Source organism: Arachis duranensis, chromosome 8, assembly GCF_000817695.3.
Source record: "Arachis duranensis cultivar V14167 chromosome 8, aradu.V14167.gnm2.J7QH, whole genome shotgun sequence".
Classification (NCBI taxonomy): Eukaryota; Viridiplantae; Streptophyta; class Magnoliopsida; order Fabales; family Fabaceae; genus Arachis; species Arachis duranensis.
Window position 1 is genome coordinate 38,670,424 of NC_029779.3, and position 63,018 is coordinate 38,733,441.

Consider the following 63,018-nt stretch of genomic DNA (forward strand, 5'->3'; position numbering starts at 1 on the left):
AATATCAAAAAATTATAACGTACTAAAAAAAATATTAAAAACACTAAAAAAATACTATATAAAAAATATACTAAAAAAATAAAAAAAATAAACATGCTTAAAAAGATATTATTATAATTTAAAATTATATTCCTTTTAATAATTATCTATCAAAAAATAATTTTAACTAACATTATTTAAATAATATTCATTCTATCAAAGTTAATTTTTTATTAAATATAAATTATATTAACACATACTTACTTCTATTCAAACTTAATTCTATAAAATTATATTTATTTAAATTCCAATTTAATAAACGCCAATTCAAACAAATATATACCCAAATGAACTCACCAAATTTTTCGGTATGGATTAATGTTTGTCAAACCACGTTGAAAGTCCAAAGCGTAAAAGTTTTTGGCCGTTGTCCAATCATTATGTTAATAGGTCCAATTTGCAATAAAATAAACTTATACAAAACAAGTCCACAATAATTTTCCGACCCAAAAAAAAAGGTCCACAATAATTTAAATAAAATAAACTTGTACAAATCTTAGAATTCTAATGGAAAACTAATTTAAATTGGTCATGTAATCAATTTATTATTGAAATTTTTTTAGAATAAAATAAAAAAATTATTTTCACAAAAAATTATTCTGATCTAAAAAAATTTGTTGAGGACAGCGACGAACTTATGAATTTTATAAAATTCAGTGGGATACATGAATTTGCCTCCATCCAAAAAAAAGTTAAATTTTGGGATATAATTTTAAATAATTTTTTTGTAAAAATAATTTTTTTATTTTATTCAAAAATTTAAATATAAAAAATTTAAATTTTATCTTTTATATATAATAATTTATTGTCCAACTATAACAAATCATTCTCTATAACATTACTTTAACTACGCTCAAAATTCATTTGTCCCATGTATCTTTTTAGAATTTAACCAAAACCCAACAGACTATAAATTAATAATTAATTAATCATTATATTTGGCAGGACATAGTTACCAAAAAATGATAAAAAAAAAATGGTTTCAACTTTAATCGTTTCTTTATAAATTACTATATTTATAAACTTTATCTTTTTGTTTTCGATCAACTTTAGCAGTTTAATATGTTAATATAATTTAAATTAATTTTTAATTAATTTTTTATTTTTTTACCAAAAATAAAAAAACTTAAATCCGCAATCTTAAACAAGTAACTTAGCTTACGTTAATATCATTAGAATTAAATTAAAATATTAAAATTTTCAAAAAATAAAATTAATTAACTTATGCTTACTATTTTTCCAGACTGTTTTGGATAAGGGGTAATCACGTGATGTCACGTGGTAGCAATAAACAAAAGTTCAAATTACAGAGTTGCCCCCACTCACATTCCAGAGTTGCACGTGTCGCGTTCATACCACTGCCATTGCCGTTTATCCTCTGAGGAGTCTTCACTTCCAAGCTCTTCTGTTCGTACACAGCACAATTGACTTTTCGTCTACCCTTTGGGTGGTGGTTACAACAAAGAAGAGCTTCTCAGAACCTCCTCCTTCAACAAAAATAAAGATCTCAAACAACGATGGGAAGAGTGTTTGTGGTGGAGCTTGAGGGAAGATCTTATAGATGCAAGTTCTGCAAAACTCACTTGGCCCTTGCTGATGATCTCATCTCTCGGGTACCCTACTCTACCCTACCTTACCCTACCATATCATTCTTTAATAATTATTATTTCAATTTCTCTCTCTCAATGTTTTTAGCTAATAGAATTGATATTGTTCTGTAAAATTTTCTGTTTGAGCTACTTTTTCTGTACCTGCCTTGATTTTGAGCATTGGATTTTTCCTAATTTGATATATTTTCTCATATGTTGTAATATGGAAAATTCATTATTTTATTTTCAAAATGGGGTATTTGAGGATTAAGAACTATTATGTGTTTCAAGCAATTTGATTTTTATTTTTCTAGGGTGTATTTTGTATATATCCTTACTGAGGTGTAACCCTAAGTTCCCAATTATTGGATGCGTCATGCACATCAGTGAGTCTTTGATTTCCTTGACTTCAATGCTTTGTTACTGTTCAGTTGAATTCATGAACAAGTCAGGATCAAATTCTCCATTGGAAAAGTCATAATGCATAGGTTCATGTTGATTTTTCTAGTGGTGCTTAATCAATGCTCATGATGAGTTTTGCAATTAATTATCTTTCTTTCACTTTTCATGATGTGTCAAACTATATATATAACAGAGGAAAATGCACAAAAGGTTGATGTGACAAAGCTTCGCTCTGAACTTAATATATGTCGTTTTCACTCTTTGCTGTATGAATTTTCGGGGTTACTTTTAATATTTTCTTGTTTATATAATTCACATACTCAAAGTTAACCAGCTGCTATTCTGGATTGGTAAATTTCTTCTGGTCTTAATCTTCCGTTACCGTTCATTCTTTCAGGCATTTCATTGCCGGAGGGGAAAAGCATATCTCTTCAACAATGCGTGAGTATACTTTAGTTATTTTTCTATACCCTAGTGATTACCCTAATGGTTTACAAGTTATGATAGTCGTGTATATTTGTATGGTAATATAACATGCTGGTTCTTATTATATCTATATATATTGCTCGCTGAAAATTGCATTTAGCATAATTTGATACTCCCCAAGAATCCAGGTAATAGGGCAATCATGTTCTGTAAAAGTCAAATTTATACTAGAATTGCATTATGAGTTTATAGCTTTTCTTCTTGTCTTTTTCTCCCTTTCTATTTTTCTTTGGAAACACTAACTGCATTTGCATCTTGAGGGAGTTGAAAATCAAAGCTTTTGAACTTATTACTTTAATTTAAAATGCTGACATATATGGATTGGAAACTGCTGTAAATTTCAGAGGAGACAATAATTAGTAACATACATTTACATAGCAGAAAATGCTTATAGCTGTCCAAGACTTCTCAGATGGATTAGAAAGTAGAAACATGTGCAGTGCAAGTGTCAGAAACAATGGATCCATGGGGAAAAATTTTCGTGTTTTGAAAGGCTCAATCCTTTTGTGTTGTTCGGAAAATGTATGTATTTATTTTCATGCATTCCACAAGCTTTTGTTGCATAAACATCTTTATTCTTGCTATTAAGGAGCAGGATGACTAAGGAATTACCATGCTTTAAGTTAATCTTTATCTTAAATATTTTCCTATTTCGTTGATTTTCTTTAATCCTAATACAGTTTTGATCTCCATCTTATTTAGCAAGCACAATCAAAATAGTGGTTCGGCATTTCCGTCCTTTTAACACTGGTCCTAATAAATGTCAACCTTTCCTGATGAAAATATATGCATACTAGTTTTTTTCTTTTTGGAAATTAATCTTAGATTTTTCTTGACAGCCATTAATCTTAGATTTTTCTTGACAGCCTAAAGATTTGGATTCATGAGTTTACAATGACGAAAATCCAGAACTGGCATAATCTTTTGTTATTGGAATGAGTTTGAAGTATACATTGGATTCTCCAAAGTGACCTATGAACTGATTTGAACTTTCAAATCTACAAAAGAAATATAGCAAACATGGTGCAGTGCGATACTAATCTGCATCCAATACCGGCCCTAAATATTTGATCTCCTTAAATATTATTACAATTTTTTTTTAATTCATGTCTTTACTAAATAAGCCAGTGATGTACATAGTGAAGTGAAGCCAGTAACTTATATATGTCTGCTGTTCAAAACAGGTATGCTTTTGCATTAATGTGATCACTGACACTAACATTCCTTTTGTTTTAAATGTGATTTCAAACTTTCTTGCTTCCCTAGATTATATGATGTATTTAGCATGTTCAGTGAACAAATACACACTTTTAGTTGTATGACAAAATTACTAAAAATGTTGTTGCACTTGGTTTTAGTTGAAGATTTTCCTCCCATGAACTTTTTCCTATATTAACTTCTCCCCCATGAACTTTGTTGTTTCTCTTTGGTGTTTGGAATCGATATGCATTTATTCAAACTCTCACTACAAGGAGCATGCCTAAATGAAGCAAATGATTTTTTGTGCATCAAAACTCATAACATTGAGTGTACCAAAAAACGCATAACATGAGATACATTTGATATTGACTTGCATTTTAAAACTCATAATGTCGATCAGTTTGTGCACCTTGTCATCTAACCCTCTTATTCAATAGATGGTAATGTTTTGAGATCACATTTGTGAACACACTCATCTTTTGCAGATACTGTAATTAAATATAGGAAAGTGTTTGGTTCTATCGGTAGTGGACTAAAACATCACTATATCTTAATATTCCAACTCTCATATAATATACTTAACTTTTTATGTCTGTGATCCAGTGTGAACTTCACAATGGGTGTACTAGAGGAAAGGATGATGCTTTCAGGACTGCATACCGTGGCTGATATTTTTTGCTGTTGCTGTGGTCAAATAATTGGTTGGAAATATGTAATCCTCCTCTCTAATCTTGACTCAATTTCATGTATCTAGACATAGTATTGCATACCTAGCTAATTCTTGCTGAACATATTTGCTGGATGAGTGATCTAGAAGTATTTAGAGTAAACTACCAATCTTGTCCAACAGTTCTTAAGAATTTGAAATTGAAAAATTCATTCCTCACTAGACAAGTTTGTTTCGCACAATTAAAAAAGATAACATATTAAAGTGCGGTCACCCTTTTTCCATTGTGAGGAATGACCCGGTCCTTTGTGGTTTTGGTAAGGACATGATTGATTGTTTACTCATGGATTTATTTAGTCGTACATATGAATCCCCATGAATGATTTGCCAATATTTCATGCTAATTAGCATAAATTCATATTTATTAACTGCTAAATTAACTAGATGTCAAGATAATTAAGGTGTATGCTTTTAAATCCGAAACTCTGACTCTATCCAAACACAGCTCTTGACCTTTGAAAATTTAATGTCTCAGGAATCGGCGCATGAGAAGAGCCAAAAGTATAAAGAGGGAAAGTTTGTTCTTGAAAGGTATCGATGATTATGTCGTCACCTATCTTGGTTAAGGCAATTGCACTTTCTCCTTCGTAGTGTTTATGCTGACTCTGCATATTCTGTGTCAACAAAACAGAGGGAGGATTGTTGATGAGATTGATTTCTCCACTGAATTCTACATCGACACCCGTGCCAGCATGAGCGATGGTGAAGATTAGCATCCTAAATCTTCTGTACCTGTTGGACCCGGGGAAAGAACAGTGCACTGTTTTCTGTACATGAAAATAAAAATGGTGAACCATGAAAATGTTTATAATCAAGAAAGTTCGTTATGCTCTTTTTTCCTCCTTCTCCTCCTAGAAGTAGCAATGTGGCGTATGATGAAAGGGTTCTGAATAGTGTGTATAATGTGTGAAAGGAAAAATATGAAAAAGTTGTTTCAGATTTTTCTCTAGAAGACATGAAGGAGACACATGTCCATCATGATTCAAATATACTCTGACAGATTACCATAATGCACGAAGCATTATCGGTTTTTTAGAGATGTTTTTGTTTGGTAAATGAGTAAATCAAAAGAATTATGATCTTGTGTTTTTAGTTTTGAAAAGGTAAGGGTATTTTTAAAAGTATTTATGAAGATTTTATTTTGAAGTTAGATTTTTTTTTTAAATCTGATATAACATTATATATTAATAGATATTTATATTTATTTTTATATTTTATTAAAGTCATGTCTTTTAAATATTTAAAGTAATTTTACCAAACAATTTTGTAGTTTATGACTTTGTTTATTTAAAGTTAATTTTATTTTGATTTGTTATATATAGTTATGATTTTTGAAAAGTAGCTTCTAGAAAAGCTAATTTTAATAAATTATTTATGAAAAATAAAAATTTTACTATATCAGATCTCACATTTTCAGGTCAACAAACTTAGATGGCTAACCCAACATTTTCTAGACTAACCGAACTTGCATCCAATATTTTCTAATTTCTATACTAACCGAGCTTGCATTGCTTATACTAAGTTCCATTTTTGGTTTAGAAATTATGGTTTAAAAGGCTCAAAACAGATCATCAAATGTGCTATTTACCTAGCAAACTTCTGTTTACTTGCTTTTGGGTTAATGCCTTAATGGTAAGATACTAAGATCGCTTGTGATTTAGTCATGTGGTTACTGAGTACATTGAACACTACAATTGATTGATTTTGCATTTACTAGTTGTTAACTACTTCCAAGTTCCAACAACAATGTGATGTTTTCTTTTTAACATCAGCAACGAGTAACATCTGCTTCGCTTCCACTAAGGCATTTGAGTTTGATGCTTAGGAGGCAAATTATTGAGTACCTAATTCCAACAAATGTTATTTTGTAATTGAAAGTAAAATATATCTCACATGACTTATGTAGGTTATATAACGGTGAAAATTTGCATGCAGTTGTCTTAATATAAAATCATTTTATTTTCATTTATCAACTTCATATAAAAATAGTTATATATGAGTTTTTACCTTATATGATATATTCTTTGTAAAGAGAAATGCTATAAAACTAGTACACTTAAATTTACCTTAGATATGAAATTTTTGGTATTTTTTTATATAAGAAATTTTGTAGGGTTGTACCAGTTTAATCAGATTTTTTTATTGCAAATTTGGTTTGAACTAATGAAAATTTAGTCATCACGTTCGATAAGGCTTTTTTTATTTAATTAAAATAAATTAATTATTTACTCAAACAAATCGACATACAAAATTATACTGTTTTAAACATTTAGTTATGTTTTCACTGGTAAAAAAAAAAAGCGAAAACATAAACTACGAAGATTGCGTAGGTGTTGATAGCGAGAATAGTGCAAATTTCTTTTTCCAATTTTGCTGTTGCTACCAGCGAAAACAAGTAAGAAAATATTTTCCAATTGCACTGATAGCGAAAACCAAGTATAAATTTTTTTCCCAATTGCGTTTTCGTTGCCAGCAAAAACGGTGGAGTTGAGCCTATAAACAGCGCACCCCTTGCTAGTGTTTTCAGATACTTTTATTTGTGAAGTTTTACTTTGAGTGAGAGAGACATTTTGAGTGGTGAAGTGAAGAGAAGAGAAGAGAAGTGGAAGAAAATGCCGCACAGTAGTGACATTAATTGAGACTGAATGAAGACGGACACATTTGTGAGCCATCTAAACGAGCAAGTCAATATTGCATAATTTTTTAATTTTTCTAGTTATAAAAATTAAATTTTTGCTATTTATTTTTGTTTAAATTAGTAGAAATATAAACTAGTTAGTAGTAATGTTTAGTTGTTAAGATAATAGAGATTAAAATTTGAAATTTATTTATTTAGATTAGCGGATAGAAAAATAAATTAATAGTTAATCTATATTTATTTAGACTATGTTTAGTTGGAAAGAAGGAAATAAAGAAGAAGGAAATAGAAAGGAAATGAAAGAAATTGAGTGAATTTTTATTTTTCTTAGATGTGTTTGGATGAAAGAAAAATAAAAAGGAAAGAAATATTATAAAAATACAATTTTATCCTTATATTATAAAATATATTAAAAAAAGTAAAGGGATAATATTGAAAGTAGAGAAAGAGAATTAATTTTCTCTTCATTTTTTTCTATTGTTGGAGGGAAAAAAAAATTAGTGAGTCCCACCAATATTTTTCCATCCATTTTTCTTCCTCTCCTATTTTTCTTTTCAACCAAACAAGAAAAATTAACTATTTTCCTTTCAATTTCTTTTCTCTTTTTCTTTTCCTCCCATTTTCACCTCAAACAAATACACTCTTAGGTTTTTTCATTTATTTGCTTAGAATTAGACTTATTAATTTTATTAGGAATGTGTATATAGTATATTATTATTAAATTTTGTAGATTATTGTTTTCATTAAATTATGAGATTTATTTGTTTAGGAATACATAATTTATTTAATTTTCAACAGAGAGCCGTAGAGTCCTATTTTTTAGGAGGAATAAAGATTTAGTTGAAGGACCACCAAACATACTCCTTTTTTTTGGATGGGATAGATTTTTTTAGATGTTGTACATATTAGAGACTTCACTTTTGATAACTTATTATTTATTTTTATGGAGAGGTGACGTCCTGAGATGCATACTTTTCACATGCTATGGAGAGTGTACAATTACCATTCAAAATGTTGCATATCATCTCCGTTTACACATAAATAGAGAGCCAATTGGACGTTGGAGAGTGCATATAAAATTTTTAGAGATGGTATGACAATGATCCATGGGAGTTGGTTGCGAATGCACTTAGAACCATGCCTCCATTGTGACAAGTTTAGAAGAGTGAAGCATATTAAATGTTGTACAGCATTAGAATGACATGGCTGAAAACTCAGCCTAAGAATATACCAATAGATGCACCGCTTGACGTTCTTAAACAGTATGCACGGTGTTATATCCTTAAGTTGAATGGTAATCTGTTGATGATTGACAAGTGTAGTGTGTGGTGCATATCAAATGGATCCCGTTACTCCTTGATTTGGAGAGGTGTCAGTCATATTCATGGGGATTGGCGATGCTTGTATAGATTTACCATTCTTTGGGTATGACTATCAATTATGAGGTGGGTGACTTAGCAGGTTATATCCCTCTTCTTCTATCCTGATATAACAGATTTTTAAACTAGTGTCTCCCAAACCAAGACACGTTGTCATTTTCGCTAACTATGAGATATGAAAATGATTTTAAGTTCTTTGGTATTTATCATATTTTTTATTTAAATCATGTTTTGTATCATTTTTGTTTCCTTAGATTGATGGGATAGAGATTGCAACAATGGAGGAAGCAGTTGGACTTTGTCTCTTTTGACAAGGTATATAATTTATTAATTATTTTTAATTCGCTATTTATTGCTCTTTTATACTTTATTGTCTTTTCAATTATACACTTATCATTACAGTTTCAATGGACAACTTACGATTTCCTGCAATTGCAAGTTCTTTCACCGCTATGGATTAGGAGTGACAGTGAGAGGTTGAGTTGAATGACTGTGGTGCCTATTGTCTACTTCCAGTACATAAAATTTTACCATACTGACTAAGTGTTGCATCAGTTTGAAGGACAGCAGCACATTCTAGAGCCACTAGTAAATATCGACGGTCTATTGCATGTGAATGTCAGACGTGATGACAAGTGGTGGCCAACCAAGCATGTTGACTGGTATGGTGCTTGGAGAGCACAATTTGAGAGTGAGTCTTAGGCGATTGGTATCCCGACAACGGATATGCGACTGTCAATTAAGTAGGTTCTTGTCTCGATAGGATGTAGTGTTGGTACATGTTCTTGTAACCATATATACGTGGATCGGATAATTGCCGTAACAGTTAGGTTATATGTCCCTCTCAAAACAACACTGACGAATTTAAATATGTTAGTTGTCATGTGCCCATACCATTTGCTCGAATCACAGTGTTGCAGCCACACTTCATTTTTGAAGGGCTTTATCCAAGTAACCATTTCTTGCCTTTTGTTTCTAAGAGCTCTCAAGTAGTATTAATAACCTTCATCGGTTGGAGAATATGTAACATTGACCAAGTCTTGCTTCTCTTCTTTAACTTGAACTTAGACATGAAGTTCGTAGCCATATGACAAATATAGTAGACATGGTATGTAGAAGGAGGTGTCCACCCATTTTCCCTGCCTTAATTGCTGTGCAAATTGCTCCATCCCTATTGGATATTAAGGATGTCTTGTTGTGGGGTAACATGATGACGCAAATTCTTTAAAAAGAAAGACCAAGATTCTGTTGTCTCTGACTTAATCAGTGCAAATTCAGTTAGAAGGATGTTTGAGTTCTCATATTGTGCAATGGTCATTAATAGAACCCCTCCATATTTTTCATTAAGATGAGTCTTTTCATCAATAGATATAAGAGGCTTACAATATTTGAATGCTTCTATGCAAGGAAAAAATGTCTATAATACTTTATCGAACTGCATAGAGTCAAAGTTTCGAAGATCAACTCGATAATATGGACAAGTTGGAGATCATGCACCATACTGGCCAAAAAGCGATTTATCACATTCAACAACTCAGAAGTTGGTGGTATGACTCTTCTCAATCTCCATAAATCTGAGCAATTGCTTTTTGTTTTGCCATTCAAACCTTTTTTTTTATGCCTTGAACTTGTAACTTTCCTCCAGAGCTTCCTGAAGTACCCTTATCAGGTTGCAATCTAGTTGTGCATGATCTTGGGACATAAGTTGTTGCTAAACATGTATGATGTGTCTCGCACTTGCGATTCTCCTATTATCTAAGGTTCTGATGATAAGCAACTCGAATGCTCTATCTACAACTAGCTGCATAATGCTTGCAACTACAGTGGTACTTCATTTGATCAAACTCAATATTCGATACTCAACGCTTCTCCGAATGTTGTAATTTTTTTATGGCTAGGTGTACATATTTTCTGTTATAGAATCTGTGCTCGAGTCGCAACTCCACACTCCTATCTATGTTGTAGTTATCAGGGGTCTCGAGACCAAAAGACAATGAATCAAACTTAATAGCATCAAGGTCCAATGTAGAATAATAGCTTGGAACTTGCGAACGAGGGGAGGAGGAGGTGATGACAGCAAGTTGAACTGTGATTGCGTAAATCCAAAATCTTGTGTTTTTGGAATGAACTCCATCTCATCATTACTGTAGTTCTCCGAACCAATTTTTATCCAATAATCCTTGAACGTCTCTGAGTCTTCTAAAAACTCAGCACTAGGGGGTACAAATGATGCTTCCCTCGGCTGTGGCTCGGTCTCGACATAGAACTCGCCATGCATAAACATGAAGACGAAGAACTTTAAATTATGTCCCTGATCTTAATGTAAAGCTTCATCACTTGTTGTACCATAATCTTCTCATGCAATTCGAACATAGCACGAATATGTTCATCATCTTTAAGTCATAACACACTCTTTGACTTTCAATTTTCATCGACAAATAAAAATCGAAATTCTATTTTCCTTATGTGTTTCCTCCCCAGTAAATTCATGTTCACCAGAGTCAAACTTTCTAACTCAATCAATGAATGTAACTCCCATGTTTGCATTGTAACTCGATCATTGCATTCAAAAGATGTATTATCATTGTTGTGTCTAATTGTTGCATTTGGATAAACAACAATATTAACGCATTGAGTTGCCATTTTGTGTTAACTTTAAGAGAAAAAGGTAAAGAATGAGAGATAGAGATGAACAGAATGATAAATAGAGGTATGTGGTTGTGAAAAATTTGCTATGCTACTTTGGTATTTATAAAGAAGTTTTTGAACGTTAATGCTTCCATTTTCACAGGCACCAGGTTCAAAAATATTTTTCATTTTCTCTATTATGGTCTCTTAAAATTGGAGAAAATTTCTCTATGATTTTGCTAGTTATAAAGGCAAAGCTGTCAGGAAATGCGAAAATGCTATCTCGCAATTTCTGTAGTGTATGCTTTCATTTTTTTTGGTCAGCAAAAATATAACTAAATATTTAAAATGGTAAAATTCTGTATTTCAATTTATTTGAGTAAATAATTAATTTATTTTATTTAAATAAAAAGAAGCCCATTCAATAATAATGTCTCAATAGTAAATGCTAAATAGAGAAAATAAATGACAAAATTTGAACATCAGTAATTCAATGAAAAATAAAAAACTCAAATCACTCGAGGTGTCTAATACTCTTATACGGCATTAGATTCGATGATTTTATAATATTTGGACTATTAAATGGTCCCATAATAAAATATATTTTTTAAATGTTTTAATAACAGCTAAATAATCTTTATTTAATTTTAATTACAAATTAATTATTTATATATTATTTAATTATAATTTTTTTATTTTATAAATTATTATTTTATCATTTATCTATGATATTTATTAAAATAAAAAATAAAAATAATAACGAATTAGATCTTCCATTAATCGTAATAAATATTTTAGCAATTCTAATCAATTAGAATTTTATCCTTGATCCTTTACATCCCGATAGATTAGTGATATTATGTTTGTTAGATATTCAATCATCAGTAGGCCTGTAACAGGTATTCGCTTGTTTTTGGAAGACATAAAGAGTGACTACCTGAGAATCCATCTGCAACATCTTGCTAGTCTTTCCAGCATTATTCAAATCTTGGATAATCATGACCTTGAGTATGCAGATGATTCACTTAACAAAGCCTACTTTAAACTAGTTAGCTCCAAAATGTTTTCACATGTGTGCACTGCCCTAGTAGAATGCCTTGATTCTCATACTGGAGGCTATGCATGCGTAATGACAAAGACCTGATTTGAGGTTAGGCTTATTAAAAGAAAGATAGTTCTTTTTTTGAGGCTTGAATATTCAATTTTATAGTCGTCAATAATTCGCAGATGGGAATGAGATGGTAAGGGGTTGCATAAGATTGAGACCTTTATATTACTTTGAAGACTTTAATTTATTGGGTAACATGAATAATCCATTGAATAAGAAAAAATTCACATGTCTTTTAAAATTCAATCGATTGTGTATAGATTCCAATTGATTGAATTTTGAGAAAATCAGAAATTTAATTGATTGTTTTGTATATTCAATCGATTGATTATCTAACAAACACGATTTCACAAACCTATACGGATGTAACGAATCAAGGATAAAATTCTAATTAATTATGATTGCCAAAATATTTATTAGGATTAATGGAAGATCTAATTCGTTATTATTTTTTATTATCAATAAATATGATAGATAAATAATAAAATAATAATTTATAAAAAAATAGATTTTATAAATAAATAATATATAAAAGAATAATTTATAATTAAAATTAAATAAAGACTATTTAACCGTTATTAAAAAAATTTAAAAAACATATTTTGTTATAGGACCATTTAATGTTCGAAACGTTTTGGGACCATGAAATCCGGTGCCCTCTTATACAGTTATTCATTTATTTTGCTTCATATTTTGCTTTTGTAAAAGCTTAAAATAAAAAAAAGAAAGAAAAAAATGAAGGATTAATAGCCAAATTAGTTCTTAAAAAATAAGACATTATTTAAATTCGTTTCTGAAAGATTTTTTTAATCAAATTGGTCTTTTAAAAATTACGAATTAATCATATTTGTCTTTAGTTACGCTACTCATAATTTTCGTCAACAGATTAATGATGTAAAATGTTAACTGATAACATACATGATACATAACGTTGACTAAGTATGTTTACGAAAATCTATCAATTTAGTCACTAAATCATATTAGAAATAGAAATTTTGTAATTCAAAAAAATAACTAAATTAATAAATTTTCATAAACATATTTAATCAATATCTAGTTAGACATATCAAATATTATATAAATTATCAATTAACTTTTTACAATATCAATATTTAAAAAAAATTATAAGACAAATATAATTAATTTATAATTTTTAAAAAATTAATTTAATTAAAATAATTTTTAGAATAAATTTAAAAAATATTTTATTTTTCAAGAATTCATTTGACTATTAACTCGAAAAATGAATTACTTGTTCACACCTCCCAGTTCCCAGTCTGTGGCGGAGAGTTAGTTGATCTCGAACAAAGGAGTGGCTTTAATGGTATAAATAGGTTTGAGCAGCGAAAAGGATTTCAGAGGAAAAAGGGTAATAGTGCCAATTGGTTTCACACATCCGCAAAAAGCATCAAACTTTCTTTTACCCTTTTGCTTTCTCCATTCAATTATTTGTTCCATCAATTCCTCTTTTGCCTATTAACAGCTTCTCCTTTTTTCTCTCTCGTTTTTTCCCCTCTTGTTTTTTAAATCGTGATTTTGCAGGTCGCTTGAAATGGGGAAGAAATCCTCCGCTTCACTCAAGAAGAAACGTTCCAAGCACTCCTCCAAGTCTAAGGTTGGTACTCTCATTTAAATTCAATTATTATTTTGTATCTTAGGGTATTTGATTTTATGCTTCGAATTACAAAATTTTAGGAAAAAGAAACTGAATTTCTGATATTGCCCTGTGTTTTGCGAACTCAAAAATCTAGTGGTTGTTTTATCATATACATCAGCCTGATAGGAAAATCCTTTTCTTTCTGGGATTAGGTTTTCGTTTTGGTTTTTCAATGTAGCATTTTTATGTTGTTGTTGTTGTTGTATGAGCACGAGGACAAATTTGATTGGTTGTTGGGTTTTCCAATCAAAATTGAGTGTGGGTATCCCTGTTTTTGTTCTCAGTAATGCAAATTCATCATGAATATCTACCTAATTTGATGTTTTAGACCAAGCCAAGAAGTAAAAGTAAGAGTCGGAAATATAAATCCAAGAAGGTTCGCCGCCGTGATGTTTCTTCTTCTAGCTCTGACTATGATGATTCAAAAAGTTTGCACACATCAGTGTCCTCTAGCTCTGAAGATAATTACAGAAGAAAAAGGGATCGGTCTCGCTCAAGAAAAGATGTGAAAAGTCGGAAGAGGGCTAGGAGACGTTCATACAGCAGTGACAGCAGTGAGGACTCTCACTATGCTAGGAAGAGGAAAAAGTTGAAGAGAAAAAGTGAGCCTGAGGTGAAGGAGAAGCTTTACAAGAAAAAGATTAGGAAAGAGGTAAGTGTTAGTTCAAGAAGCAGTGGGTCACGGAGCACCTGCTCTTCATTTCAGGGTGGGACTTCTGCCGGTGATGATGATCAATATGAGAGTCACAGGGGAAGATCACTTAGAAAAGAGAATGAGAAACGGAGATTGGAGAAAGAGAGAATTGGGAGTGAAAAGAGTAGTAGATATAGGCCCAGAAGTAGTTCATCATGCAGTCGATCTAGTGAAAGTAGTTATGAAAGGACCAAAGAGAACTTTTTTGAAGAGAATTATGTAGGTGAGAGCAATTCGAGGAGGCTCCGATCAGTTATTACTGTTGTAAAAGAGGCAGAAGAACCTAGGGAATTTTCTAGAAATGATAATAAGGAGGAGATTTTAGATGATTATGATTACCCTTGTAGAAGTAACGGCAGTAATGAAGGGGGCGCAAAAAGAGAGGTGGATCATCACACAGTTCCCACAACGGATGAGAAATTGAGTGTTGAGGGTGAGATAGGAGACAAGAATGTTGATAGTGCCGGGACAAGTGAATATCTGAAGAAGACGAGTGAGGCTTTTGAGGGTAATCTGAATGGTGATGACTTGGAGTCAATTCTAAGACAGAAGGCGTTGGAAAACTTAAAGAAGTTCCGAGGTGGGATCCAGTCTTCTGCAAAAATTTCCTATCAGAAAAATAAAATTATTAGCCAGGTAAAGCAATCTTGTAACCATGGTGGAATTCAAGGTAAGTCTAATGTTAATAACGAGGCTTTAGGGACAAATTTCGATAATAAAATCTTTGTAGAAGAAACTAGTTCTCCTATTGAGAGGAGAGGTTTAAACGCTCATCGAAGAAACAGTGATTTGTTAAACATGGACAAAGATATATCTGGTTCTGCCAAGAATCACTTGACCTGTGCGCAAGAAAAGGTTAGTGATGCATATAAACCCACTGAAACAATCATAGAATCTATTGATTACAGGACAAAAAACCCAGAGTCGACCACACCAGAGTCTACCCATGAATCACTTCAAAGATGCTTATCTCTGAAGCAAAAACCTGTGTCTAGACTTTCTATGGAAAAGTCATTGGTCGCAGAGGGAAGTAATGGTGGGGATACTTCCGAGGCTTCTCACATTGCAAGTCATAGTAACATTGATAATGTTGATAACAATGAAGGATTATCTTCTGCTGTTTCTAAGCCTTCTAATAATGGACAAGATGAAATCGAGGAGCACTCGCAGTTAGCATTCAAGCAAACATCTGCCTCACTTGCACCTCCTAATGTGAAGCTTCCAGTGGCTGAAGGTGGTGCAGAAAATGCAGCCAGGACCACTCAAGCTGCAATTCAGAATGTTAATAACAGTAGCAAAGATGTCGATGAGGTGAGCAACTCCACTAAGAATAAATCTGGCGATGAAAACTCATCAGTAGTGAATAACTCCGGAAAATTGCAAGATGAATCCAACCATGATTCGCAGTTTGAGCGGAAAACAATGAGTTTGATGAAAGGTGGCGAAATGGTACAGGTGAGTGTACAATCATTTCTTCATTTCTGAGATTCTGAATTTTTCAAAGTATGTCACTTTGGAAAATTGGATATCTTAACAATTAACAATTCAATGTATCTCTAGATACAATTCATATTATGATACATCGAGTTATGCATGTAACAATTCTGTCCTTTTTTATATTTCTAATCTAATCGTTTGTGATTGTCCAGGTTAGCTACCAAGTTTATATCCCCAAGAAAACTCCTGCATTGGCTAGAAGGCAACTCAAGCGATGATGACACATCCATTCTTGTGGTGACAAGTGGCTTCGAGTCGATTTGTTCATCTACTTCGGTATATAAAAAGAGTAACACTTGCGGAAAAGCCAAGAAACTCATGGATAGACCATGTATGAACTCTAGAACTTGGTCAAACTGTATTAGCTGTATTTCGTTCTAGTTGATGTCTTAGGTGACCATAATGTAGTTTGCTACTGTTTTATTAATGGAATGCATCCATTGCACCATGAATACCTTTGGAGTTGCTGTCTTTTTAGTAGATTCTAAAATGTTTTCTAGATATTAAGGAACTGTTAATCTGCTTTGCAGATTGCAGTTTCTTCAGAGTTCCACCCTAATTTCTTGCTTTACAGCTACAACTTCTACTAGTCCATACTGCTGGAGTAACTTGAATTCCACTGAGCATAGAACTGAATTTGAAATATTAAATTCAACTCCTCTGTCCAAACAAAAAAAAATCTGAATTTGAATGAATGAATGAGTTCAATCAAAATATCTCTAGACCATGGGCATTTTTTGATAGAAAAGAAGAAAGGGCAATGCCAAAAATGGTTAAGTTGAGCCTTAATACCTAATGTCAGTTATATATATTTATACATATTAATTTATATGTTTTTTTACTTAAATAATCAATCACTATAATAATTAAATCTGACATAATAGAATATAACTAAAATTCTTTTAGTAGGATAGTAAAAAATTGTGAGCATTAAATACGAATTTTTTTATAGGATAATTGATGGAATAATAGTCAAATTAATTCTTGAAAGATAAGACTTTTTTAAATTCGTTTTTAAAATATTTTTTCAATTAAATTAGTCATTCAAAGATTACAAATTACTTATATTTTCAATAACATTAATGACGTAGAACATTAACTGATAACATATATGAGACCTGTCATGTTTAATTGGATGCTAACCATATATGCTTATAAAAATCTATCAATTTTGTCATTAAATTATGTTGAAAATATAGATTATATAATTGGAAAAAAGGAATAAATTAATAGATTTTGATGAATATATCTAGTTAATGTCCAATTAAATATGTCAAGTATTATCTATGTTATCAATTAATATTTTTTATCATCAATTGATGACAAAAATTATTAATGGAGTTAATAAAAGACAAATATAATTAATTTATAATCTTTAAAAGATTAACTGATTGAAAATTTTTTAAAGATAATTTTAAAAGTGTTCTATTTTTTAGGGATTAATTTGAATATTAAACGATAATTGATTGTAAAATTTAGATTTAGAAGGTTTTTTATCCTTTCCAAAAATTTTCACAACTCTCCAACGGTCAAGTCGTTTGTCGTGACTTTTAAATTAATAAAAAAATATTAAAATAATTCACACTTTAAAAAATAGAATATTTTATATTTTTAATTTAAAAAAATTATTTGTCCAAAATATATAAAAATAAATTAAATTTTTAAAAAATTTAAATATTTCACACTTTAAAAAATAGAATATTTTATATTTTTAATTTAAAAAAATTATTTGTATCTAAAACAAAAAGTTTGAATTTATGTCGTTTATTCTATTTTTTATTTAGAAAAAAGGACAAATAGATTCTTGATCTTTTGATCTGCAAACATTTAAATCTTCGAGAATTTGAAAATACATTTAAGTCCTGACTTTTTCAAAATCGACATATTGATCTCTTATGTTCACTTGGGTCTGTCAGAGTCAACGGAAAAATCAAACGTGACTCCCAGTCCTGACCTGATTAATACGGATACACACGTAAGATAGTTTTTAAAATTGAACGAATTAGACTCGAGAATCGATATATAAAGAGGTGAAGGACTTAAATGTATTTTTAAATTCTCAAAAACTTAAATGTCCGTAGATCAAAAAGTCAGAGCTCGATTTGTCCTTTTCCCTTTTATTTAGAGTAAACACCCAATCCGGTCCTTGTTCATTTTCACGAAGGACAAAACGATTCCTGTCCAAAAAAAGCACACTTCGATTCTCAACTTTTTTATTTTAGGACAATACGATCGTTCTGTTAAAAAATTTGTTAAATAATAATAAAAATTAGTTTTGTGAGGGGTTTTATTTGTATTTTGTGGGGGGTTTTAAACCTCCACAAACTATTAATAAATTTGTTTTTGAAAAGTTCCTTCACCAATGGTGGTTAAGTGAAGTAAAACTATCGATGAAAATGATGTCGCAAAAAAAAATAATTGTAGTACAAGTACCTTTTAAAAAAATAACATCAAATAAGAAATGGAAAAAAAAATTTAATGTTAAAATATTGATATTGGTGATAATGACGATAGTGAAAATAATAATGATGATAAAATAATGAAAATAATAGAAACAGGAGAAATAATAATGAAGATCAAGAAGGTAGTGGTAATAATGGTAATAATCGAATATATTATTAAAAATATTTTTTTAAAGGTTTAAAATCTTTACAAAATACAAATAAAATTTTTACAAAATTAATTTTTATTATTATTTAAATAATTTTTTTAACAAAAAAATCATATTATCTAAAATAAAAATATTGATGATCGAAGTATTTTTGTTTTTTAACAAAAATCGCTTCATCCTTCAAAAAAAATGGACAAGGACGGACTCTTTTATTTATGTGGAGGAACTAGGAAGTCGAAGGCAAAGACTTCAAGGTGCATTAAAGAAACAGAGAGCGCTTAGCTGAAAAACAGAAAAACGACAACAACCAACCGCGAGTGACGTCGTTTCGGGGAAGGGCGATGGTGTTCGCATCCAATCCCTTAGCCCTAAGCGTTCCCGAACCCGCCTTCGAATCCTGGCTTCGGGACTCTCTTCGTCTCCCTCTTCTCCCGCCTCGCCATTCTCTTCTCTCTCCTCACACTCAACCCCCTCGCCAAGCTCGCCGCCGAAGACTTCGCCGGCGACACTCCGTCGTGGTCTCGCGCCTTCGTTGGCTTCTCCGGGTCCTACTCCTTCCCTTCTTCGTCCGCCCAGGCGCGATTGAGGGTTCACGAGAACGTTAAGCGCTATGCTCGTAACTATGCTTATTTGTTCATCCTCTTCTTCGCTTGCGCCTTGTGAGTGGGATTCTTTTGATCTTTGCTGTTTTGTGGTTAAGATTGAGTTGGGTGGGTGTGGTTTTTTGGGGGAAAATTCTGTTTCTTTATGCTTATCTATGCAGATTGTGCATATGAATGTGTGATGATGCTCTGAGTTGCACAATTTTAGTAGTTTTTTGTTATTGTTATTATTTTTTAGGTGCTTGTGGTTAATGTGTTTAAAGTGGCCAAATTTGGATTTTTAGTTCAGGTGTATACTTCTAATTTTGTAAATTTTGTGCAGCATGTTATTGATATTTTTAATGAAGTTAGAATTGGGGTATTTCTTGTATTAAGGTGGATGCTTCATGGTTGGTTGCTATCTTCTGTTTCTCATAGTGTGGTTTTAGCAGTTTGGTGCTTTTTCTTTCCTGTGGTGTCTTAATCTGCCTCTTGTTGAGTTGTTGTATTGCTTTTTGCTGCTGTTGTTTGATTTGAATGTGTGTTTCTTTTATGGTTTGCAGGTATCAGATGCCAATTGCTCTTGTTGGGCTGATATCATGTTTGGCAATTTGGGATTTCTTCAAGTATTTCAATGACAAATGGCAATTGGATCAATATCCTATAACTCGGCAGTGTTTGCTTCGCCTAGCCCAATGCGGTGAGCTGTAATTTCTACTGGCTTAACTAGATAATGGGTGAAAAACAAATATTTTTCTTATGAATTCTATGAGTTTTATTGGGAATGTAACTGTAACATTCAAAGATAGGTATGTGCTGCTTGGCTTGGCTTGAATTAGAGGTTAATATGTAAACAGAAGTTAGTATCCAGCAAAACCACAGCCAAGGGAATGGGTTTGGCAGAATCAGCGGGGTATACAGAGAACAAACACAACATGAAAATCTCAAACTATTCCCTGTGTAGCATATGAAATAACTTTTGTGGCATTCTCTTGCATAGAAATAACTTTCTACTGATCTCATATGACATCCCTTAGTTTCTGCATACATTATCTTTTGGTCCCCGATGAAAATTTGGGGGAACAAATTAGTCTATTGGGACTTGGAAACCTTGGAGTAGTCCCTTACCATTAAAAGGGAGAGATATTAGTTTCTTTTGTTTGTTGAGAGAGTTACATGGAATTTATTTTTTTTTTAAAAAAGATCTTTAGATGCTAACTAAATGGGCATTTAATCTTTCATATATTCATATGTATGTGTATGCTGAGGTAACTGGTGTCTGTAGTACATTGTTTGTGAATATGTTAGAACAATTTATCTAACTCAGGTTTGGATCTTATGTTCTGCAGTAACAGCAGTTATTCTAATTTATTCCAATGTCCAAGTGGCCCTCTTTTGTGCCTTAAGTGTCAGCTATGCAAGTGAGTGTTTCTGAGTTCATAGTCCTTTTGCTACCTCATTTCTTTTATCTTGTCTCCTATATCTACAAGATTACTGAAAGAAGGTTCAAAAACTCTGTAGGCATGATTCTGCATGCTGCATTTAGGAAGTTGACCCCCGCAAAGCAATTGCCGCCCGTCGGCAGGGGTAGGTGATTGATCAATCAGAGAAAACAGCGAAGCACCCGCCTTCATCAAGCACATTTTACTCCGATGATTCAATTGCAAGGGGCTTTGGCTCTGATTATAGAAGGATTATGCAAGTGCAGAATTAGGGGGACAGTTAGTGTCTTAGGTTTTGGATAGTAGGCCTTTTCCTCCCAAGTCCCAAGGATATGGGGCTCAGGGGCTCAGGGTCTCCTTATAATCAGCAGGTTGGCGCCTTTCATGAGTCAGGAATCCAATTTTCCTACTTTCTTATTATTTAATTTTGTATATTTTTAGTTTTTAAGTGCTAGACAAATAAACTTAAAAGAAATTTGAAAATTTGGAAATTTTGATGTATACAAGAACTTTGGCATACTGATAAGATGAGATCATTTATATATTTTATTTGTATTCATTTTACTCTCTTGTTATGCACATTTTTCTACCTTTAAATGAGGTGTGAGATTTATATATTTACATAAGACGAGTCTTAAAATATTAGATGTTCACGTATGGTGTTGTGGTTGTGTGGTACGGGATATTCCGCTTTCTTCAACTGTTTAGATATAATTTAAAATGGTGGAATGGTGAGGATTGGGGGCATGTGGCCTTCGGTGGAGGAGAGTATGTAGTATTCATGGTGGAGCTTCAACGGAATTGAAAAGTTATATTTTGTTTGTTTTTGGTATATATGTCTATCAAAACATAGACATGGGAGTATACAGAAGTATATGTATAGTGTTTGTTTCGTCTTTTGTATTTTTTTTAAAATGGTGAGATACAAATTTTTAACTTAAGACACTATTTTTTTTTATAATTTTAGCCTTCTACCTGCCGTTGGTTTGGAGCTTCGACGGTACTGTCCTCAACCGGCAATTCGTCTTCTTCAAAGAGTGTTTCTTCTGTCTCACCCTCCCTCATGTGCCTTTGTTCTTGATCTTTAAGATTTTCACACATGTGCCTATGTCCTTGTTCTTCAGAATTTTTGTAGATGGAGAACAACCACCGATGTCCTTTCTACATTTTTGTAGTCTCCTTTCCTTATCTTATTGTCTTTTTTGCATCTCATTGCTTGTCGTCTTAACTTGTAGTCTCTAAGTTTGAATTTTTTTTATTTTTATCTTTTATTGAAAAGATTGAATCTGTGTATTTTTTTATTTGAGTTAAAATTAAAGTTTTTGTTAATCTTATATCTCTTAATTTAATTTAAATTGTATAAAAATAGAAATGAATGCTTCTAAATCACTCCAAAGACCACATTTCTATGAATTTAATTTTTATTATTATACATATTGAATTTTAGTTTGAATAAGAGTTTTGTAATTTTTGGGTTTGGTTTAAAAGTGGTGGTAGTTTTAGATAATTCTGATAGAAAAATGAGAAAAGTAGAAGCAATGATGGTGATGCTAAAATAATAAGAGTAAAATTAAAATTTTAGTATAATAATAAATGGTGTATTCTGTCTTATTAAATACAATATAAAATTAGTGTCTTTTTAGGTCTATATGAATGCGTTTGTTTCTGTGAACATGACACAGAGACATGGATAGTACACATGTAAACGTGTTTGGACAGAGAGATATAGACACTGGACACAGTGTCGCTGGGACACTTTTTTTTATTTTTGTGTCCACTTCTAAACGAAGGACACTGATGGACACGGAAATAAGATGGTGGACACGGAATTTTTAATAAAATTGTTTCTTCTTTTTGTCCATGGTTATTTTTCATTATTCCACTATTACCCCTTATATTATCTTGTGAAAAATCCTAACATTAGCTTTTCTTCATGGTCATTTCCAGGCACTCTCTCTTCTTCTTGCTCTCTCTTTTCATTCTTCATCTTCTTCTTGCTCTTTCTGTCATCATCTTTTACTTCGATCTCTTCTTCCTCTTCTTTCACAGTAATATCTTCTTCTTGCTCTCTGTTTCTGTTTCTCTTTCTTCTTCTTGTTTTTCCTTATTCTGTTTTCTTGTTTTGTTTACATATGATGAAGCTAATTTTCATATCTGGAAGTACATGCTATTTCTTCTCATCATTTACAAGGCAGTAGCAGTAAGACCTGTTGATAGGGTAGTAAGGCAAACTAAATTATGTTGTTGTAAATAATTAAAAAAAAAAACACTAAGAGTTCCTGGTAGCTATGGATCCAGAAAGTCTGTTTAAAAAAAAAAGAGTTAAAATTCAGTTTCAGTGGATGAGTGATAGTTTAATGTTAATAGGCATATTTCTACTGAACTAAAGGAGGACAATGATATCAGTAATTTTTTTTATGAGAGCACCCTTTAGACATCTTTGTATAAAAAGGCAAAAAAGTGGAAGGCTTATTTTGCTACCAACCCTTATAACTGGACTGCGAGAAAGAAAATGTCTTTCATTCGCTCCCTTACAAGACGCTTCAAAGAACAAATTTATAACAATCCCTCAAACTCTCACACAAGATCCAACATCCTTTTTGAGAAAGTGTCTCAAACTGAGGAACTCTCTCTCAAACATAATATCTTTGAAGAAGAAGTTTGCTTCAAAGATATTAATCAAACTATAGACAACTGGAAAATACCAAACATTTTCCATAATGAACTATATGTTCCTGAAGAAATCAAATGTGACAGCAAATCTGATTACATTATCAAAACTGTTGAAAACAACATTCTTCTAAGGCACGAGTCTAGTAAGAAATTCTACACACCTTCTAAACAAACAATCTATCCAAGAATATATCCGAAAATATAAATATCTTCATATAGGATGTATTCAAGTAGCAGTTAAACTACTTATTAGAGAAGGTTTAAATGCATCCATTCTCATGTGTCTAAGAGATATTAGGCATAATAACTTCCATTATTCCCTTATAGGACCAGTTGAAATCAGTCTAGGGCATGGTCCGGTCTATTTCAATTATTTTTCAACAAAACTGTGAGTTTGTTAGATAGAAATATCTTTAGCTCACTTTTTTTCTCAATATCCGACTTCATGGCTTGGACATGAATGAAGGATCCATTCATGCAGCTTTAATATATAAGATTTAGTACAAGGTCATAAATATTTGTAATTCTCGAGTCCTTCTAAAAATAACCGACCGTAAAACAACTTTGTTTGTCACGGATATGACAAAGACAAACGTCACTCTATCTCGCGTTATCAAATGAGATGAAATTGATCTTCTTGAATCTTAGGCAATAGACAGAGCCACACCTACTCTACCCATACAGGCACCCCCAATTACAAGAAATTAAATAAGAGAAAACTAGAAAAGTTGAAATCTTCTTTGACAGAAGAAATTCATTTTCTTCGAGGTCTGAAGCAGCATCTACTTATAGGTCTGACTTCGCCTAAGCAAGGAGATCTTTCTCTATAAGGTCTCATTCCTCTCTTCCTAATCGACAAATTAGAACAATCAACTCTGAAATCAACCTAACCGGATTACAAACAAACTCTAGTATTCCTAGACCTACCTATTTACCAAAAAGAAGAGGATGTAGACCAACAGTCTATCCAATCGTCCACATATTCCTCTTTACATGATGCTGCGTACTGAAGAATTTGTTATAGATAAGAAATCCTTACGTAAGAATGTTAACTTTAAAGAATGAAAACTTTAGAGGGAATGACACTTACAAACGTTTAAGGCGTCTCAAATTTCACATTTTAGGGAAGAATATTATAACTTTCTTCAACAAGTCAAAATGCATATTCCATTCTTTGAATGGTTCCATGCATATACTATCAAGAATAACATTGAGTATCCCTTCAAAACAAACATGAGTATAGCTTCTGCAGATGTCATAACAACTTGGAAAGTGAAAGAATGGAACTTAGTTCAATCTGAAATTCCCCCAGTTGGACAATTTGTCCTTAAATCATAGGCACAAAAAAAATTCTACTTATAGCTTCACCTCTCAAAACAAAAAACCTCGACGAAGCTGTTGGGCCTAAAGACATAAAAAAAACATTATAAAACAAGCCAACTATATAAACAAATACTTACAAACTTTAGGATAGAAATTAAGTTCTAAAATTATCAATCTATCTTTACGAAACTTCTACATCCAAACCTTTAGAAAAAATCCTATTCAAAATTTTTAAGATTATCCAAAAAACTAAACAAAGCCTCCGAACCTCCATACTAAAACTAAATTCAGGCGACTCCGAAGTTCTTATAAAAATCAACCACCTCATCAGCCAAATAATTATACCAGAAATTCCTCAGACAACAGAATCATCCAACAGAGTCACAAGACAATCAACAAAAGCATCCCTTAACGTCATCAATGAGGAGTCACATGACTTTGAGGAAAGTCTAGAATCACCTAGAGCTAATCTTATCATAACCAATTCCATTACAAAATAGAAAGGCCTCACTAAACCTTCATCACAACATTATCTCTAGACCACAGCTCCTGAATTGGCTCTTGAAGATCGAGAGTTAGGTTTCAATAGCTTCAATGCCAACAATGTCTATGAATGAAACATAGATAAAAAAACCGAATACAATATCATACATATGTTACAACATATGATAATGGTTTGTACAACCTATCAAACAGTCCACGAAAGTTCTAAAAATGTAGTAGCAAGCGTCATAAGTGTTAGGATTTTCAAGACAACTTAAAGGATTGTGAGATAATTATCTTATTGATGATCAAAGGACCTCAATCCTTTCAGCCATTATGATGGTGAACCTATTCTTGATAACAATGGGAAAACCATTACAGATGCTGTTAGCACTTTATTCTTCACCATAGCAAATTGTTTCATTGGTATCCGTCCTCATGGAAGGATTGATCTGCAGAACTTCTATCTAATCTTAAGTGTAAATTCTTATCTGACTTTATATGGTATAAAGATACCTTCTTAACAAGAGTATATATAAGGGAGGATAGTCAACAACCTTTTTGAAAAGAAAAATTCTTAGCCGGTCTCCCAATCCCCTTAGGAGACAAAGTAAGGGATAAAATTAGGAGCTTAACTTTGGATGGGATCATTACGTATGACTTCTTAAGTTACGGACAGTTAATCTCCCTTATTCAAAAAGTGACCTTAAAAATTTGTCAAGATGACAAAATTCAAAGGCAACTAACCCGCGAAAAAGGCATAGAACAAGAAATACTTAGGATCTTTATGCGAACAATTTGGTTTACTATCTTGTAACAAGTGAAAGACTACATAAACGCCTTATCAAGATGTAGCATAAGTATTTCTATCTTATTATGTATGTATGTAGAGAGAGAGAGTAATGAGGGTGTATATTTACCAGTTATTTTTATATAACACTACATGAATTATATATGATGTACATTATCAGTTTAGTTATCTGTTTCTTATGTTTATTTATATTTCTGTTCGTGAATGCTTGGTATTTTACTTTTTTAAACGTTTCAAAAAAAATTTACCCATAAAAACTGTTCCTGTCCAGTCATCTGAGCCGAGGTATAACTCCTTCTAGTGCCGAGATATAACTCCTTCTTCCGTGTGTATGGAGTTTTCTGTCCTAAGAGCACAGATGCCGAGTTATACTTCAGCCGTCAAGGAACACCGGAGGAGGTTGGGACCTGCAAAGAGACTCCAACGCTATTTGCGGAGAGATTTCTGTGCCCATTTGGGTTGGCACTAGGGGTGGAAAAAGGCCAGGCGGCCTGCCAGGGGCTTGCAGCCTGGCCTGTGTTTGGCCTGGCCTGGCCTGTTATAAAATAGGTACAGGCCTAGGCTCTTTTAAAAGCCTTAATACATTAATAGGCCAGGCCCAGGCTTACTAATTAGCCTTATAGGCTTGTCAAGCCTGCCTGGGCCTGTTAAAATATAATTAAATATATAAATAATTATTTATTTAAAAAATAATTTTTTTAAATAATATTTTTATTTTTGTAAAAAAAATTATCAAGCCTTTTAACAGGCTTCAGGCCAGGCCAGGCTGAATAACAGGCCAAGCCTAGTACTTTATAAAGAGCCTATAACAGGTTGCAAGGTAGGCTCAGGCCAATCAACTGTATGACAGACCAGGCCTGTTAAGAGCAAAGTCTGGCCTGGCCTGGCTTGTTTCCACCCATAGTTGGCACGTAGTTGTTTGATTTAATAGGATAAGTCTGTTAGGAAATCAAAGTACGTACACTCCACGTACTCCTGAAATATCACGTGTTTATTTAGTTTTACGGACGGATCATAGCCCCCAAGCTTGACCTGTGAAAATTTTCAATTAAACTAGTTGAGCTTCCGACCTATAAATCGGAATTGTGATTATGGCAGCCCCCAAGCTCATCTTGTTAGATTGAAAAAGAGAAAAAAAAATTGGTAGTAACAGATGAAATAATGAAATAGATAAACAAATAAATAAAGATGAATAAAAAAGGTGAGATAGTTATGGCTATTCAATTAGTGGTAGCCCCAAACTTAGCCAGTTAGTCGATATTTATTCAAAAACAATTGAATGTTCGATCAATATAATTATGTGGGGGATACTTTTCTGTTTGAGAACAATTTTTCATGGATGGCACATGAATGGCATATAGTATTTGATTGACGCGAACTGAAAAGTTCGTCGATTGTATGATCCGAGAATGTAGTAATCAATTGTCTTTGAGAATTTTTCCGACCCACAATAATTTATTGACGAATTTCTTGTCCAAAGCAATTAATTATTGAATATTGACTGAATAATAAAGATTTGTAACATAAATAAAATGGGTTGAAAGTAAACATGCATAAATTATTGTAAAATAGAAAAATAAAAGAGATGAGTCCATCACCTATGTATCAAAGTAACGATCATTGCTAATCGAGTTTGTTTTTTTTATTGGTATTTTTAGGATTGATATTTTGAAGTTGAATGATTGCATCAAAGTATCACGTGTGTGTTGTACTTGAACTTGAGTGTCCGATCTTTATGGTCGGTTATTAGGGATAATTGGACAAAATAGATAGGTTGGTATCGTGTACTGAATGGCTTATAGATCAAGGAAGATTAATAGAAAAAAAATTAAAAGTAAAAAAGTAAATATTTTTAAAAGAGAGCACATAACTTCGTTTCAACGTATGAATTTAGCTTAAATACACATTTGAGAAAAAAATATTCCCTGTACTTATATTGCCACAAAATGTATGTATCTCGTCTGATGAGCTTTGGGTGTTTATCACCGCAGCTTTAGCTTCCGATCCGCTATTGATTATAACCTGTAAAATAGGATAAATAATTCGGTAGAAAAAACGGTAATGGGGTTAAGTAAACTCGGCCCCACGGTGGGCGCCATATGTTCCTGTCCAGTAATCTGAGCCGAGGTATAACTCCTTCTAGTGCCGAGATATAACTCCTTCTTCCGTGTGTATGGAGTTTTCTGTCCTGAGCACAGATGCCGAGCTATACTTCAGCCGTCAAGGAACACCGGAGGAGGTTGGGACCTGCAAAGAGACTCCAACGCTCAAGTTAGTAAGAGTATAAGATGAATATCAAATGACTCAGAATGAATAGTGTTGTGTACCTAAGATTGGGAGTGGATGTATTTATAGAATTACTTAGTGAGTCTGATATTGTGGAGCTGTTATTGAGTGGGTGATAACTGCTCTTTAATGCTCTTCTTCAGATAGATTTGCGGAGAGATTTCTGTGCCCATTTGGGTTGGCACGTAGTTGTTTGATTTAATAGGATAAGTCTGTTAGGAAATCAAAGTATGTACTCTCCACGTACTCCTGAAATATCACGTGTTTATTTAGTTTTAATTATATTCCGATTTATAGTTTTGAGCCGAATTATAGCCAACGGACGGATCAAAAACGATAATGCTCTAACAAGGCAGCAGGCTCATATATTAAATAGTAGATAAAGTTAAGGAAAGCAAGTTAGTGACAGTCGGCTTTTTGTATAACCATGACATATTGAGAGTTGGGTCGTTACAAATCACATATCCTAAAATCAAATCAGAAATCATAAACTAATAACATATGAACAATATAAAGCTCAAACTTTTTTATTCGAATTTTTGGATTCCATTAAATTCTGAATTTGAATTTTATATTTTATTTTAATATATTTTTTAATTCTGACCGATAAAAATAGAATCAAAACCTTAAAATTGAAAAGAACTACAATTAATATTAACATGCATTGATAATTCATTAATAGAGATTCACTTTTGATTAGAAGAAGAAAAGAACAGAGTGAAACGCACTAAAAAAAGAAGATAAAACCGTAATGAGGAGAGGAGACGAACAATGCTAAGAAGAGGAGAGTGAACGGTGCTGTGAAAAAAGAGAACTTCTTTGTTTTGGCACTTAGAAGTTTTTGGTTATTTTCAGCAATATTGTGTATGTATATAATATTTTCCTGTATTTACCGTGGATAAAAATAGTAACCGAGACTCGTGTACAACTACCATTTTTTGTAAGGAGCTTCTTCTACGTGCGTGGGTCACGTTTAGGAGCAAACCCTAGGAATTCAAACTTTCTTGTCTTGTTCACAAAAGCACAACCTCCACTCCGCACAGCTCTCATTCCCTCAACCTTCTCATCAATCCTCCGGCGAAGTTCTCTCTTTCTCACATCCTCTCTCAATCTCACTCACTCAATCATCGCTAACCACCATTCTCTTCTCTCCATCATTATCCATTTTCACCACCATCAGCCACCACCATTGCCGGCTCTACCATCAACCTTCTCTCTCACTCACTCTGAAACTCACACCCGCACATCCTCTTCTCTCTCAACCTTCTCCTTTTCTCTCTTCAACCACCCAGCCTTCACCGTCACTACCATCCTCTGAGCCCCTATCTTCATAGCCGCCGCATCTCACTCCAAAAATTTCCCTCCAAAAGTTTCCTTCCTTTCTTTCACAATTCACACACTCGAAAGAGGGTTCCCACTTCTGAAGAACCTTCTAGAATCTTCTGATGGCTTCATCCTCGCACGGCGAGCAAATGCTTCAATTTATTTTCTGATTGTTTTCTAGGGCACGCTTTTTTATTTCGTGCCCTGCTTTCTTCCTTGCTTCCTCAAAAGGAATAAGGTTGCAACTTGCTATTGGAATTTTTGTACTTCGTTAGCTCATTTTATGATATATATCTGCAGATTAGTTATTTACTTGCTTCCTTTCTACTGGGTTTGTTTTAGCATATACGAAAGACTGTGACTATAATGAAGGAGATTGCAGTTGAATTCGAGAAACACAACGAATCTGATAAGGTATTTCAATTCATTCACTTTCTTATATATATATATATTGGAGTGTGAAATTTTGATAATATGGTAAGTGCAAAATAGTAACCATTCACTTCAGGTGAAGGAGTTGGAAGATGCTGTTTTGGAGTTAGCTGATCTCTCTGAGGATAGTGTGCATCTTTCATCAGCAGTTCAAGCTATTGCAAACAGATACCAGCCAAAAGAAGAAGTTGTGAGTTCTGGATTCCATGCTTAGAACCTTTTTTTGGGTACTAAGTATGAGCTATTATCTGTTACTATCATATAACCCTACCATTGTCTCTGAATTCTAACTTGCTTAAAAATCCAGGTGAATAATTTTCGTAAGTTACTTGAGGATGAAGTGTCAAAATTGAAGGGCCAGTCTACTACTTCAGATCCTAATAGTAATCCTTTGGTTCGCCAATTTAAGGAAGCTGTATGGGTATGTGTCTTCTGACTTGTAACTTTTGAAGATCGCCTCTGGCGGCATGTTTTGGTTTACGATAGATGGAAATGTTTGTCTTTATATCAGAGGTCAGTGCACCTCCCTATTTTCTTAGTTTGGAAATAGTTAACTATTATTTCTCTCAAGATATTTTATTCATAGGATGAGTAATGGTAATTAAGTTCGAAGATTTGGGGAACCCTACCACTCATTTTATGTGTTTTCTTTACTGTTTAATGATTTTAAGTTCTGGCCAAGGTGGATAGGTGACTTGTGTCTGTCTGGTAAGAACAGTTTCCTGCAATGATATGAGCTCTCATCCTTGTCTTACAAGAGTTTGACACCTGTGAATAGAAGGATACCTTCCCGCCATTGGATAAATATTAGTGTCAACATTCTTTTGATTATATAATCTCATACTTATGCACATTCTAACCTGCATTATGCTTTGTAATATTCTGTTTCCATGGTATTTTTTGTTAGAATTTTTTTTTATTTAATAAATGCTATAGCATTTTACTATGACATACCTACACTTATTTGAGTTTTTCTTCTTGCTTCCTAATAATCTAATGTGCTTGCTATTTATCTTTTGTCTTCAGAAAGTTCATCATGAAGGGCAGCCAATGCCAGGAGAAGAGCAGGAGGACATTGTAATGACAAGTACCCAATCCAGTATTTTGAATATGACTTGCCCATTGACTGGAAAACCTGTTACTGAGCTTGAAGAACCAGTTCGCAGGTACCACATATACCCCTTTGATATAATGCCGCGTTGGTTTCCAATTTTTTTATCTTTTTCAGTTAGTATTTGAAGTTACATATTTTAATTGAATAAACTGTGATTGATTATTCCTCCTCAATGTTTATTTCATGACATATATGTAAATTTGGTCAATTTGCAATCAATGCATGTTTAGTTTTCTCACTTGCTAGACAGATGAGTAAATGTAAAAATTGGCAGTGTATTGAGTTAGAAAATTGTTTTGAAACAAGACAAGTGCAACGTTCACTAATTCTTAGTTGGAACTGTGTGATCTGTATTTGGTTGAAACCGTTGTTTCAAATGAAAAAAAAAAAATGCTCGTCAAAATGGTCATTAACGGATATTGAGCATGTTAAGGCAGTTTCTGGTGGAGTGTGGGATTGGCTTAGATTCTACCCTGCTGAATTATCTAGGACATGGATACAGCCTGCCCATTTGTTTTATTATCCTTCACCTCTCCTATTTTAGATTGGGCTGGCTTTCAGTCAAAGGCTGAAACCTTTATATGAAACTCCAAATGAGAAAGACATGCCTATATATGTTCCCGTATCCATTGGCCTGTTTTTTTCTCACTTGTGCTCCCATTTGCTTGGTAAAATTGTGGTAGAAATGTTCTGCCTTATCCTGCTCAGAGAAATCCTGCTTATAGGATTTCAAACCATGATATCCGGGGCATAAGGGAAAAGCGTTGTTGATGAGCTGTAGACCTGCAGTTACAATCTTTAGTGATTTTTGTAAGAACAACAATTTGTCCCTTAATACTCATTCATATTTTAGTAAAATACAGTCTTCCCCTATATCAGCAACTGTGCAACTTTTTATACTGACACCTGATTTTACTAGCTAGGTCAATAGGTCGGGTAGAGTGGTGACCTTGGCCATTCACATTTTAAGTTGATAGATGCACCTTTCGTTTTCCCCCATAGTTTCTATTTAGTCTGTGCTTTCAGTTATCCACAAAGGTGGATGCCAAATCTCTTATACTTAGGAAGTTCGTCACAGCTCCTGGATTTTGGAGAACATATCATAGTAAATTCAGAATTTAGCAGGCCAAGGTTTTCTCGTTGTATTTGATGGTGAATTTAGTGTTACTAAATTCCTGAGATAGCTGATTAACTATATTTTGGATGCACTTTGAGTAAGCACCGAGGTAAGCCAAAGATACAACATCTAGATACAACAAACAATTGGAAAGTGACTCGAAGAAAAGATAAACTAAAGTTTTGAATGTTTGCACTAAAAAGTAATCGTGTTTAGTGTTCACTCTTTAGGATGAGTTTTGCTTTCATATCAAGATGGGATAAAAGATTACTAAAAATCTGTGATTACACCAATAAGGGTGAGTTTGGCATGTGAATTAAAATGTGGGAGAAAATTTCAAATAACGGTGAAATGCATGCTTTCTAGCATGTAGAAGAGCTTGTTAATAGGTTTCGTTATTATGCATGTTACTCATTTCTATTTCATTGTTGCAGTGTGGAATGCAAGCATATTTATGAAAAGAGAATAATAATGCAATATATAAAGTCATCCAATCGATGTCCAATATCAGGTGGATCATTGACGTCTGATAAGCTTCACATTCTTCACATTCCTTCTGCATTGTTGCGTTGCTCTTTAACTAGATCTTTCATCTTTGTGTGTGTTAGGTTGCCCGAAGAAATTGCGTGCAGATAGGGTGGTGCAGGATGCCTTGTTACTGATTGAGATTGAGGAATTGCGCAAAATGAACAAAGAAACTGAAGTGGAAGACTTTACTCTCCTTAATGAAGACGATTGATGATTGATTGAGTAAAGCAAGAGTAGGATTTTGTGTATAAACTTTCAGTCTTGAAAAACTGCATGATGTACTGATTATATCCCATGCAAACTTGGAACACTTAACAGTTAACATCAGTGAAGTTTATATGATGGTTTTGTATTACATAATTTATCTCATGCTCAATGGTTCAGCAAGTTTTGCATGCTATGCCTGAAATCTTTTGTGTGTTATCATTTTGCTTCCATTACGCTTTTTCTGGTAGTTCATTTGGAAGCTTCAGAATCAAAGAGTAGGTTCCAAAATTAATTCTAAATAACACATACAGTTATACGTTAAATGCTTCTAGTGGTATAATTTGTTGCAATATGAATGTCCAATCAAGGTAATTTTGGATGGTTCAATGTTAACTGTAAACGGTGTTTAGTGTTTTAAGATACTCTCTACATTAATGCAACAGGGTTTGACTTTTTGAGACTTCTTTTATATATACATTACTACATATATTAGTAATATATATATGAATCATTTCTATTATATTGAGATATTAATTGCGGTGAATATTAATATTAGAGTTATTTATTTACATTTTTTTATTTTATATTTATTTTCTCTTTCTTATTTATTTATTTATTTTATAATATGTTATTAACATGAGACTCTGATCAAAATTTAGGAAGACTCATGTAATAATTTTTTATTATGTTAAAGTTCTTTCATCTTGAATTTAATGTTTTTGATATATCTGGAACAATTACTTATTATGGATACTATATTAGATGATGAAATTCATCTTGATTCAATGGATTTTAGAGATACCATTAAGGTTGAACATAATGCATGCCAAAAGGATAAAGCCAAAGCCATGATCTTCTTTCGTCGTCATTTTGACCAAGGATTGAAAAATGAATATTTCACACTAAAATCTGTGAAAAAACCTTGAAAAAAAGTGTAATCATCAAAATATAATGATACTTCTTCCAACCCGATATGAGTGGACTATAATTCAAATGATTATAATATTATTTTTAATTGATAGTGCATCAAAATTACTATATTATACTTCTAGTTACCAAATTTTCTATGACCCCCCAAAACTGCAAATTTAATAATAATCTTAGCCATCCATCATTTAATCAACCATTATTTGTCCATGGATTATGTAAAGAAAATAGCTCACTTAGAAAGTCAAGACACTTGGAAGATGTTGAAATTGAATTACAGGTTAAGGTAAATAGGTAATTATGTACCACAAATAAAGAAATTTCATATGTAATATCACCTAACATTAAGTAAAATAAGTACTAAAACCGAACATAAACATATTATACTCTTAATAGTTAACTTCTTCAGCATAAGCCAACATATGATTAGTTAAATATATATATATTTCTTTCTCATCATCCATGGCCTCACAATTTAACTCTTGGTATGAAGTAACCATTGTTAAAAATTAAAATAATTATACTACTCTAATACTCTTTATATAACTCTCAATGCTCAAACATGATTTCCTCTTGTAAGAAAATGCCTATAATTCTATTGATATCATATGCTATGGTTTTGATTATCTATGACTATGATGTAACATTCACAAGTTCTTAGTAATTGAAATAGAGAATGTTTTTAAATGCAAGTAGTTAAGCATTGCTTGCATTTTGCACTACCATGTGCAAAGGAAGCCTTGAACAATGGATTGCATCATAAGTCGCCCTAGAAGTATTTTTGATGAATCTATTTAGTAAGAAAAAGGGTATTGGTGAGAGGAATATATAACAATAACCTTAATGAGCTAGAACATAAGTGCATAACCTGTATAAGATGTGAAAATTTTAGAAAAATAGACATAAAGAAAAAAAATAAAATAAAAAGCAAAGTCACTAGAGCACATGTAGCCCCACAAAGCACAAAATGTATCAAAATACATATATTTTATAAATAGAATTTTTTGAAGGAGCCGTTGCCCTCCCAAAACATAAATACCCTCCCACTTTGCTTCATATTTAGTGTCATGCAAACACAATTTTGGCGGCAACAATGTGTTGGATAAAAAGAAATTAAAAGAAAAAAATTGCAAAAATAAGCCCCCAAGATACCTTTCCAAATTACCTATTCAAGCGCGTGTGTTACACTCTCAATCTATCTTGCAAACGAACGGCTGAAAAGCCTTACGTGATTTTCACGCTTCACAACGCCCGTGTTCTAAAGCACAGAAATTTCAGAAACAAAAACACTGAGAATTTTTCATACACTCACGCCCTAGTTTCTCTGCAACACTGAAGAAAAACCTCAGAAAACAGCACTGAGAAAACGAAGAAGAAAGCTTCAGAAACTCCCCCAAAGCCCAGAAACCCTATCTCCACATAAAAAAAGGGAAGCCTTTCTTTTCAATCAAACCGGAACCCCATTGGAAGCCGTTATTCGATTCAATTTCTAGGGTTTTTGTTTTCCTTAAAATTCCTTTGCATTCCAAGCTGATTTCCCAGTTTGGTGTGTGCGATTGTTATTTAATCTAAATAGTGTCACATGTTGGCACACGATTGGAAGGAAAACACCGAGAGAAAAAGAAGTCTGCGCCTCTTATTTTTTGGGGTTTCAATGTGTATGTGATTGTTTAGTTTTGTTTTGGGTTTATTGTGATGCGAAATGCGATTGTCTTCTAAATCTGGTTCTTCATCTAAGCATAAGAATGTTGGTAAATCTAGTCCGTGGCTTCGGAAGAAGCACAAGAGGTTAGACGCGATATGTGAGAAGGAGTACAATCGGAACCATGGTGATTCCAATGGGTGTGATGATGCTTTGATTACTGATGCTGCGGATTCAGCGGTTCGCCGAAGCTCCCGTGTTCGGCGTGCCCCGGTTCTGCTGGATGCCTCTCCTGCTCCTCCCAAGAAACGGCGGAAGTTAGGGAAGGTTGGAGTGCCTGCAGGGCGCATAGAGAGTGGCAAGAAGAATTTGGAGCAGCAGAGTCCCGGCAGCAGCATTGAGGGGAGTCCTTCGGCTTGGAGATCGAGGTTGCGGTCTAGGGCTAGGGGTGCAGGTTTTGAGGTCAATGATGAGAAGGAATTGCCCCGTCGGAAGAGGAAGCTTTTTGAGGATGTGGTTGTAAGTAGGGGTGATGATGAATTGAAGGTTGATAAGAAGAAGGAATTGGAAGGTGGAGTGCCAAGGATTGTTAAGTCGAAGAGACCAGCGAGGATCAAAGCTACAAAGCATGAAGAAGAGCTTAAAGTGAATGAGTCTCATGAAGTAGGGCCTAAGGAGAACGAATCTCATGAAGAGGGGCTGAGAGAGAATGAATCTCATGAGGAAGGGCTTCAAGAGAATGAATCTTTTGTAGCAAAGCAGACAGAGAAGGAGTCTTATGAAGGGCATAGAGAGAATGAGTGTCATGGTAATTTAGATGAGAGCAACAGTCAAGAAGTGGAGCTTACAGTGAACAAAGAGGAGGGTAATGATACGGTTCCAGTAACTGATGTGTCTGGCGGGAACCTTGTAATTATATTGGATGTGAATGGCCCTCCTATTATAGGGAATGGGGAGAGAAACATGTCAAGCAATTTGCAAACGGAGGAATGTAGTGACGGTAGTGAACAGTCTCCTTTGGAACATGCAGATGAACAGGATGATCGATGGGAACATGCAAATAAACAGGACGATCAGTTAGCATGTGAGAAGGAAGGCAATAATGCAAGTGAAGGAGCTGAAATTGCTGGGAGTTCAACAAAGCAAGTAGAAAATGAAGGATCAGCTGACAAGGAGGCTGAGATTGGTGAAAACACTTTGAAAGATGCAAACTATGTGACAAAGGATAAGCTGAAACAAGCTTCAAATGGCTCCCAACGGATCAAAGAGGGTCGACGGTGTGGATTGTGCGGGGGAGGCACTGATGGTAAGCCTCCAAAAAGGTTGCTTCAGGACAATGGTGAGAGTGAGAATGAAGCATATAGCGGTTCTTCGGCTTCAGAAGAGCCTAACTTTGATATCTGGGATGGTTTTAGTGATGAACCTGGCTGGCTTGGTCATCTCTTGGGTCCTATTAATGATAACTTCGGCATTGCTCGAATATGGGTTCATCAGCAATGTGCTGTATGGAGTCCAGAGGTGTGATTTTAATCTCGTACCTTTTGTAACATGGTTTTGCATCATGAAATTCTGGATATGTGTGCTTGCGATTACTCTGAAAACTGAGAATTATGCAATTGAACTTTTCAAAGAAACAAAAGAAGAAAAAAAAGTGGTTATTTTGTTTTAAGACATCTCACTAAATATGCCCAAGCAATTTTTATGAGGCCACATGCTGATCATAAATGGTTTCTGAAGTTCACCTAGTTACATTATAAACAGATTCCCTTTTATCTTTGGGAACATAAGTAACACGAGAATGTGAGATATAATCCTTTGTGCACTATGTCCCTTTTATCAATAATGTTGACTGTAGTAATCAACACACTTTGCCAGCTCGAAGAATAATGCTTTTAATCTATAATCAACCAATTTCTCCATTTGTAGCTTAGTCAACTTAAATGTTCAAGTTGAAGTTAAAATAAACATTCATTATGACAATCTATTCCAGGTTTATTTTGCTGGGTTGGGATGCTTGAAGAATGTCAGGGCTGCACTTTACAGAGGAAGAGCATTGAAGTGCACACGTTGTGGGAGGCGAGGGGCAACCTCAGGTTGTCGTGTTGATCGTTGTCCAAAAACTTATCACTTGGTTGGTTATGTGTTCTCTCTTAGAGTGACATTTGCATATATTCTGAACCCCTTTAATTTTGAATTCACAAAAAAGGAAATCATTCTTTCATGCCAACCTTAATCTGAACTAACATCCTATCTGTGTTTCACAGCCTTGTGCAAGAGCAAGTGGTTGCATCTTTGATCACCGTAAATTTCTTATTGCCTGCACAGATCATCGGCATCTTTTCCAACCACATGGTAATAAATATTTAGCCCGGATAAAGAAGTTGAAAGCTAGGAAACTGAAGTGGGATATGAGGAAGCATTCAAATGATGCTTGGAGAAAGGATATTGCTGCAGAAGAGAGATGGCTTGAAAATTGTGGAGAGGATGAGGAGTTTTTGAAACGTGAGAACAAGAGACTTCATCGTGATTTATTGAGAATAGCACCAGTGTACATCGGTGGTTCAGACTCTGCATGTGAACCATCCTTTCAGGGATGGGAATCTGTTGCTGGACTTAAAGATGTCATCCAGTGTATGAAGGAAGTTGTTATTTTGCCTCTACTATATCCTGAGCTCTTTGATAATTTAGGGCTTACACCTCCCAGAGGTGTTCTTTTGCATGGGTATCCTGGAACAGGGAAAACCTTAGTGGTCCGGGCATTGATAGGTGCATGTGCCCGTGGCGATAGACGGATTGCATATTTTGCCCGCAAAGGTGCAGATTGCTTGGGGAAATACGTGGGCGATGCTGAGCGCCAACTAAGACTATTATTTCAGGTTGCTGAGAGATGTCAACCTTCTATAATATTCTTTGATGAGATAGATGGACTAGCACCTACCCGCACTAGGCAGCAAGATCAGACACATAGTTCTGTTGTATCAACTTTGCTTGCTCTTATGGATGGTTTAAAATCCAGGGGTTCAGTTGTAGTCATAGGTGCAACAAACCGTCCTGATGCCGTTGACCCAGCACTTAGGCGACCTGGAAGATTTGATCGGGAAATTTATTTCCCACTGCCATCAACTGAGGACCGAGCTTCCATTCTGTCACTTCACACTCAGAGGTGGCCTAAACCAATTACTGGGTCCTTGCTTGAGTGGATTGCAAAAAAGACTCCTGGCTATGCTGGTGCAGATCTTCAGGCTCTCTGTACTCAAGCGGCTATCAATGCCTTGAAGAGGAATTTCCCGTTGCAAAAAGTTTTGTCCTTAGCTGAAGAAAAGCATTCTGGTTGGAAGAACCTTAGTCTACCATCCTTTGCAGTGGAGGAGAGGGATTGGTTAGAGGCATTTTTGCATTCCCCACTACCATGCTCCCGGAGAGAAGCAGGAAATGCCACTAATGATGTTGTATGCTCCCCTCTTCCTATCCACCTCATACCTTGTTTATTGGGGCCATTGTGCACACTTCTTGTATCTCTTGATGAAAATCTATGGTTGCCACCTCCTTTATCTAAAGCTGTAACAATGGTTAAGAATGAAGTGGTTTCTGCTCTAGACAAAAGGAAAATGCCTATTGATCACTGGTGGTTGCACATTGATGACTTACTGCAAGAAACAAATATTGCTTCTGAGATAAAGAGCAAGCTCATGTGTTTGGGCATTTTATCTGCAAATGATGGCTTTGGTGGTTCTCCTGATACTGCAGATGACACAGATGATAGCACTATGAAGTCTGATCCCTCCATAAAGAATCATTTGGGCATGCGTAGTGGCTTGTTTCTAGACAAGTCATTTGCATTTACTAATAAATCAGGATTTCGAATATTGATTTCTGGAAATCCCCGATCTGGCCAGAGACATCTTGCTTCCTGCTTTCTTTACTGCTTTGTGGGGAGTACTGAAATACAGAAGATTGATATGGCAACCGCTTCACAAGAAGGGCATGGAGATGTAGTGCAAGGCATTGCACAAATATTATGTATGTCTCTCTTAATGCTGGTTATTGTCCTTTTGGAAGCACTGCTAAGTATGCTAATTAACAAAACTCTGGATATCTTTTAATAAGCTATCAATTTGATTATTATTATTATTTTGTTTTTGTGTGTGTTAGGGTTAAGACTTCAGCTTGCAATGAAATGCATTTTTTTCTTTTTGCAGCCATTTATAGATGCTAAGTGTGGAAGAAGGACTGAATTTTTGCTTTATATGAATATATTGATGCCAGCTGTATACTTGCAGCTACTCTTGGATCTGATAATTATGTTTCTATGTGGCAGTGAAATGTGCTAGTCTTCAATCTTGCATATTATTCATGCCAAGAATTGATTTGTGGGCTGTAAACAAACATGTCCAAATCTATGAGAAGGAAAGTGAGTTGAATACAGAGAAAAGCTCTGCAGAGATTACTGAAGGCGAGGCCAACAAGAAGGCTTCACATGCCTGGATGTCATTTATTGAGCAGGTGGAGTCCATTGGTGTATCGACGTCCTTGATGATTCTGGTATGTTTCGCTTTATCTTTGTCTGCAATGTATTAAAGCCTTTGTACAATTATTCCTAAGATTTGTGCTCCTTGTTTTATTTTAAATATGTATTTTATATTTTAACTTTTGGTTGTTTTAGTTCTCATAAAAAAATGTATATCTATGCAACTAATAATTCATGTGTGATGCTTTTAGTTGCAAATCTTTAAGAAACAGTTGTTTATACATCAAAATTGCTTCCTTGATAAAAATTTTTTATCGCTCCCTCATCCTTGTTTTCCACAATAATAGGTGATTGATCATGATACATAAGTACAAGTCGATACATTTTATATATTGAGTTCAGGTCCCTTATCTTTTGTTTCTCATTTGCAACAGGCTACTTCAGAAGTTTCGTATACAGAACTTCCAAGTAAGATAAGGGAATTCTTCAAGAGTTATCAATCTAAAGACAGCCAATCAACTCCTTTGCAGCAAACAATCCCTCGACTCTCACTGCATCTTGATAGTAATTTTGATAATGAGACGTTGATCACTCTGTCTGTAGAAGAGCTACTGAGAAATTTAGTTGAGCAGCAGATTCAATTGATTCATCAGAGCTCTCATGTTCATCTGGGTGTCCGAAAGGTTTCTGTTGAAGCTTGTGAAGAGAAGGTATGCCAGAGTAAAGATAATGGATCAGTTGATGAAGAGAAGAGTGAAACCCAAGTTCCTAAATCCACATCAGCGCCTCCACCGCCACCACCACCCCCCGATGGTAGGTCTCTGAAGGAAAAGTCAACCTTGTCACTAGCAATATCCACATTTGGTTATCAAATTCTTCTATTCCCACATTTTGCTGAACTTTGTTGGGTCACATCAAAACTCAAAGAAGGTCCTTGTGCTGATGTAAGTGGACCATGGAGGGGGGGCTGGCCTTTTAATTCCTGTGTAATTCGTCCCAATAATTCACTAGACAAGTCAATGGTTCCTGGTAGCTCTGGTGGTGTTAAAAGCAAAGAAAGATCTGGTTTAGTTAGAGGCTTGATTGCCGTTGGTTTATTGGCTTACAGGGGTGTTTATAAATCAGCCAGGGAAGTTTCTCTTGATGTGAGGAAAGTTCTTGAGATCCTAATTGAGAATATCAATGCAAAAATTCAAGCTGGGAAAGACAGATATCAATATCTTCGCATTTTATCGCAAGTGGCTTATTTGGAAGATATAGTAAACAATTGGGCTTATGCATTGCACAGGTATCACTATATTTTTTATCTTTTCGCTATATATATATATATTCTCCTAGATGGCATCAATCTTGACTGAAATTCGTTTCATTTTAGTATGGATAAGGATTCCTTGGAGCCTATATCGAAAGTCATGTCGTCAAGTGATGGGTTAAACAGTCATCTCTCGTGTGTAGATCACCAAGCTGAAACTAAGGATGTTCATATGAACGGTGATGATTCGGAGAACCCAGGGAGAAGTTGTAAGGAAATTCATGCTGAAACAACTGGATTTCCTGCCATGAATAAGAAAAATGATAATACAGATAAACTTGATCACGATGGTAGACATACAAATACAAGCGCTAAAGAATGTCTACCAAATGATTCTTTAAACAATCACTCTGATGACTCTGCTGCTGCAAACCAACCTGTTGATCCATCCCCAAATCAGGAGAATGGATTGCTATCCCGTGAGGTGGCTGAAGGAGATGTCAGGATGTCAGAAGAATTAGGTAAATCCACATCCACTCACTCTGCTGTCCTTTCAGAGAATGGACTTCACACTGCCTTAGAACAAGAAGGTCTTAATGGAGGTACTGTAAGTACCATCTCTAATCAGCCCCCGACCTTGTCCACAGAAGAGACTGGTGTAACTGATGTTTACTCTCGCAAACATGAGAATGCTACAGGTATTGATATCTCTTCAAGTAAAGGCCATGAGCATGCTGAACCTGCGGTCGTTTGCATGTATCAATGTTGCCCTAGATGTCTTCACAGCTTATATCTTGCAATACGCAAGCTTCTCACCAGTGAGTTAAGCGTTAACCATAGAACAGTAGAAGATGTCCATGATGCTGTTTCATCATTATCCGTGGATCTTATTTCAGCAATTAGAAAATGTCACATTGAAGACCTTAATGATTTTTCTAACAAAACCTTCAAAAGAGAAAGGCATGGAATAACTTTGAACTTGAGAACATGTGACTCCAAAAACCAAGACAAGGACTTTGTGGCAGCTGAGTGTGTTACTCACTCAACAAGCCAGGAGGCAACTGCAACCAAAGATGAGGTAGTGAATGAATCACTGAAGCTTGATTTAAAATTTATATTCAGAGATGGTGTGCTGGTTCCTATGAACCCAGACAAAGATGTTTCTCTTCATTGTAAATTTGAAACTCTGTGCCTTTGTTCTCTTAGAGAGTTGATAGTAATGACCAAGAGCCCTTTTGATTAAGCTGTTGTATGATAGCTTGGATTTCTTAGCAATATTTTGGCACTGATGCGGAAATTTTGTATGGATTTTCCCCTTTTTCTGAGATTGAAAATACAATTTTGACCATGGAGTCCCCATGCAGAACTGCAGAAGCTGGCTAACCATTTGATTTTCTCCTTGACATATACATAGGACACTAGTAACTGAGATTTAGTTTATGATGCATGTATTGATTACTATATTGCCATTTTTTATTACCATTTTTTATATTGATGCTAAAATTTACTAACACTTTTCCATGCTATATCTTTTAATTACCTGATCAGCTGATCTGTTCATAACATACTCTTTCCAATGTAAAAGAAAAAAAATAAAATAAAAAAAGGTTTTTCTTTTTTCAAATAAAATTTAGAGGCAGGGAAGGGAGGTTTATCTCGAAGGAAAATGATAGAATTTTTGACATATAAATGAAGTATCATAAGCATGAACCTGGTTCTAGATTATACCTGAGCCCTTGCATCTTATAGTTTAATTACAAATTACACGGAGTTGTTATTGCTGACTTTATTCTTTTGAATATTTCCAATTTGCCATTCTTTATTAATAAATGTTTTTATTTATTCATCTAAAATACCCTTCATCGTCTTGTTATAGTTAATTTGTAATTGCTCCATCTAAATTAAGACATTACATTACTCTCTTTGTTTGGGTCAACACAAAACAACGGCAGAATTTTGGGGAGTTGGAGCATTAACTACAGTTTCATTACTGCCAAATAAGATTACTTCATTATGCCTTATATGTATTGGCATTACAAAATGATAAATGCTATCATGTGACAACTATTATTTTATGCTTTCTTTTGCAACTAAAGTTTAAGAAGGTTTCTATAATTCATAAAATAAGTTAGTCCAGTCACTTATATTGGAATAAAATTTGATTTAATACACCAAAGCAAACGAAATCAGTTTCATTTTCTTGGCTTAATATTATTAACACAATAATATTTAGACAGCTAAGGACTTTGGTGTCGTGATGAAGGAACAAATCAAAAGCCATAAAACCTTAACTGTATTTTATTTTTAATGAACATAAATATCATTAGGTTTCTAATTCCAGGCTGAAGAGAGGAATGAAGGTCTTGTTGGATTGCAATGCCTACTAAGATATGGCATATTTGGTGCCATCAGAATCCATAGCTGTCACGATGAAGCCATTAAAAGAAAAGGAGTAAAGAGAATTTGTTTAAAGAGTTCATAAATATAGGGATGCGAAATTATACCCTACCCGCTGGGTAATTAATCTGCTCCAACCTATTTGAATGAGATTTAAAATTACGGTGATTGCTATGGTGCCTAAAAGTTTTTGCCTAACTTATTAAAAAGAGTTAAAAATTAATATTTAATTTTAAAAGTATAAAAATAAATAATTATTAAATATTCAAAAATTACCAAAAAAATAAGTTAAGCAAAAGTTAGACACCAAATTATGAGTAAATACCCATAGTAGTCCCTGAGATTCACGCAATTACTCATAGTAATCCCTAAGATTTTGATTTCCCTATTGTAGTCCTCCAGATAGAGCTCCGAGCACTCAAACTAGTCCCTGGCCATATTTCAGGTGATGACTCATCACCGGAGCGCTGACGTGGCCTAGGATTGCCACGCTGGACTGCTGCCAACGGCTAGCTGAGCTGGCTAAGTTCCAATTTTTACCCAGATTGGTCCCTCATAGTATAATTAACCCTAAATCCCCAAATTCTCATGCACCTCCCCTCTTCGTCTTGTTCACCTCTTCTTCTTCCTCTTCCATACACTTGTTCCTGTTCATGCACTCTCATCCGGGGCTGCTACTCATGTCGATGATGGGTGGAGGTAGCACTGCAGGTGGAAGCTCTGTTCGTTCCCCATCTAGCTGGAACCGGAGTAGAACGCAAACGAAGAGCAGAAGATCGGTCCCGCCAGAATGGTGCGGCTGTGGCTGTAGGCCAGTTCTCAGATGGTTTGGCACAGATTCGAATCTGAATAAACCGTTCTATGGCTGCCCCAATTATAATGTAGGTTAGAGTAATTACTTGTGTTGCTGTTATTCTCCTCCCCTGACTGTTCTTGTGTTGTTATGCCTCCCCTGACTATTCTTATGCTGTTCCTCTCTAAACTTTGATCCTTTATTGGTTGCAGACAAGTGGGAAGAGATGGTGCGGGCTTTTTGTGTGGGCAGATTCTGTGAATGAGGAACAGGTTGAAAAGTCAGAATCGTGTGGTGATGAAGTGAAGATCAACGTTGATTGGAGGCTTCGAAGGTTGGAGGAGGATGTCCAGATGCAAAAAGTGATGACCCAGTTGTTAGTTTTAGGTGTGTGTGTATTGACAGTGTTGTTGGTGATCCTGTATTGTAAATGATGAATGAATTGGTGGTTTTGGGTTTCTTGTTATCAACATTTGTAAAAATCTGCTTCTTGATGGAATGAAAAGTGTTATTAACTGTGAAATTGTTGTTAATTTAAATTCCATTGTGTATGAAAAAAATAAAGAAACTGCTTCTTGAATGGTAAACCACATAGCATAGTATATTAACATAAATTCCATTGTCTATCAAGAAACAACAAAAGTTGACTGTAAAAGGCAGCCTAGAAACCATGTTGCTGCTATCTGTAGTTTCATCAAAAGAAAGGCCAAGGCATACCAAAAAGGCCTTTGCATCACAGTTCACCATCTAGTCATTATACGATGGAAAAGACTAATAACAAAACACAAAACAGAAACTCCTAAGTACATATATCTAAAGTATTCAATTCTTCTTTCTTGGGGGCCTAAATCCTGGCGTTGGGATGAATTGCATCAAGTTGGCAAACTTTGAAGATGTTGCTGAAGATGCACCCTGCAAGGGATTCACTGTTCGTGCGGTTGGCTGATTAGAGGATCGTCTTCGTGGTGACAGCTTGGAAGGTCTTTTCGGTGCAGGATCCTATAGGAGAAATAAGTGGCGTTAACTATTATTTATGCATGGCTTGATGGAATGAAAAATGCTATTAACTATGAAACTGTTGTTAAAATAAATTCCATTGTTTATGAAAAAAATAAAAAACTGCTGATTGAATGGTAAACTACAAAGCATAGTATATTAAGATAAATTCCATTGTTTATCAGAAAAGAACAAAAGATGAAAGTAAAAGGCAGCCTAGAAACCATTATGCTGCACTCTGTAGTTTCATCAAAAGTAAGGCCAAGGCATATCAAAAAGGCCTTTGGATCACAATTCACGATCTAGTCATTGCATGATGGAAAAGACTAATAACACAAAACAGAAACTCCTAGGTAGATGTATCTAAAGTCTTCAGTTTTTCTTTCTTTGCAGCTTAAATCTTGGCGTTGGCAAACTTTAAAGTCGTGGCTGAAGATGCACCCTGCAAGGGGTCCACTGTTGGTGCGGTTGGCAGCAGAAAGGATCGTCTTCTTGGTGACAGCTTCAAAGGTCTTTTCTGAATTTAGAGGCATCTTCATCTCCTCTGAGTGCCAAGAATTGGTGCCATCTGAGTCAACACCTGAGTCTAGTCCATCCTCTGCACCTTCATGAACACAACCCACAAATCCAAGGTCAACTTTAGTGTTGCTCACCTCCTGCACCAAACTATCATCTTCATGTAATATCTTCTCCTTCCCATTACCTAGTGGATTAGTATTTCTCTTACCCATTGCTGCATGTACCATGTTCTCCTAATCCTACTCCCAGTTTTAGGATCATTCCCTGTAGCCTCAGAATTAGAGGAACTACCCTCATCCGGACCTGGCTTGGACATGCTATCCTCTTCACTATCAGAGGAGTTAGAAGATAAATCAAAGGGAACTTCATTGTTAAACACTTTGCTAGTAAATCCTCTAGCAGCAGACCGTGTACAGGGTCTCCTGGAAATACTTGGTCTCTTGGACAGTTTCTGCTTCTTGCTCCTATCTGATTTGGTGTTCTGACTGGATTTCGTGGGCTGGCTGATTTTGGTGGGCTTGGTGAGCTTGGTGGGCTTCGTGAGCTTGGTGGGCTTGGTGACTTTTGGGGAGTTGGTCTTCTTCACAGGTTTGGCTGTCTTGGAAGGATTGGCAGTTTTGGAGTGTGATGGTTGTGATTGCCGTGGAGATGTTCTGTTTTTTTTTTTGGGACTGGATTTGCAAGAAGTGTTGGGTACAACCTTAGGGATAGGAGGAGCAACTATGATTGCATGAGTCTCTGTAACTGGGGGACTCACATCAGTATCTGTACCTGCATTACATCCCTCTCCACCATGATCATCCAAGTACACAACTGTGTTATCTCCCTCTAACACCTCCGGCACTGACACTGTATGCTCGAAATATATATCAATCAATCCCTCATTTGTCCTAGCACAATTCACCATCTCTCTTATCTCTTTGTCACTGTTTACATTTCTCAACCCCTTCTCCAAACATTTTCCAGGAACATGCCACCAGCACTGTTTAATGTCATTGTACCCAAGCTCCTTATGGTAGTTCTGTATGTAGAACACATCCAGAGTATCAGTGTCTAGATCACCTAAACAGGCCTTATTGTCCAGAGAATATATCATAATTCCTTCTGCATTTTTTTTGAAGTCACCCCCATAATGAAACATGATGTCCAACTTCTCCTCCATCTGCAAGAAATTTAAAATTTTTACAATACATGGGGAGAATTTGAAAGCCTACTCATGCATTAAAAAGGAAAAATAATCACCACAAGAAAACATTTTTTTCCAAACCTCCATACTTCTCCCTATTTCTTCCCTGTTTCATTCGGGTATTACAGCAACCCCACAAACCCCAACCAAGATTCAAACCCTAGACACTACAATGACATCAAAACTCCAGAGTCTCAACAACACTGACCAATGCTATCATCAACCAACACTGTATTCAAAATGCAAACTAAAAAAAAAGGTTACCTTCAGTCCGATCACAACGTCAGAACCTCGTCTTTGTGGTGAAGGAAGGGAAGGGAAGAGCAACAACAACTTCTGATCAGATGACTTCTTCTCTCAAATTTTTGTTAACCCAGCACATACAACCCTACGGCTACGCCATTGTTGGGGAGATGAAGAAGAACTCAGAGGGTGGAAGAAGAAGAGACGAAGTGTTTGTGTTGGTGGAGAAAACTGTTTTTCATATTAAGTAACACCTATACGGCGTCGTTTTTGGCTTCCAAGGGCGCCAAACCCAAAACGACGTCATTTTGGACATGTCCCACGTGGCAATCCTAGACCACGTCAGCGCTCCGGTGATGAGTCATCATCTGAAATATGGCCAGGGACTAGTTTGAGTGCTCGGAGCTCTATCTGGAGGACTACAATAGAAAAATCGAAATCTTAGGGATTACTATGAGTAATTGCGTGAATCTCAGGGACTATTATGGGTATTTACTCCACCAAATTATAGACATTATAGAATTTACTTAAACTTTAAGACTACTACTATATAAAAAGATGTATTTGATTATAGGGTCGAATCCTTGTTTTACGAATGATACCTTAGTTCCCTCCTATTAAATAAATAATGAGTTGTGCTAGGTAGATAATTGGAGTGCAAACAATGTAAACAATGGCTGTACTTGAGGTCCATTAAAGCAAAAGAACATTCCACCTCATTTATTCACAGCAATTCTAACATCTCACCTTCTACCTTTCTCTTCTCTTTTAGCGCAGCCGCTTTTCTCCTCTTTCTTTGTCGCGCTATCACTAACACACCTCACTGTTGCTGCCATCGTCTGAAGAAGCAACACGCCGCACCACCATTGCACCTTCTTCTTCCATGCATTGTGCCGCTCCTGTGCTCCCTGCAATCGACATCGTCGCTCCTTCTTCAGCCCTGCATCACGCCCCCTGCTCTCGATGCAGCCGCTGTACATTTTTCTCCCATGCGTCGTACCGCCCATGTTCTCCCTGCAAGCAACACTGTTGCTGCATGCCTTCTCCCCTCCGTGACGTCGCACCGTTGCTAAGCCAGATGCCTTGTTCTGCCGCTGCTCCAACACTGTATCTCTGTCTTTGCTTCCACACCGATGCGTCGTGTCTTCGCCATTTTCATTGTGTGTCACTTTGCTTTGTTAACCTAAATGGTATGACCCAAATAAACATCCACATCTTAGTGAAAAGAACCATCCACATAAATAGTAAAATGAACATCATGTAAAGCATGTGCATTCATAATAAAACAGATCAAGTAAAAATACCAATGATATACCTAAATAAACATCCACTTTAGAATGAAAAGAACCATCTGCGTACATAGTAAAATGAACATCCGACTTAGTTGATAAGAAACAAGTAACGAGACAGCAGCTGGGGGACACCAGGGTCGTGATACAGCAGCGGCGGTAGCACAGGATTGCGAGAGAGCGGTTGAGGCAAAAATAAAAAAAAGATTCAATATTATGATTAAACCTAATTAATTCAAAATTTGATTTTTAAAATTAAAATTAACTTTTCTTTTTTAACCTATTGTTTACATTGTTCAGAAAAGTATTATTTACTCCAATCCATTCTAACAAAATTTAAACGTCAAACTTATTATATAGATAATTTCGCCGCGAATTAATATTCAAATCAGTTTCTGAAATTACACTTGTATTTTAATTTAGTTTTTGAAATATTAACTTACTTAATTTAGTCCCCCAACTGAGCATACGTAACTCACGTTAGTCTTTGACTCTATTTTTGTCTCATAACTGTTTACAACGTATTAAGATGAATTGACGACTGCAACATTAGACGGCCTAAATGACTATTTGATGTGACAGTTAAAATTTTTTATCTCAATTTGTCCTCTAAGAAGCTTTTAAAACTGATAAGTAAAATTAGGATTATAATTTTAAAAGTTTCAATTTGAGAAAATTGAAGTAAATCAGTTTCAATTATCGTATCAAGTAATTATTAGAAAGTTGAGTGTATTAGTCATCAGTTCATTTCAATATGCGTTTAATGGTTCTATGACAAAAATAAGATAAGAGATGGAATTGAATAAACCAAAACTTTAAAAATCAAATTAAGGCGTAAATATAACTTTAAAGGCTAATATAAATATTAACTCATTTTGCTATGCATACATTTCTGCTAGTCAATGATTAGGTTTAGATAGAGTCTATGTTTTAAATTTTGAGATGTATTATTTACAAGTAAAACACAAATTTAAAATAGTTTAATAGAGTATAAAATTATAGTTATAAGAATCGAACTGAATGAATGGATGGTATCAACTGGATTAATTGAAATTGACCGCTAAATCGATTCGGTAAATGATAAAAATTAATTATTAAAAAATTAGTCAAAAATTAAAAAAAAATTGGTCAAAAAATCGATAAACCCATTGAATTAATACTATATTTTATTTATTATTGGTTTAAAATAATAAAACATAAAAAAATATTTTTTAAAATATAATTTTATACATAAATATATTATTTTATTATATTTAATTTAATTGAAATTTAATTTTAATTAAACCTTTAAATTTTTAATTTTATTCAGTTCGACGACCGGTTTAAAACCGATAAAAATTAAAGAATTTGAATTCAATTAAAACCTGTTCTAACTCTATTAATTACGGCTAAAAAATTTAGATATGAAAATGATATAGGAGGTACACAAATTGGACGGATTAATTTTTATATTTGTACAAATTAGACGGTCCAATTTCTATACTTCTAACAAATCGAATTGTTCAATTTTTACTTTTTTAATTAAACAGTTCTACATTTAAAAATAACACTCCAACAATCTATATTTCAAAAAAACATCATTACCATTCCAATATTAAAAATAAAAAAGTGACTAATTACAATGCCTGTGTCTTTTTATTTGCTAAAACTATTCTCAAACAAAAAAAAACATGGAAAATCAAATCATTTATTCGGAGAAAGATATATTAGTTGTACATATTATTGTGGAGACAGCCAATAACAATTGAGATAGGAAGCTAATAGAGTATTCCTACTCATCCATTGTATTGTATAATAAGCGAAAAAGTATGCTACAATGCTAACTAATATGTAACTACGGCTTCAGACTCCATGAATAACAAATATTTGTTTTGTTATGTGAACTGATGAATGCAGAAACAGAACACTAGCATCACATGGAGGATGTGCTGGCATGACAAAGCCATACCCTTAAAGGAATTACCCTAAACCAATTATTATTCCTAGTTGTCTGTCTACCTTAAATGCCGCATGACCCCACTTGCTTAAAACACCTTTCACCATTTCATTTTCTCTCATATTAAAAAAACACACTTGTCTTTTGGACTGAGAGCTAATTATTGCTAAGAAAATACATAAGGGACATCTTCCATGCACATGCTGTCATATCTCACATGGCTTATCTAGAAATAAAACTCAGATGATGCAAATGTTTCACTAGAAAAATAATTTTTAAATATTTTATATTATCGTATTTTGTCTCAATATCTATTTTATTATTTTTTAATTCTAGTGCGATTTTTAGTCTGACATTCAAATATTCATTGAATCTTGTAACGTGTTTGATCATCTTATTACACACTATTTTTGCATATTTATATATGTATATCTTTTCTTTATAGTTAAGTTTTTTGCCTAAGTATGCAACCTGCTTAATTTAATAGCATAAAAAATTGCGACTTAGACAATAGACACACATATATAAGCCTTGGTATAAATTGAGAAACACATGAAAAGGTGACAGAAAAGTTGGAAAGAACAGAAAAAACAAATGGAGACAGTAGTTGATAATAACAACTCTAGTGAATCTTCTTTCTGCAGAGATGAAAAAGTGGAAGCCATGGATCTTCTTGAAGAGTGTTGGTTCTTTGAGAATTTGTTGAACATAAGGCCAATGATGATGATGCCAAGGAGCTACTCTGATCCTTACCCTTCTTCTTCTTCTTCTTCTTCAACTGCTCTAATCAACACAGATTTCTTGGTGAAGGACAATGATATTTTAAGCAACTCATCATCATCATCATCATCATCATCATCATCATCAGCAAGAGGCAATAATAAACCACCAAGAAATGGTTCTTCTTCTTCTAATACTAAGAAGATTCAAAGAGCACCATCCATGCCACAATTCAAAGTTAAAGAAGAGGGTGATAATGATGATGATAAACAAGGAGGAAACAAATTGATGATGAAGGGAAATCATAGAAATGAAGGTAATAGAAGGAAAAACAAGCTTGTTAGAACACCATCTTTGCCACTATCAATGGGGAGTAATGAAAAGTTTCAAGAAAATGATCCAAGAATTGGAAGATCAGACAAGCAAACATCAACACCTAAGGTAATGTAATCATTTGATTCTTATTAAGATCTACTCCCTCCCTCTCATAAATATGTATTCACTATTCAGACACATTAAATTTTCAATGTACTAATGCCTGTCAGAGACTCATTTATTTTGTTCATTTATGATCTAAGTCTATTAGTTTCTGTCATACCAAAAAATTATGAACAGTTTAAAAAAAATATTTTCTTAAAATATTTCCAAAGATCCTCTAGACTCTAGAGCCAAAAATCTTTTGGCTTGGCATAATGTAAAGTCACACAATAAGAATAAGGACAAGTTGCATATTCAAGTTGCAGCTGCAATTATACTTTTGTAGCAAAAATTACTAGTCCCTTGCCAAAGTTAGTTTATAATGTTCCAAATTCACACTTTTTAGAAACATGCTTTATTAAGGCCAAAAATAATGTGAAAGTCTACTACATTAGAAAGGAAAAGAGGTATATACAAATACAAGTTGCTTTTGCAATAATAGACTCCTCAGCAAAATTCATTAGTCCTTTTGAACCTTAGTTTAAAACACATACACATTTCCAAATTCATATTGAACCAAAATCCATAACTATTTTGCATATAATTGTTTTTTCTTTTTCTAGAAGGAAACTCCTTATACTATGTTATTTATCTTCTGGTTTTATGTTATGACAGAGTTGTAGCATTCCAAGATATAAAGCATCTAAGAACATTGAAGGTGACAGCATCAACAAAGGAGAAGGAATCAAGGAAATGAGGCCTAAGTACCTAAATCAGAGAAGAATGATGAGGAGAAGCTTAAGTGATCTTGAGCTAGAGGAAGTTCAAGGGTTCAAGGATTTGGGATTCTCATTTGAGGAAGAGAGATTAAGTCCAAGTTTGGTTAGCATAATCCCTGGCTTGCAAGATAAGAACAGAGATGAAACAGAAGAAGATAAGAAAGCAAGAGGGCCTTATCTATCAGAAGCATGGTTGGTGAAGAGTCCTCCTCCAATTCCAAACTGTGATTCAAAGAAATCTGCAGCTGACATGAAAAAGCATATCAAGTTTTGGGCTAAAGCTGTTGCATCAAATGTGCACCAAGAATGCTGAGAGAAAACAAATAAAAATGGCCAAGATGATTATTATGTTATACTCAAAAAAGTGTTGAACATTATGACACTTAGATTGATCATTCTATGTAAAATTGTCTGAAAGCAAACAAATAAAATGATTCTTGGTATTGATTTTGCAGTAGTTATTTGATCCTAGGCACACTCTGGGAAAAGAACACATCATTCATAAAAGTTAGCCTTGTTGTTTAGACACTCTAATCAAGTTACTTGTTGGACAATTTAGTATTTTACATCACAACAACAATAATAACAAAGTCTTATTCCACTGAGTGAAAAATTTAGTATTTTACATCACTAAAAATAAAATATTAGCATCAGAATACAAAATTATTTTTTACTATACTTATAAAAAAAAAGTAAAGTATGATTTTTGTCTCTAATACCTATATTTTTTTAATTTTTAACATTTAATTTCGTTTAATCTTGTCATTAGTGTTTTTGGTTTATCTCAAAATTATCCCTAGACGTAAATTCAGTAAAAAATGTTAGAGACAAAATTAAAAATATCCAACAATAATTTTGACACAAATTAAAAACTTTAAAAATATAATTGAATAAAATTAAAAGTAAGAGATATTTAAAAAATTTGTGAATGAAAAGTATTCATGGAAAAAAAAAAAAGGAAAATCAGCAGTTATTAAAGATTTGACTTGTTATACGAAATTGATGGAAAAGATGAGTATTTTTGTGGATAATGGAAAAACGCAGAAGATATTTTGCGATGAATGAAAGTGGAATGTGGATTGAGGAGTGAGAAGTGAGTTTGAGCATTGCAGTGATGTTGCAGTTTCAGCATTGCCACCATCAACACCAACACCTTCTCCTCTCAAACCCACTCTCACTCTTCTCTCACCATAACAACCACAACCCCTCTCTCTTCTTCTTCTCCTCTTCTTCTTCTTCTTCTTCTTCTTCTTCCATGCGCATCCATTCTCCGGCAGCACTTCCTCCACCAGCTTCATCGTGGTCATGGCTCACCCACCTTGCCGCAGAACTCACCACCGCACCGGCGGACCAAGGCCCTATTGAGCTCCCCTTCTCCTCTACTCAGTCCATTTTCGCCACCACCGACGATCCTTCTCCCATCCAAGTTGCCTCCAGCGTTCTCCTCACCGGCGCCGTCTCTATCTTCCTCTTCCGCGCCCTCCGCCGCAGGGCCAAACGTGCCAAGGAATTGGTATCTTCTCTCTCAAAGTTCCTCTTCTTTTTGGCATCATATCCCTCTTTCTTGTAACAATTATGTCTCTGCATGTTATATATGGGTTGTTGACTATGTCTATCTCTGTAAATGTTGTATATGGTATTCATGTTCTGTGCTTCTGGGTTGTTTCATTGTATATGCTCGTTATAATTCATGTTCTGCCGCAGATACTCTTGAAGCTCAGTTTTTGTTTAGGGTAATGTTCATAAATTATCCAATCAATTGGAAGCCTTTTTTCTTTTGGGGGTTATTTGAGTTGAGTATGCTATACATAAGGATAAAGATACTTGCGCACCATATATGCCGGTGCTTCATTTGCCTGTTGCCTTTTATTATGTCATGATCATAGTTACACGGAACGGAACGCAATGCAATGCAATCTGGTACAGGAATGGGCACACGGTACGCATTAGGCTACATGTAAAATATTTTATCTACAAGAGAAATGCTAGGAGCCATCAGAATCTACTGTTTTTGGTCATCACTTAGCCATCAACTCGATTTTTTTAGTCTAGTAATCCAACAACATACTTTATCCTATACTTTTAAACATTGATGGCTATCTAAAGGTAAAAAACAATAAATTCTGATAGCCTTCTAGAATTCCTCTACGTGAAAAGTATATTTCTCGCGTTCCGGTACAGTGAATTGGTACACACGAATTGGTATGCCACCTAATTGTTAAATTCATGTAACTATGGTCATGATTGATTAGATTTGGTACCTCTGAACTGAGGATGTTTATAATGTGGTAACAATTACAACTATTTTGTGATTTCTGGTATGTGGGAAATGGCACGTGAGACAAGAATTGCATCTTTGTGTGTACATTATCATCCAATAAGCTTGGTTTTACTAGATTTTGTCCATATGAATTTCGTAGAATTAATTGGAAGGTTTTTGCTAGTGATACAAAATTAATGGAATGGGCCAATAACTACATAAGAAACTCTTGGGGGCGAGCAACTTTTAGTAGTTTTGGCGATAATTTGGCCAGCACAAACACCAAATTATCTTTAACAAATAAATTTTACTAATTCATGTGTAACAAATTCTGAAAAACGTGAGTGCAAACTGTATTGATTCATGTGTACAAAACTCTGGTAAATATAGGTGCAAATTATATGCTACTTGTGTACAAAACGTCTGTAAATATGGGTGCAAATTATTACTGGCTAAGTACGGGCAAAAAATATAATATTTGCTGGCCATGTAGCATTGCTCTAACTACATTGATTGGACACTTGTCCATATTATTATTAAGTATCCTGTACGCTAATTCTCCTCTGATTGATATGTGCTACTTTGATTTTAGTCCCTGTCATCATTGAAATTGGAGGTATTGTCGTTTTAGCAATTTAGGTCTTCAGGAGAAAAGAAGTCAATAAAGGAAGAAGCATTAGATACCTTGAAGGCTATGGGGTCATCTTCAATTGAAGATGCTAAGGGTCCACCTTCACCTGTTCAGGCATTTCTTGGGGGAATATCAGCCGGAATTATTGCTCTCATTCTTTATAAGTTTGCCACTACGGTGGAGGCAGCTCTTAACCGCCAAACAATTTCGGATAATTACTCGGTACTCTCATCTCATGTCTTCTTATCTTCTTATCTATTTGGTTGCAAAGAATGTTAGATTGGACTATTTTCTTCAATGAATTGAATAGGAAAATTAGAGTCAAACAAAGTGGAATTGGGCTGTTGTTTCTTTTCTTGACAGTCATTGATTGGTCTTGTATCCTATAGGGCTGAAATATTCAAATTTATCCGGTTTTGTGATTCTTTCACAAAATCAAGAACACAATTGGTATTACAAGACTCTGTATTGTTGATTTGTATTAGTTCATGCTATTCTGTATCGTTGGTAAGCATATTGAATATTCAATTCAATTAATTGTGATAATCAGAATGTTCAATTATGTCTTGGTTTTTAGAACCTCACTAGCAATTACTCAAATCCAGCTTGGAAAAACGGTTAATACTTGCACGAAATAGAAATATTAGCTTTCACAAGTGCACGTTCTGTTATGCTCATCATATGGTGGTTAAATGAATCTAATATGTACCCATCTATGTGCTGAATTGACTAGTGCATTTTAGAGCTCAGGCAAAATTTTTGCTGCTATGGCCTGTAATTATTGGTATGAAATTACTTTAGCTACAGTAACAGGCAACAGTTTTGCATTATTGTGACAAAGAAGATAGTGTCAGTATGTAGTGTAAACTCTTGCTTCGGATGTTCAAATATCTTTCATCGAATTGCATTTTTTTGACAATGATGGAATTCATAGAAAAACCATGTTACTAAATTAATAGCGGAGACAAGATGACAACAGAACCATTTAAGTCCTTAATCATTGACAGTCGTTCCTTTTTCCTGCCTGCTCAAGATAATCTGACAGTGATGGTTTGCTTTTCAGGTTCGCCAGATTACAATAACCATAAGGTAATTTCCATGACTTGCCTCTGCTGGATTCTTGCTGTTCATTTCCCGATGAATTTTCTCTTCATTTGATGAAGAATCTGACAATCATCATAAAAACTTCACAGGACAATATTGAATGGCTTGACCTACCTTGCGACATTTGTTTTCGGCATCAATTCGGTTGGTTTATTCCTTTATTCTGGCAAGCTTGGCATAGACTCTCTAATGGGAGGATCAACCGAAAAGGAAACCGAAAGCAAAAGGAAAAGCACTGATCAGTCAAGTTTATCGAATTCGTCGGTTGAGAGTCCCACAAATAACACTGAATTGAGCAGCAGTAGCAAGGGAGAACAAAGTTCAAATGATGGTCAGTGATTGAGAACTGAAGTATAGTGAAGTTGAATTGCAGGAATGGGCTTGCACCTTTGTGAGTATTGTAGATGGTCAGTGAATTTTGATGCACTTATTTACCCCTCATTATTCTTCTTACTGAATGTCAAATATATCAGTTTTGTTTGATAGGAAGTGGAGAGTAATAATATCATTCCTTATTAAGATAAGCAGCATCAATGGTGATGTTGGGCACATGATTCCTATACAGTTTTGTTTAGTGTTACACTTTCTATATGATATAAGACCACTCTGAAAACTTTTAAAAACATTAAATGGAGTAAATACTAAATACTAGATATTTTTGTGGTTAAAAATTTTGTAAAAGTAATAATCCTTTGAGGATAAATTATGAGCAATGTAATATAATCAAACCTTAAAATTCAACGAAATTTTATAGATCGTTTTTTAAGTTTAGGCTATTGCAAAGGAACTCGGCCAAAATCCCCACTTAACCTGCTTCTCATTTCAACATAAAATCCATGGTGCTGGCCCATCTACATGGTATAACATATTCTAAAGCAATTTTACAAGGCCAATGAGCCGTAGAATTATTGCATAGAACAAAAATATCTTGCATGTTTTGGGAGGATTCTATATTTGATGAAATATATATAGAAAAATGATGGTGAGTGTTAATGCATTTTCTTATATATACACACACATACATAAGCATGAGGCCTATCACAAGTGATATTTGTTTGAGTTGCCTAAATGTCATATTTTGAATTCTTAAGAGTGATGTGTATATTTTAGACTAGTAACCCCAACAAAAATGCAAACACATAGCAAGTGATTATTGTGTCGTGAAAACCTAAAGAAATGATATTTGAAGCTTGATTAGGTAGGGTAGATACATCAATCTTTCTCTCTCTTTATGTGACCTAGTAACAAAAAACAGCATTTGAGGTCGATATAGCACTTCTCAAGAATTCTAAGGTGAATTTCGATATTCACAAGGAATAAATATCTAACTGCAAATGGGGGCAATGGTTTTGCTTGATTGGCTTATTATGTAAGTTTTTCTTTCATCATTGGTTCTGCAATCCATGTGCTACCTGTCAATTTTGTGGGTACCAGAATGTCTTTTCCCCTTATTCCTTATACCATTTCCAATCATCTCAAAAAGTTACCATCTAAAAAACATTTTTATCTTTACCAGTTTCCATTTTCATGGTGTTTTCATATGTTCGTCCTTTTAAGTCAAGATTCCTTATCAGTACTTGCACAATTTTCTTTCTTTCTCATAATAATATTAAAGCAGTATGAAATCTGCTTCATCAAGAAGTAAAATCTCTCTTCATTAAAATCTCCTCAAGGAGATAATTAAAACATGTGCTAAGTTCTTGCACGTTGTGAACAAATTACATGGTATATATATGGTAAGACACATGCATGTACTTGCCACTTCAAAAACTAATTATATCTTAAGAAGATCTTTGGAATCAACACTTTTAGTGTAAAGAAAAAAGAAAGAATTGGGTGTTGACTGAAAATTAGAAAAAAAATATTCGTTACCTAAAATTTAAAATTTTTTTATGAAGAGTGAAAATGGATAAAGAATAAAAATTGTAACTAATTTTTTGAGACAACGGTATATTATGTAGGATTTTTTTATTTAAATGATTTAAATACAATATTTATAAAAATGTGTAATCTATAGTGTATTTATCTATATGCACAAAGTCTCATATTTCGAGTATAAAGTCTAAAAACTAGTTAAAGGTACATCTTCCCGGGACATATACATAAAGTTAAAAAGAGATATACTCATAAATAAATTTTGGGAACAGTATCTGGGATATATGTATTATGGTAATAATTTAATTATAATATTATGTATTCATATTATTGTACTTATATGATTAATTAGATATTTTATTTGAAAAAAAAAGTAACGATTTAAATTTTTTAACTAAAAAATTAATAATTTAAAATTATTCAAAATATGTGCAAAATCTCCTTATGCGTCGATATAATATTTTGGGAAATATTAAATTGGTTTGATTTTAATTTAAATTAACGATTTAATTTAATGCAATAAATAAATGTATTTATATTATTATACTCGTATAGTTATTTATGAGCACTGCCAAATTAATTTAAAATAAATATCTCAGGATCTCTTTCGGAGGGCCACGCTTGTGTTATCGCATTCTACCGTGATTTTCTAGTCCTCGCGTATCGTTCCTATAGTGTCGTTGTTGGCTTGAAACTTCATGATTAGGAACTTGGTAAATATAATAACAGATAGATCATTAATTGTTTTTCTTCCAAGGATCATGTTGTAGGCCATGGAGTCCTTTAGCACTATGAACTCAGAGAGTATGGTTTTCCTCTGCCCCCGGTTCCAATGGTCACCAATAGCACGATGGAGTCGTTTGGTTTGAGGAAGTTGTCTCCGAATCCGGTTATGTTGTGGTGACTGACGATTGGATTTTTGACGGTTTAGAATTTCACAAATGAAATCTCGTTGTAAAGTATAGTTTCTAAACCAAACAATAATCCTTTCATACAAAAAGTTGTTTGTCACTAGTACAAACCCCTAGAATTTATAAACCGAAGTATTGGACCTCGGGTCGTCTCTCAAAGGACTTGCAGGGTAGTGTTCTTGTTATTGGTTATGGATTTATTTATTTTGGGGTTTTAGATGAGAAAAATGAATAGTAGATGGTAAGAAAACTTTATTAACAAAATGGTCTTGGCAAGATTTGGTTGTCAAGTGTCTTCATCATTATCACTAGCCACAAGTATGGTAGTTGCAAGGATTAATCCCACTTAGTCATCCTTAAATCAATTAACAAAGGAAAGTCAAGTGAGTTATATCAATCCTAGTCCATAAGTCCTAGCTTTCCACTAATTGGATTAATGAAGGCTAGAGTTAATGGCTATCAACTAGCAATCAATTGGACACTAGTGACTCACAAGCATTTCATCAAACACTTGGAAGGTACAAAAGAAAAGTATAGTAAATCACAACAAGAATGAATTCTAACAACAATTGAATGCAAAGAATTAACAACAACAATCAAGAAATTCACAATTATCATGAATTACCTCAAATTGCATTATTGAAAGAAAATAAAGAGAACAAGAGTATCTCAATTACAAAACCTAGAAATAAAATAAGAGAAATTACAACAAGAGAATAGGGATAGAGAGAAGAACCAAAGTGTAGCAATCACCAATTGAAGGTAGAAGTAGAAGGAGACTTGAATTAAACCTAGAACTATGAGATCCTAATCTAACCCTAATTCCTAATCCTAGAGAGAAGTGAGAGCTTCTCTCTCTAAAACTAACTCTAACTCCTAAAACTAAGCTAATGATCAAAAGTACCTAAAGTCTGTTGATTCCCCTTCAATACTTGACTTAAATAGCATCAGAAATGAGTTGGATTGGGCCCACAAGGCTCCTAAAACCGCTGGGGACGATTTCATTAAAGTGGGCCACGGACAGAATCGGCGCGTGCGCGCAAAGTGCGCGTACGCGCCCCTGAACGCGAAGCAACATATGGCAAAATTTATATCATTTCGAAGCCCCGGATGTTAGCTTTCCAACCCAACTGGAACCGCATCATTTGGACCTCTGTAGCTCAAGTTATGTTCGTTTAAGTGCGAAGAGGTCGGCTTGACAGCTTTCCGGTTCTTTCATTTCTTCATGAGTTCTCCAACTTTACATGCTTTTTCTTCATTCCCTTGATCCAATCTTTGCCTCCTAAATCTGAAATCACTTAACAAACATATCAAGGCATCTAATGGAATCAAGGTAAATTACATTTGGCTATTTTAAGACCTAAAAAGCATGTTTTCACTCTTAAGCACAATTAAAGGAGAATATACAAAACCATGCTATTTCATTGAATAAATGTGGGTGAAAGGTGATAAAATCCCCAAAAATCAATACAAGATAAACCCTACAAATGGGGTTTGTCAGTGACTTTGTAGATTTTCATTTCGAAGGCCTAACTTGTCAAAGACACCTTTGAAAAGGATGTTAGAGTTGGCCTTGGTGTCTACTAGTATACGTTTTACCAGTCTGTTCTGACTCTTTCCGAGATGACAAAAGGGGCGTCCTCCGTTGAGGTACCGTGTTAGCAGTTGTCGGAGAAGAACGTGATTGCTGCTGGGAGGGAAGAGGTTGGTGTTCATTTTTCACGACTAGCACCCTGAGATCTTTCTTTAGTGCCAACTTGGATTTTCTGGCGTGTCTTATCCTGTGATCACGTTTACTATTATGGTTGGATCGGTCTCCGGGATTTTTTGGTGCGCTTGTTGCACCATTCTAGGATTGCGTCCTTCCCGCTCTAGTGATCTTTCCCTTTCAGGTTTCCTGGGTTCTCGAATAATTTTGATGAACTCGGGGAGTTTGCCGTCTCGAATGACTTTTTCGATAGCTTCCTTAAGATCGAAACAGTTTTGAGTCTTGTGTCTGTATCCTCTATGATCGTCACAGTATAAGCTCTTGTTATCGTCTGTTCGTTCCTTCAATTGTCGTGCCTACAGGAGAATACCATGCTCTACTATTTGGTGGTAGATCTCCGTGATTGGGGCTGGCAGGGGGATGTAGTTCATGAACTTTCCCACCCTGGGTGGTTGGCTAGGAGTAGTGGATTTGAAGTGCTTTTTTAAGGTGTCTTTGGGCGGAGAGTTACCGCGCGGTTCCGTGCTGTCATTTATTGGCTGCCACGACTTGACTTACCTCTTCGTCATTTATATATTCCTTGGCGACGCGCTGGATTTCATGCATGGTCCAGACCTGTTTTGGTCATGAGGTGCTTATAGAAGTTTTCATTCATAAGCCCATTGGTTAGACAGAGGCTGGCCATGGAATCCATGAGCTCGTCTACCGTTAGACACTCATCATTGAACCTATCGAGGTACTTTCGCGTGGGCTTACCTTGCCGCTACATGATTCTGAGCAAGCTAATTGGGTATTTTGCTTTTGCAATCCTAGTGGTGAACTGTTCCATGAACTTCCTAGAGATGTCTTCAAAGCTGGCGAACGAACCATTTGGGAGAGCGTTAAATCACTTGATCGTTGGTCTGGCCAGGGTCACCGGAAAAGCCCTGCACCGAACTGCGTCGGCAGCTCCTTCCAGGTTCATCCTGGCCTCGAAGGTTGTTAGGTGTTCCTGGGAGTCTTTGGTGCTGTCATATTTCATATCAGTTGGTTTGTCAAAACTCTTAGGTAACTTAGCCTTTAGGATCCTCTCAGTGAACTGGGTGGCTCCCATTATCACGTGCTCGCTCCTTGTTCGTTTAGAAACTCGATAGTGTCTTCTGTCTTCATCGTCGTGACGGCGCTCTGGTTCCAGGGAGACATTGTGATTCCGGTATTTTTCATGATGTCGGTCGGGCGATCTTTCGTTTTTTGGTTTCTTACCATGATCGGTTCTTGGAGGTCGCCTGACTTGCGTGTTTAGCCTGGTATTGCTCTTTGGTCGCGACCCAACCCTCAAAGGTTTGTACTCTCTAGTAGAGCTTTTGAATTATCTGGATTGCTTTCTCTCCTAGGCCGTCAAATGCTCGGGCCTTATCGAGGTGGCGACCGTCCTCTTTTGGTTCTCTCCTGTCAGGGGTTGGCTAGCGGTATACGGTGCTAGTTACCTTCCTGTGGGTTGGTGGGGGGATATCGTTCCGTGGGTTCGACGTTCTATCGGGTGGGTTCGATTCGCGATGATGTCCTGAGGACTGCTCCTCGAATGCTTCCATCATGTCATTGAGGCTTTGGCAAGTTCCCACAGACGACGCTAATGTACTGGGGTTGTTGGTACGGTTTGTGAGATGGATCAGGGACTCGTCGGCCTTGGGTGGTGACGGGATCGGATCTTCTTGGAGCAGCAGGAGTAGTACCTGCAAAGACACTCCAACACTCAAGTTAGAATGAATTTGAGAGGTATAAGTGATGATTAGAAATATGTGACGTACCTGTGGGAGACTTTGGCTTTCTTGATATAGTTTGCGGTCATTATCTTATCTTATTGATTAAGATAAGAAGGATATTTGATTTTGAATGATGGTTAAGAGTTTGGGATTATCGGGTCGATTTGGACCGTAAGGAAGGCCTTGACCTAGATAATCGAGTTGGAAGACTGCTCCGGTGAGAAACCCGAAGATCGGGTTCAGAACAG

At 34.7% G+C, this 63,018-nt stretch overlaps 8 protein-coding genes across 9 annotated transcripts; 7 read left to right on the forward strand and 1 right to left on the reverse strand.

Annotated features, from left to right (window-relative positions):
- Positions 1-1,370: 1,370 nt before the first annotated feature.
- On the forward strand, positions 1,371-5,564 carry LOC107462673 (protein yippee-like At5g53940). The gene is made up of 5 exons (XM_016081298.3): positions 1,371-1,652; positions 2,428-2,471; positions 4,320-4,428; positions 4,919-4,974; positions 5,075-5,564. Exons 1-5 carry the CDS (start codon positions 1,557-1,559, stop codon positions 5,154-5,156), a joined length of 387 nt encoding a protein of 128 aa, XP_015936784.1. The 5' UTR covers positions 1,371-1,556; the 3' UTR covers positions 5,157-5,564.
- A 7,869-nt stretch (positions 5,565-13,433) lies between these two features.
- On the forward strand, positions 13,434-16,492 carry LOC107462668 (uncharacterized). The gene is made up of 4 exons (XM_016081294.3): positions 13,434-13,565; positions 13,739-13,811; positions 14,182-16,002; positions 16,197-16,492. The coding sequence occupies exons 2-4, from the start codon at positions 13,749-13,751 to the stop codon at positions 16,260-16,262; spliced, it is 1,950 nt and encodes a 649-aa protein (XP_015936780.1). The 5' UTR covers positions 13,434-13,565; positions 13,739-13,748; the 3' UTR covers positions 16,263-16,492.
- A 2,397-nt stretch (positions 16,493-18,889) lies between these two features.
- On the forward strand, positions 18,890-21,242 carry LOC107462641 (PRA1 family protein H). Its single transcript, XM_021129546.2, is given in 5 exon segments — positions 18,890-19,067; positions 19,069-19,314; positions 19,800-19,936; positions 20,586-20,657; positions 20,758-21,242. Coding segments are annotated over 5 exon segments (600 nt in total). The 5' UTR covers positions 18,890-18,996; the 3' UTR covers positions 20,832-21,242.
- An 8,641-nt stretch (positions 21,243-29,883) lies between these two features.
- LOC107462655 (E3 SUMO-protein ligase MMS21) lies at positions 29,884-33,128 on the forward strand. Of its 2 annotated transcripts, none has more exons than XM_021129547.2 (6): positions 29,884-29,991; positions 30,086-30,199; positions 30,317-30,430; positions 31,036-31,175; positions 32,675-32,751; positions 32,849-33,128. In XM_021129547.2, exons 1-6 carry the CDS (start codon positions 29,944-29,946, stop codon positions 32,977-32,979), a joined length of 624 nt encoding a protein of 207 aa, XP_020985206.1. In that variant the 5' UTR covers positions 29,884-29,943; the 3' UTR covers positions 32,980-33,128. The 2 variants fall into 2 exon arrangements, with proteins under 2 accessions (XP_020985206.1, XP_052108460.1); XM_052252500.1 differs by having other exon boundaries at positions 30,086-30,196.
- A 2,063-nt stretch (positions 33,129-35,191) lies between these two features.
- On the forward strand, positions 35,192-42,777 carry LOC107462654 (uncharacterized). Its single transcript, XM_016081275.3, has 6 exons — positions 35,192-37,062; positions 37,535-37,675; positions 37,809-39,564; positions 39,863-40,086; positions 40,447-41,300; positions 41,388-42,777. The coding sequence occupies exons 1-6, from the start codon at positions 35,605-35,607 to the stop codon at positions 42,505-42,507; spliced, it is 5,553 nt and encodes a 1,850-aa protein (XP_015936761.1). The 5' UTR covers positions 35,192-35,604; the 3' UTR covers positions 42,508-42,777.
- Positions 42,778-46,153: 3,376 nt separating this feature from the next.
- Positions 46,154-47,697, reverse strand: LOC127741268 (uncharacterized). Its single transcript, XM_052253391.1, has 2 exons — positions 47,420-47,697; positions 46,154-47,131 (listed from the first exon to the last, which is right to left on the reverse strand). Exon 2 carries the CDS (start codon positions 47,129-47,131, stop codon positions 46,154-46,156), a length of 978 nt encoding a protein of 325 aa, XP_052109351.1. The 5' UTR covers positions 47,420-47,697.
- A 3,440-nt stretch (positions 47,698-51,137) lies between these two features.
- On the forward strand, positions 51,138-52,948 carry LOC107462660 (uncharacterized). The gene is made up of 2 exons (XM_016081282.3): positions 51,138-51,784; positions 52,436-52,948. The coding sequence occupies exons 1-2, from the start codon at positions 51,218-51,220 to the stop codon at positions 52,850-52,852; spliced, it is 984 nt and encodes a 327-aa protein (XP_015936768.1). The 5' UTR covers positions 51,138-51,217; the 3' UTR covers positions 52,853-52,948.
- A 619-nt stretch (positions 52,949-53,567) lies between these two features.
- LOC107462661 (uncharacterized) lies at positions 53,568-57,096 on the forward strand. Its single transcript, XM_016081283.3, has 4 exons — positions 53,568-54,052; positions 55,431-55,652; positions 56,494-56,519; positions 56,624-57,096. The coding sequence occupies exons 1-4, from the start codon at positions 53,654-53,656 to the stop codon at positions 56,871-56,873; spliced, it is 897 nt and encodes a 298-aa protein (XP_015936769.1). The 5' UTR covers positions 53,568-53,653; the 3' UTR covers positions 56,874-57,096.
- The last annotated feature ends 5,922 nt before the right edge of the window (positions 57,097-63,018 follow it).

Bases quoted from the DNA above. Each gene is read 5' to 3' on its own strand.
- LOC107462668 (XM_016081294.3), top strand. From the start codon at position 13,749: ATGGGGAAGAAATCCTCCGCTTCACTCAAGAAGAAACGTTCCAAGCAC. The intron at 13,812-14,181 runs GTTGGTACTCTC...TTGATGTTTTAG, and splicing joins AGCACTCCTCCAAGTCTAAG to ACCAAGCCAAGAAGTAAAAG. The intron at 16,003-16,196 runs GTGAGTGTACAA...GTGATTGTCCAG, and splicing joins AAGGTGGCGAAATGGTACAG to GTTAGCTACCAAGTTTATAT.
- LOC107462660 (XM_016081282.3), top strand. From the start codon at position 51,218: ATGGAGACAGTAGTTGATAATAACAACTCTAGTGAATCTTCTTTCTGC. The intron at 51,785-52,435 runs GTAATGTAATCA...ATGTTATGACAG, and splicing joins AGCAAACATCAACACCTAAG to AGTTGTAGCATTCCAAGATA.
- LOC127741268 (XM_052253391.1), bottom strand. From the start codon at position 47,131: ATGGAGGAGAAGTTGGACATCATGTTTCATTATGGGGGTGACTTCAAA.
- LOC107462661 (XM_016081283.3), top strand. From the start codon at position 53,654: ATGTTGCAGTTTCAGCATTGCCACCATCAACACCAACACCTTCTCCTC. The intron at 54,053-55,430 runs GTATCTTCTCTC...TTGTCGTTTTAG, and splicing joins CCAAACGTGCCAAGGAATTG to CAATTTAGGTCTTCAGGAGA. The intron at 55,653-56,493 runs GTACTCTCATCT...TTTGCTTTTCAG, and splicing joins CAATTTCGGATAATTACTCG to GTTCGCCAGATTACAATAAC.
- LOC107462673 (XM_016081298.3), top strand. From the start codon at position 1,557: ATGGGAAGAGTGTTTGTGGTGGAGCTTGAGGGAAGATCTTATAGATGC. The intron at 4,429-4,918 runs GTAATCCTCCTC...TTAATGTCTCAG, and splicing joins AAATAATTGGTTGGAAATAT to GAATCGGCGCATGAGAAGAG. The intron at 4,975-5,074 runs GTATCGATGATT...TCAACAAAACAG, and splicing joins GGAAAGTTTGTTCTTGAAAG to AGGGAGGATTGTTGATGAGA.
- LOC107462654 (XM_016081275.3), top strand. From the start codon at position 35,605: ATGCGATTGTCTTCTAAATCTGGTTCTTCATCTAAGCATAAGAATGTT. The intron at 37,063-37,534 runs GTGTGATTTTAA...AATCTATTCCAG, and splicing joins GTGCTGTATGGAGTCCAGAG to GTTTATTTTGCTGGGTTGGG. The intron at 37,676-37,808 runs GTTGGTTATGTG...TGTGTTTCACAG, and splicing joins GTCCAAAAACTTATCACTTG to CCTTGTGCAAGAGCAAGTGG.
- LOC107462655 (XM_021129547.2), top strand. From the start codon at position 29,944: ATGAAGGAGATTGCAGTTGAATTCGAGAAACACAACGAATCTGATAAG. The intron at 29,992-30,085 runs GTATTTCAATTC...CATTCACTTCAG, and splicing joins AACACAACGAATCTGATAAG to GTGAAGGAGTTGGAAGATGC. The intron at 31,176-32,674 runs GTACCACATATA...TCATTGTTGCAG, and splicing joins CTTGAAGAACCAGTTCGCAG to TGTGGAATGCAAGCATATTT.